The sequence below is a fragment of the Nicotiana tabacum genome, chromosome 19 (assembly GCF_000715075.1).
Source record: "Nicotiana tabacum cultivar K326 chromosome 19, ASM71507v2, whole genome shotgun sequence".
NCBI classification, from domain to species: Eukaryota; Viridiplantae; Streptophyta; class Magnoliopsida; order Solanales; family Solanaceae; genus Nicotiana; species Nicotiana tabacum.
The window spans coordinates 110,571,245-110,643,333 of NC_134098.1; the positions used below are offsets into that span (position 1 = coordinate 110,571,245).

Here is a 72,089-nt window from a genome sequence, read left to right on the forward strand (position 1 = left end):
TTAAAAAAAAAGATGAGGATAAAAAAAGAAAAATGATTTCTTCCTATCCTAACGCTAACACCACGACTTTCTCCTCCCAATCCCCCATTTTTCTAATTCTCTCATACTGCTCGCATTAATCCTAACTCCCTCACGTCCTATTCTCCACTTCCCCCATTCATCTCCTTAACCCACATATCCGTCACACACACACACACACATTCTATATATAGCACACACACACTTTAGTAAAAGGGGGGATGAAAAAGAAATTTCAGCAACTAAGAGAAAAGAGGACTGTTCTTTTAGAGTAAAAAAAATTCACTTGGAAAAACTGTTTAGTTACGTTATTGAGTTCGAAGCCAGAGTTCGAAATTTCGTTTGCGGTTCCGAGTTCGTGGTTCTAGAAAAGTTAGTATTGCTAGCTTTGGAAATCAGTAGATTATAGCTGTGATTTTGTTGAAATCTCCACAAAAAGGTTCATCTCTGTCTCTTTAATATCTGGCTCATACATAGTTAGATATGTTTGTTGATATCTTTTGAATCATTTTTATGGCATAAGAATTTGAGAAGTTTTAGTCTTGTTCGGTTTCTGCATTCTCAATATTGTTTAGTATGAGTAAAAGTTTGAAAGAGAATCCTTTAAAAGAGGACGACTTTTATGGTGTTCATAAGTAATTACTAGATTCTTGGATGAGTTTATTTTAATCTTTAATTTTTGATTCCCATGACAATCAAAATTTTTGTTTGATCTAATGTACATCGTTGGATTGTTTGCGACTTTAGTAAAATAATAACTAAGACGAGTTCTTTGTTTTTTTTTTGTGTTTGCTCTTTCTTTCAGTTTTAAGTAGGATGGGTGCCTAAAGATTTTTTTTTGCTTTGTTATAATTTTGTTTATTTTTCTTAGAAGTTTCATTTATATTTTTGGTATGAAGTAACGTGATTGACAAAATTTTGTTGGAGCATGTCTTAGTTTATTATTTGAGTTGCTGAAATCTTGATTCTTTAATAGTTAAATCAGATTCATATTCATATAAATGTCTATATCAAATTAGGACAAGCTACTCACACAGAACAATATGATAGCTAATTAAGATTATTGTTTTATATTAAGTTCCACTGATAAATATTTTGGAGTCAAGAATTGGTTTCATGATTGTGATCGTTAAATGACTGTATTTTCAAATTTTAGTCTTAATTTTGCATTAATTGCTTACAAATGTCATGGCTAAATTTTTGGCCATATTGCTGCTCGCATTTATATGTCAATTTTAATAAAGAGGGTTCACAAGGAGTATATTAATTCGGCCTAGGCACTAATTTAAGACTCATTGTAATAGGTAAAAGTAATAGTATACAAATATATATCTCAGATCTAAAAAGATAAATAATTGAAATACTATAAAACGCTAGAAAAACTTTAGATGTACTTTAAATATTAGCTCATGTGTTCATACCCGAACCTTGGATTGATATGCTTAAGTAATAAAAGGATCATGTGTGCATTCCCGCGTCTTGATACCTTTAAATTCAAAATAATTATGTTTTGACAATGTGTACATTCCGTACCTTAGTTTAACATTTAATTTCAAAGAAGTACCTTGTGTGCGTACCGCATCTTGGTGAACACAATTAATAAAATATAATAATTAATTAAGCGGTAATAAATAAGCCATAATCAATAAAATACAAGAATAGCTAAAAATTGATTTAAGCCTTACATTAGTCAATAAAGCGACCGTGCTAGAACCACGGGACTCGAGGGGTGCCTTACACCTTCCTTTCAGTCAACAGAATTCCTTACTCAATCTTCTGTTTTCTTAGACCATAAATTAGGAGTCAAATCTTCCTTTTGATAAGGGATTCAATAAAAGGTGACTTGGAACACCAAAACTCAATTCCAAGTGGCGACTCTGAATAATAAATAATTCCTTTTCAAAACGTCACTTTAATTGGAAAAACTCTTTTAACTCAACCTCGTAATAAGGGTTGCGGGAAAAAAAGAGGTGTGACAGCTCTGGCGACTCTGCTGGGGAAAAGAACCCAGAACTTTTGGTTCAGGGTTCAGAATTTGAGCTTGTAATGTGATTTATACTTGGCTTTATTGATTGTATGATATTTGTGGGCCTAATGTGCTAATTGTTGCTTATTTACCGCTTTGATACTATTTGAACTGTATTAAATTATCTTCTTACGCCTCCCTTCTGAGTCTTCTGAATTTATGGTGTACACGTGCGCGTGGCCCACTTTTCTGTTAGAAGTCATACCAATTAGAACGAGGATGGGTCAGTAACTAGGTCGGGTAGACTTTCGTGCTCCCGGTACGTTACCCCCATCTCGGCTCGAGCTGTCCGCTTGGGTAAGCCAGGTCTAAAACACTCCCCTTAGGATTTAAACCTAGAATAAAATAGCCTCATGCCGGATCCCTAGTAGGAACGTTTGTTTGCATCATGTGCATTTGACTTTGGGGACTCAACACAGGGGTTGGGTCCGTCTAGGACAGGTGTACCCGAAATTACAAGACCATCCTGATGCATCTTATGTGCTACTTGTGCATTATGTTTGATTTGGTTTGTGCATGTTGACCGATTTCTAAAATAAAATAAAAATATAAAAATATTGAGGGAAAACCAGAAAGAAGAAAATATGAGGGAGAAAATTTACCCGATTTTCGAAAATTTTAGTATTTACCCCAAAAAAAAGCCTGAATTTTTCAAAAAAAAAGTGTCATCCTATTCCTGAAATTTTTACGAATTACGCGGGTCTGATTCTCACCGGATGTGAGATACGTAGGCAACCTTCATAGGGTTCGGCCCCATTTTTATAAAATAACTAAAAAAGGAAAGAAATGTGTCTAGTTTTTTTTTTTAAACAAATAAGCAGACCCAGCTTCGGTTAATCCCAAATCGTTCCTGTCAGAATAGCCTTAGAACATCTTCAAAATTGTTGAAAGGCTGTTCTCGCAAGAACGGACGTGTCTGTCAATTGGGAATCACTTTGACCATAATGCCCTTCCCCCGACCCTAAAGCTATCCTTGAAAGTAAGAAGAGGCCATAGTTGCAAAAATAGCCACCCTTTCTTCAGTCACAATTGCGAAAATAGCCCCCCTTCTCGTTGATTTTTCTTAATATTGAGTTATTTACAAAAGATTGTTTTACAAAAGGAGTGCATTGGTTCTGTCTCTTGAGACTAATGTCAACCCTAACCTTAACCACCCACAGGTACAAAATGAGCACTGTCAAGAACACACCATTCACAGTTGTAGACGAGGCTCCACTTCAGCTTCAGATGTGGTGGTATGATTTAGGAGAAGATGGTCAGAAATGGGTCACCAAGCACTTGGGAGACCTTACAGATATTATGAAAATTAAACCACGGGACGATTTGATTGAGGCACTAGTGACTTTTTGGGACCCCGTTCACAATGTCTTTCGCTTCTCCGATTTTGAGCTAACTCCCACTTTAGAAGAGATAGCTGGATATTCCGGGTTTGGCAGGGATTTGAGAAACCAGGAGCTCATATTCCCAAGGGCTCTTTCTGTACACCGATTCTTCGATCTTCTGAACATCAGTAAGCAAATTAGAAAGACCAACATAGTCGAAGGGTGTTGTTCTTTCTACTTCTTGTACTCTAGGTTCGGGCAGCCAAATGGGTTTGAAATGCATGAAAAGGGCCTTAACAACAAGCAGAACAAAGACACATGGCAGATTCATCATCGCTTCGCCTTCATAATGGCGTTTCTGGGAATTATGGTCTTCCCAAACAAGGAGCGGACAATTGATACCCGCATAGCCAGGGTTGTACAGGTCCTCACTACCAAAGAACATCACACTCTTGCCCCGATCATTCTATCAGACATTTATCGGGCGTTGACTTTGTGCAAGTCCGGGGCAAAATTCTTCGAAGGGTGCAATATTTTGTTACAAATGCGGTTGATTGAGCATCTCCGACATCACCCCAAGTTCATGAGCTATGGTCCGAGCAAGGACAATTTCATTGAGAGTTACGAAGAAAAAGTAAAAGATTACAACTCTCCAGAAGGGGTGGAAGCCTGGATATCCCACCTAAGATCTTTAAATGCAAGTCAAATTGAGTGGACTTTGGGATGGCTCCCGGTAAGAGAGGTGATACACATGTCGGCCCTAAAAAGTTATTTGCTGTTGTTGGATTTGAGAAGTGTCCAGCCGTATACGCCACACAGAGTTCTAAGACAGCTAGGAAGGTACCAAGTAGTACCTAAGGATGAAGATTTGCGTGTGCAAGTGATTGAGCTACACCCCGAAGCCCCACTCCCCGAAGCTTTAATCCAGCAAATTTGGAATGGTTGTCGCTACTTGAAAGATGATACTCAGGCGCCAGATCCTGCGAGAGGTGAGGTAGATCCGGGTTATGCTATATGGTTTGGGAAGAGGTCTCGCGTGGATGATGTGCCAGAGCCCAAAAGGCCCACAAAAAGGCCGCATGTTCAAGCCTTTGATGATAAAATCCAAGAACGGTTGGCCTGGGGTGAACGGGAAAAGGGATACAAAACAACTATTCATGCCTTAGAAGAAAGGCTGAGAAACCTCAATTTTGAGAAAGACTTGCAAGAACAAGAAGCCGAAGGGGAAAAGAAGAGTCTGATCCGCAAAAATGAAGCCCTTCGTGCTCAACTTCAACAGATGAAGAAAGCCTCTGAAGTGCCAGTGAGAAGTTGGAAAGACCAGAGAACCATTGCCAATCTGATGGAAAAGGTGCAAGATTATGATTCCCTCTTGGCAAAGACTGAAAAGGCGTTGGACAAAGCCAAGGAAAAGATTGAACAGCTAAATGAGAAGGCCGAATCAAGTAAGGATCGCCAAGTAACAAAATTTGAAGAAGAGAGGGCTCAATTCGAGAGAGAAAAGGCCCATTGGGCACGTTCAGAAGCTCAGCTCCATGCACAGTTGGAAGAAATGAGAAGGTACAATAGAGAATACCAGCATACAGATTTTGATAGGGAGATGGCTCAGGCGAGACTCGAGCAGGCTAGACTCCGGGCTCAGTTGGAGTCAGCCTTAGATCGTGAGGGCCACATAAGGGAGATAGCCACCACTCGCCAGCAGCAGTTACAAGATCGAGACCAGAATTTCTAGTACTTCAAAGAGCAAGTCCATAATTTAGCTGTTTATACCGCTCAAAGTTATGTGAACTGCCAAGGGATGGATTATGAGAAGTTTTTGGAGCATGCACCTACTTTTGCCAGTCATCTTGCAGCAGAGTTAGAAAGGATGTACCGTACATTAGGGGGTCAACCAGGGCAAGCCCCACCATGAGCAGATGTTTCAGTGTTTGAAAGCAAGAAGATTGTGGAGTTGAATTATAGTCGTAGTTGTTAGAACTTTTCATGTAGTAGTTATGTTTTAGTTTGAGTCATTGTTGAATCTTTAAAATCGCTGTCTTTTAGTCTTGTCAGAGTTGGGTAAGTCATTTTCAATGTAATGTCCTTTTTGTTATTGTATTATTTCGTTTTGTTTATAAAAAAAACTACTATTATTGTTTTCCCCTAAACTACATAATGGTCTGATTCATGCGGCGTCATGATACGTAGGCAATCCTCATCGGATGCGATCATAACCATAATTAATCTAAAAAAAATGAAAAAAAAACCCGTTAAATTCAAGATGAAAATAAACCAATAAATCAATAAGCCGGGATGAAACATAAAGCCTTCCAAGATCATTTTAGAAATGAAAATGGCATTAGGTGCATGACATATAATGTGTGATTAATATCTGCAAAATGCCTAACTCTAACACGTTTGTTGTTTGTCATTTTAAAAGATAAAGTAAAACAGAGGTGGTTGGTTTGTGGTTTAAACTGGCGACTCACCCTTACAACACGAGATCAAAAGGAAAAAGTAGAATGGCAAACAACAGTGAGAATGAGTCAGATAATGATGATGTCCATGGACAATTGGTTGAACAAGGTTCAAGACTGGTTGAAGAAGTAAGAGTGTTGAAGCAACAATTGGCAGAGATGTACCAAGCCTGGGTGAATGGACAAGCACCGCCCTCACTACCCATAGGGCCTTCGGATAATCTTCATAATGTGTCAATTGCCACTCAAGTGCCTATCTCCATAACAAGTAACCCATTGTACCAACCTGGATTCAGTTCGAGCATTAACCTTCCCACTATCCCCAATACCTCCATTCCACGTCCTCCAATCGCACCCCTTAGAAATGACCCACCTACTATACCCATTGTCCATACTTTCACTGTCCCTCAACCGGCTGTTGCTCAAAAGTCCAATAATGATCCACAACTGGATGCTCATGATGCCCAACATTACTCTTCAGAACTGACTTTAAAGGTTCCAGATTCATACAAGCATACTCCTCATAACGTGTTCCCAATTGAGATCGAAAAGCCCGAAAAGAATATGGAACAAGAGGAAATGACTAGAAAAATGAAGAGCTTGGAACAAACCATGAGAAACATACAGGGTTTGGGCGGCCACAAGAGTGTTTCGTTTAACGATCTATGCATGTTTCCCCATGTTCATTTGCCACCCGGCTTCAAGACCCCCAAGTTTGATAAGTATGATGGGCATGGTGATCCCGTTGCCCATTTGAAGAGGTATTGTAACCAATTAAGGGGAGCGGGAGGAAAAGAAGAATTGCTCATGGCTTATTTTGGGGAAAGTTTGACAGGAATTGCTTCAGAGTGGTTCATAGATCAAGACATCTCTCACTGGCACGTTTGAAATGACATGGCTCAAGATTTTGTCCAACAGTTTCAGTACAACATTGATATAGTGCCAGACCGCTCCTCTCTCGTCAACATAAAGAAGAAACTAACAGAAAGCTTCAGAGAATATGCAATCAAGTGGAGAGAGCAGGCTGCTAGGGTCAAACCACCAATGAAAGAGGCAGAAATGATTGACTATTTTCTCCAAGCTCAGGATTCTGATTACCTTCATTACATGTTGGCCGGCATTGGTAAACCTTTCACTGAGGCGATTAAGATTGGTGAAATAGTTGAGAATGGAATGAATTCAGGCAAAATTGTGAGTCAGGCAGCCCTTAAGGCGACCACACAAGCAATTCAAAGCTGGTCAGGCAGTTTCGGAAATCGGAAAAAGAAGGAGGAAGGATCCATGATGGCATCTGGGTTCGGGGGAGTTCAAAGAGGAATAGCTCCTTCTTACGTGTAATTCCAACAAGGACAATCCAATTCTGCTCAACATTATTATCCACCTCAAAGTCCCCGATACTCAGTTCCCCTGCAACAATACACAGTGTTTAATGCTCAGACTTATGCTAGGCCTCCCAAACACCAACAATGGCGGGCAGCGATTCCACAAGGCTCCCGTCAACTCCGGCCGAATTTTCAAGCACCATATAATCCTCGTCCCCAACAAGAATATGTGAGAGAGCAGGAGCCAAAGAAAGAGTTCACCCCAATTGGAGAATCGTATACAAGCCTATTTCGAAAGTTGAAGCAGTTGAAGTTGATTGAACCTATTATGCCGCGTTATGTGAATCCAAATTCAAAAGGTTTTGACTCAAATGCAAGATGTGAGTATCACTCTAACACCCAAGGGCATAGTACCGAAAATTATTGGACATTAAAAAAAGCCATTGAAAATTTGATTGAAGCAAAGGCAATTGTGGTAACAAACAATGAGGATACTCCTAATATCACAAACAATCCACTCCCAACTCAGGATAATACACATTTTATTGGGATGATTTATGATGATCGGGATTATAAGCAGTCTGGCAAGACAGAGATGGTTGTTAGAACCATAGGGCCAGAACCAAAAGTGATAGTGAGCCCGTCGCAATTGGCACCGTTGATTGTGAAAGGTGCAAGTTCTAGTTTGAACTTGGCTTGTTCTGAAAAAACAATTCTCTATGTTCCTGGAAGCACAAAAAAGGTTGAGGTTCAATTGGGTGGGCCAAAACTTTACATCCCCTGGGGCATTCAAAAGATCATTCCGAATAATGGTTTGAGGAATATAACAGAGCCAGCCGTGATCCGACCTGTTTCCCAACTCCTAGTGACAAACACAAAAGCTATTCCCTGGAATTATAACAAGACTGTCATGACATACAAAGGAAAAGAGATAGTTGAAGAACCAGGTGAAATGGGGGGCTTGACCCGCTCTGGAAGGTGTTATTCACTAGAGGAATTGAGAAAAGCTAAGCAAGCCAGGGAAAGTCACTTGCCAGTGAAAGAACCCATTGCAGAAAAAGAAGCGGAGGAATTCCTTAAGAAGATGAAAATGCAAGACTACTCAATCATTGACCAACTAAGGAAAACTCCTGCTCAGATATCTTTGTTATCTCTGCTTTTGCATTCAAAAGAGCATCATCGTGTGTTGATCAAAACTATGAACGAGGAATATATCTCAGAAAAGACAACGGTGAATCAGCTAGAAAAAATGGCTGAAAGATTCTTTGAAGTAAATAGAATTACTTTCAGCGATGATGATTTGCCTGAGGAAGGGGCTGGCCACAATAGAGCTTTGCATCTTATGGTCAAATGTGAAGGGCACTACGTAAAAGGAGTCATGATTGACGGAGGCTCAAGTGTAGATGTGTGTCCTCTTTCTACTCTACAACAGCTAAACATTGACACTAACAGAATTCGAACCAGTAATGTCAGCATCAGAGCTTTTGATGGTTCAAAAAGAGACACTATTGGGGAAATCGAACTCACCATGACAATCGGCCCGGTTGATTTTAACATTGTCTTTCAAGTGTTAGATATGGAAACTTCCTATAATTTTCTTTTGGGAAGGCCGTGGATCCATATGGCCAGAGTTGTACCATCCACCCTACATCAAATGGTCAAATTCGAGTGTGACGGGCAAGAAATTATTATTCATGGGGAGGACAACTTATCCATCTATAAAGACCCGTCCATTCCATATATCGAGGCCAAGGAAGGATGTGAATCCATCATATATCAAGCATTTGAGGTGATTGAGGTGGACCAAGTGGAAGAAGGAAAACCAATTCTGCATCCCCGTCTTTCAGCCACATCTGTGATGGTCGCTTCGCTGATGTTGAGGAACGACTATGAACCAGGAAAAAGATTGGGATCCTCTCTGTAAGGAATTGTGAACCTCATTGCCCCATTTTCGAAGAAAAATACCTTTGGCTTGGGCTTTAAACCAACATCAGCTGATATAGACAGAGCCAAGGCCCGCAAAAAGAATGGTTGGAATCTGTCCAAACCAATCCCTCACATTGCCTACTCTTTTGTCAAGCCACAATTTGAAGAAGTCCAAAATCCTTCTACTCAGGATGACATTGACGGAGTTTGCCAGGGTCTCAAGGAGATGTTCTATGAGATCAATATGGTTCAAGTTGGGGAGGGCCCTAGCCGTGCAAGTGTTCAACTGATTGGTCCAGATACCTCGTTCAGCAACTGGGAAGCGACTCCTCTTCCCATCAGGAAGGAGTCTTGGAAGCCTGTTTTGTTGTTTTTTCTGTATTTGGATTATTTTAAGGGTTGTAATCCATATATTTTAGTTTAATTGCTTTGCTGTGATGTTAACCCTTCTATCCTTTCAAATTCAATGAAATGAAGTTCCATTTTCGTAGTAAAATTCTATCTTTTTATTTCCCTAATTTTTGTTAATTTCTTATCATTTTCAGTTTCGATAATGCTGGCTTTAAAAACTTGACATGCATACGGAATTCATGCCCAGATCTTAAAAAGCTGTCTAATCTCGAAATAATGAATCAAGAAGTTGAGTATGACAAAGATGAGGCTTTTAGAGAAATAAAAAGGGAATTGGATCAATTTGAGAATAAGCCTAAGCCTAACTTAAATGAAACTGAGGCAATTAACCTGGGGGAAGTCCTGAAGAAACCAGAGAAACAAAAATAAGCATTCATACTGAACAAAAGACGAGAGATGCCATAATTCAAGTTTTGTTCGAGTACAGAGATATATTTGCTTGGTCGTATGATGACATGCCGAGTTTGAGTGCCGATCTAGTGGTCCATAAGCTTCCCACACATCCTAATTTTCCACCAATCCAGCAAAAACAAAGGAAGTTTAAGACAGACATGAGTGATAAGATTAAAGAAGAAATCACGAAGCAACTAAGTGCAAATGTGATCAGGGTCGTCCGATACACTACATGGTTAGCAAATGTTATGCCAGTGCCAAAGAAGGATGGGAAAATTAGAGTTTGTGTTGACTATAGGGATTTAAACAAAGCAAGTCCAAAGGACAACTTTCCCTTACCCAACATTCATATCCTTGTTGATAATTTTGCTAAACATGAAATCCAATCTTTTGTGGATTGTTATGCCGGATATCACCAAATTCTGATGGATAAAGAAGATGTAGAAAAAACCGCCTTCACAACTCCATGGGGAACTTATTGTTATAGGGTCATGCCATTCGGTTTGAAGAATGCAGGGGCAACTTACATGAGAGCCATGACTACCATATTCCATGACATGATGCATAAAGAGATTGAAGTGTACGTTGATAATGTGATCATTAAGTCGAGAACACAAGCTTACCATGTGCAAGACTTGAAAAAGTTCTTTGAAAGACTACGAAGGTACAATCTCAAACTCAATCCAGCCAAATGTGCATTTGGAGTTCCTTCTGGGAAGCTTTTGGGTTTTATAGTTAGTCGAAGAGGCATTGAGTTAGATCCCTCCAAGATAAAGACCATTCGAGAGCTGCCTCCCCCGAAGAACAAAACAGAAGTCATGAGTTTACTCGGGAGGTTGAATTACATTAGCAGGTTCATCTCGCAGCTTACAACCAAATGTGAGCCTATTTTTAAGTTGTTGAAAAAGAACGCCGCTATCAAGTGGACAGATGAGTGCCAAGAAGCTTTTGATAAGATCAAGGAATATTTGTCAAATCCCCCTATTTTGGTCCCGCCGGAACCTGATAGGCCTCTATTTTTATATCTATCAGTAATGGATAGTTCCTTTGGTTGTGTTCTGGGTCAACATGATGCCACAGGAAAAAGGGAACAAGCAATACATTATTTGAGCAAAAAGTTCACCACTTATGAGGCCAAATACACTTTTGGAAAGGACATGTTGCGCCTTAACCTGGGTCGCCCAGAAGCTTAGGCATTATCTTTTGGCCTATACAACTTACCTCATATCCCGAATGGATCCCCTGAAGTACATCTTTCAGAAGCCGATGCCAATAGGCAAATTGGCAAAGTGGAAAATCTTGCTCACAAAGTTTGATATTGTTTATGTCACTCGCACTGCCATGAAGGCACAAGCTTTGGCTGATAATCTGGAAGAAAACCCGGTTGATGATGAGTATGAATCTTTGAACACATATTTCCTAGATGAAGAGGTTAATTTAGTTGAAGAAGTAGTCCAAGATGACAGTCAAATTTGGAAACTATACTTTGATGGGGCTGTCAACATCAAAGGCATAGGGATTGGGACAATTCTGGTATCACCTACTGGGCAACATTACCCTGCTACGGCGTGACTTCGTTTTTTCTATACAAACAATACAGCAGAATATGAAGCTTGCATCATGGGTCTGAACATGGCAATAAATCTAAATGTGCATGAACTGTTGGTGATGGGAGATTCAGATTTGCTTATTCGGCAGGCTCAAAGTGATTGGGAGACTCGAGACATTAAGCTCATTCCATATAGACAATGTGTGGAGGATCTTAGAAAACGGTTCAAGTCCATCGAATTCAAGTACATTCACAGGTTTCACAATGAATTAGATGATGCCTTGGCCACTCTAGCCTCAATGCTTCCATATCCGGGTAATACTCACATTGATCCATTAGAAATTCAAATTCGATATCAACATGGTTATTGCAATACAATTGAAGCAGAACCAGATGGTGAACCATGGTATCGTGATATTAAACAGTTTCTGAAAACAAGAGAATATTCGGAACATGCTAACAGGGATCAAAAGAGAACTATTAGGCGACTCTCTAATGGTTTCTTTTTGAGCGGGGAAATCCTATACAAAAGAACTCTGGATTTGAATTTGTTGAGATGTGTGGATGCCAAAGAAGCCGAAATGATTATGAATGAGGTGTATTCGGGAGTTTGTGGTCCTCACATGAATGGATATGTTCTAGCAAAGAAAATCCTTCGGGCAGGATATTATTGGCTTACTATGGAACGAGATTGCTTTCATTTTGTTCGCAAGTGCCACCAGTGTCAGATTCACAGTGATTTGATTCACTCGCCACCTTCAGAGTTGTATCCTATGTCGGCTCCTTGACCTTTTGTTGCTTGGGGAATGGATGACATTGGCCCAATCGAGCCAAAAGCTTCAAATGGGCACAGATTCATCTTGGTTGCAATTGATTACTTCACCAAATGGGTGGAAGCTATTACATTGAAAGCAGTTACCAAGAAAGCAGTAGTAGACTTTGTTCACTCCAACATCATCTGTCGTTTCGGTATTCCAAAAACCATTATTACAGATAATGCTGCTAATTTGAATAGCCATCTGATGAAGGAGGTATGTGAACAATTTAAAATTGAGCATCGCAATTCTACTCCTTACCGTCCCAAAGTAATAGAGCTGTTGAAGCTGCGAATAAGAACATCAAGAAGATTTTTAGGAAGATGATCCAAGGGTCTAGACAATGGCATGAGAAACTGCCTTTTGCTCTTTTGGGATACCGGGCAACTGTCCGTACATCAGTTGGCGCAACGCCCTATTTATTTTTTTATGGAACTGAAGCGGTCATACCTGCTGAAATTGAGATTCCCTCTCTCCGAATCATTGTTGAAGCAGGGATTGAGGACACTGAATGGGTGAAGTCCCGATTGGAACAGTTGAATTTGATTGATGAAAAGTGTTTGGCGGCAGTTTGTTTTGGTTAGTTATACCAACAAAGAATGGCACGCGCTTACAATAAGAAAGTTCGCCCAAGACAATTCGAGGTAGGACAATTTGTTTTGAAACGTATCTTTCCGTACCAGGAAGAAGCAAAAGGAAAGTTCGCCCCGAATTGGCAAGGTCCTTACCTCGTCAAGAAAGTATTGTCAAAAGGAGCTCTACACTTGGCAGATATAGAAGGAAAGGTGACTGATATATCCGTCAACGCAGATGCGGTCAAGAGATACTATGTCTGACATGGCTCTGTTGGGGCATTCTTATATTTAGCATTCTCAGGTTGGGATGACGAAAGGCTATCATTCTCGCTACCCAAACACTGGTCAACCCTAGTTATCCCTTTGAAGCCTTGTTTATATTTCTTTGTTTTCCCCTCTTTTGGAACCAATGTACTTAAAAAAAAATCATCAAAACAAGTTCATGTTATTTGAACTACGTTCGACCTGATTCCAAAAGGATATGTAGGCAGCCTCACTCTGGGGTTCGGTCACACCAAAACAAAAATCCATATTTCCCAGTATTCAAAGAAACTGGGGCATGATTTTATTTTATTTTCGATGGTTGTTCCATCAAAATGGTTCCAAAAGTTGTAATTCAGTTGAATAGTTCTTTTTACCTTTCCCTGCTAAGACCTTCTGATCAACTTTCGAGAATGCTAAGTCAGTATACTACGGGTAATGCCTCAGCCATTGAAGAGAGAAAAAATAAATGAGAGAGACTTATTAGTGAAAACCTTCACGGGCACTATAAGGCAATAATGAGTTGAGAGAAAGGCAAATGAGAGAGGTCAATTGATGAAAACCCACAAAGGGCATCATTGATCGATTTAAGGCTTCGTACATCCCGACACAAGCATGGTCAAGACAAAGAACTCAGTTTCAAAGTTAAGTTTACAATAGATTTCGAGAATTAGACGGTTCAAACGGATCGGGCATCCAGTCCAAAGTGCATGTCATATTCATTGAAGTCAGCATATTTCCTCCAGATAAGTCCTTTCTTATTCTTGCCTCTGAAAGGGACACTTCTTGATTAAGTTGTAATACCTATTAATTCACCTTCTTATTTTCTTTCGCATTACTTTTTTGAGTCCCTTTCAGTCTAATTTTGTCAAAGCAAAGCAAAGAAAAGGCCGCAAAACTGGTTACAGTTTTCCCGTTATATAAAGTAAAGATTGCTGGGCATAAACCGTATGGGCAAAGGCATAAAGCCATATGTGATTTTTCCTGACGAACAAAAGGCTTGAAGGATTGAACAATGTTTCAAGGGTCAACAAAAGTTACTAAGTTAAAAGTTATTTTGGGAGCAAAGTTGTTTGCACCATGAACACAAATGGTGATAGGTGCAAATGGTTAGGTTTTGATGTTGAGAAAGAAGATCTCCAGAAAGAAAAGACAGAATCTCCCGGCAATTTGTACAATCATCGACGGAGTCAGTTTTTCTAACAAGTGCAATGGACGCAAGGTCAAGTCGCCCAATAAATCAAGGCCACAAACTGACCACCATTTTAAAACTAACGAATCTTTTTTTATTCAGAACAGGAACATAACAATTTCATGAAACAGTTCGTGAAAGACGAACACCACCAAGTGAAGTCCTCAAATCCTTGATTTTCTTCCAATATACATGTAATCATGTTATTTCTAGTTTCATTATAGGGAATCAATACACTATCTTCAACACATGGTACTACATCCCCTGGTTGCATTACTCTTTGCCAAAATAGGGTACTACATCCCCTGGTTGCATTTCTTATTGCAAACATAGGGTACGACATTCCCTAGTAGCATCCCAGAGTACCACGAGCCTCATCTTATTGCCAACACAGGGTACTATATCCCCTAGTTGCATTACTTTCTGCCAACATAGGGTACGACATTCCCTAGTAGCATCCCAAAGTGCCAAGAACCTCACCTTATTGCCAACATAGGGTACTACATCCCCTGGGTGCATTTCTTATTGCAAACATAGGGTACGACATTCCCTAGTAGCATCCTAGAGTGCCAAGAGCCTCACCTTATGGCTAACATAGGGTACTACATCCCCTGGTTGCATTTCTTGTTGCCAACATAGGGTACGACATTCCCTAGTAGCATCTCAGAGTACCACGGGCCTCATCTTATTGCCAACACAGGGTACTACATCCCCCGGCTGCATTACTTTTTGCCAACGTAGGGTATGACATTCCCTAGTAGCATCTCAGAGCGCCACAATCCTCATTTTATTGCAACATAGGATACGACATTTCCTAGTAGCATCTTAGAGCTCCACGAGCCTCATTTTATTTCCAACATTGGGTACGACATTCCCTAGTAGCACCCTAGAGTGCCACGAGCCTCATCTCATCGTCAACACAGGGTACTACATCCCCTGGTTGCCTTCCTTCTTGTAATTCTTTATTCTGCAATAGCAAAGATAATTTAATGTGTTTTCAATAACTCACAAAAATTTTCTAGTGCAAACTGGGGCAGAAAATTTTTGTTCGTTTTGTTTGTTTGTGATGGCTTGTAGGTTTTTCTGTAAAGCACGGATTGGATGTGCAAAAATAAGATTTCAGTTCTTTCCAGAGAAAGTGGAATGTTTGATCTCAATACCAGCCAAACCAGCTTTGACGTAATGCATGCAGAGACATAGGGTCTCAAGATCCATCTTCTCATTATCTGATCAAGAATCAAGCCTAGGAGAATATTTCATAGTTTGTTACATCGAGAGCATCAAGTTTCAGTCTAAAGTCAATGGGGGAAGCAAGTCAAGAATCAAGACAAGACTCCAGATGGCATTTAGATAGAAATTTTGTAACTCTTAGATTTTAAGAGTATTTAATTTTCTTTTTATTTTGATGTAATAGTTGGAACCGCGGATCAGAACCTCGACGGAACTTCGCTCGGCTCTCTATCTAAGTATACTCTATCAGTCATTTTCCACATGAACTACACGGGACCCGATTCTCTTAGAACTCGGGATATGTTGGCTGCCTAAAACCAAGGTTCGGTCGCATCTGATTCTTTTATCTTATTTTCCTTTTTAAATAATAGTGAGGACAAAAATCAGTCACCTTGTTCATTATCTTTGCCTGAAAACTCTTCATGTTTCCAAGCAAAGAGGGGCATGCTGTGAACAACTAATTTTAGACCACACCCAAATTCTATACTATTTTAGTGTAAATATGTATTTTATGTCTACTTTTGATATTTCAAACCTTTATCTCACTTTTAGTAGAGCTTATAAAAACTATAAAAATATTCACACTTTTAGAATACAAATTTTATTTCTATTTGTAAAGAGAAAAAGAAGATTTACAAAAAATATTTGGTTTCTTTTAATTAGAATTTTTAATATGTAAGTTATGGTATATTTTTTTTAGTGTCATTTAAATTATAGTTTAAATATTTAATTTTCTTATATCTTTTTAATATATACTTAATTAGTATTCTTACTTAGTTATTTTATTTTATCTTATAAAAAAATAATAAGTACGCTTCTTTTAGTATTCTAAGCCTTAGTATGTAGTACTTTTTTTTTCCAGTAATTTCTTTTAGAGATATAAGATATTAGTATAAGTAGTTTTTTTTTTAACATTTGATTTTTTAGTCTTGTTAATTGGCTTTTGTTTTAAAAAAAAAAAGATGAGGATAAGAAAAGAAAAATGATTTCTTGCTATCCTAACGCTAACACCACGACTTTCTCCTCCAAATCCCGCATTTTCCTAATTCTCTCATACTGCTCACATTAATCCTAACTCCCTCACGTCCTATTCTCCACTTTCCCCATTCATCTCCTGAACCCACATATCCGTCACACACACACACATTCTATATATAGCACACACATACTTTAGTAAAAGGGGGGATGAAAAAAAAAATTCAGCAACTAAGAGAAAAGAGGACTGTTCTTTTAGAGTAAAAAAATTCACTTGGAAAAACTGTTTAGTTACGTTATTGAGTTCGAAGCCGGAGTTCGAAATTTCGTTTGCGGTTCCGAGTTCGTGGTTCTAGAAAAGTTAGTATTGCTAGCTTTGAAAATCAGTAGATTGTAGCTGTGATTTTGTTGAAATCTCCACAAAAAGGTTCATCTCCGTCTCTTTAATATCTGGCTCATACATAGTTAGATATGTTTGTTGATATCTTTTGAATCATTTTTATGGCATAAGAATTTGAGAAGTTTTAGTCTTGTTCGGTTTCTGCATTCTCAATATTGTTTAGTATGAGTAAAAGTTTGAAAGAGAATCCTTTAAAAGAGGACGACTTTTATGGTGTTCATAAGTAATTACTAGATTCTTGGATGAGTTTATTTTAATCTTTAATTTTTGATTCCCATGACAATCAAAATTTTTGTTTGATCTAATGTACATCGCTGGATTGTTTGTGACTTTAGTAAAATAATAACTAAGACGAGTTCTTTATTTTTTTTTTGCTCTTTCTTTCAGTTTTAAGTAGGATGGGTGCTTAAAGATTTTTTTTACTTTGTTATAGTTTTGTTTATTTTTCTTAGAAGTTTCATTTATATTTTTGGTATGAAGTAACGTGATTGACAAAATTTTGTTGGAGCATGTCTTAGTTTATTATTTGAGTTGCTGAAATCTTGATTCTTTAATAGTTAAATCAGATTCATATTCATATATATGTCTATATCAAATTAGGACAAGCTACTCACACAGAACAATATGATAGCTAATTAAGATTATTATTTTATATTAAGTTCCACTGATAAATATAGCTGGAATTTGCATATGTTTTTTTTGTATAAATATTTCTAGATAATAATAAATCTAATGTGATGTAGGTTTGTTTAAATTGTAATGCATCAGTAGAAAACTTCATTGATTTGGTTCTATCTTCTAGGCCAATGGTCATCTCTTAGTTATATTTTACTTTAAAACCTTAAGATTCGTTAGAATAGGTAAATAATAATAATAATAATAATAATAATAATAATAATAATAATAATAATAATAATAATAATAATAATAATAATAATAATAATAATAATAATAATAATAATAATAATAAAATAGATAAATAATTGAGATATTCTAAAATGCTAGAAAAACTTTAGATGTACTTTAAATATTAGCCCATATGTTCATACCTGAACCTTGGATTGATATGCTTAAGTAATAAAAAGATCTTGTGTGCATTCCCGCGTCTTGACACCTTTAAATTCAAAATAATTATGTTTTAACTATGTGTACATTCCGTACCTTAGTTTAACATTTAATTTCAAAGAAGTACCTTGTGTGCGTACCGCATCTTGGTGAACACAATTAATAAAATATAATAATTAATTAAGCGGTAATAAATAAGCCATAATCAATAAAATACAAGAATAGCTAAAAATTGATTTAAGCCTTACATTAGTCAATAAAGCGACTGTGCTAGAACCACGGGACTCGAGGGGTGCCTTACACCTTCCCCTCAGTCAACAGAATTCTTTACTCAATCTTCTATTTTCTTAGACCATAAATTAGGAGTCAAATCTTCCTTTTGATAAGGGATTCAATAAAAGGTGACTTGGAACACCAAAACTCAATTCCAAGTGGTGACTCTGAATAATAAATAATTTCTTTTCAAAACGTCACTTTAATTGAAAAAACTCTTTTAACTCAACCTCGTAATAAGGGTTGCGGGAAAAAAAGAGGTGTGACAAGGCCTATACAATTTACACAGAATAGGGTGACGTGGGATCACACCCGGGTATGTGCATGGTAGATAGAATAGTGATGTGATGGCTTGGAAACAACTCTTGGCACGTTCGAGGACAAATGTATATTTAAATGGGGGAGAATATAACGACCCGGCTGCTCGTTTTGAGTATTACAACCCTGTTTCCCCATTTACAACTTAATTTATGCTTTACATTTATTTTATGACTTACCAGATTAATTGGTTTGGGTCCGGTGAGGTTTTGGAATGAATTGGAATACTTAGTTTCAAGGTTAAAAGCTTAAGTTAAAAAAGTGACTGGATGCCGACTTATGCGTAAACGACCCCGAAATGGAGTTTTGATGATTCCAATAGCTCTATATGGTGATTTTGGACTTAGGAGCGTGTCCTGAAAATTATTTGAAAGTTCGTAGTGGAATTTGGCTTGAAATGGCAAAAATTAAATTTTCGAGAAGTTTGACCGAGGAGTTGAGTTTTTGATATCGGGGTCGGAATCCATTTCTGAAAATTTTCATAGCTCCGTTATGTCATTTATGACTTGTGTGTAAAATTTGAAGTCATTCCAGATTGATTTAATATATTTCGGCACGAGATATAGAATTTAAAGTTCAAAAGTTCATAGATTTTGATTTGAGGTGAGATTCGTCGTTTTGATGTTGTTTGATGTGATTTGAGTCCTCGAGTAGGTCCGTGTTATATTATAATACTTGTTGGTATATTTGGTTGAGGTCCCGGGGGCCTCGGGTGAGTTTCAGATGGTTAAATGGATCAAATCTGGACTTAGAACAAAGCTGAAAATTTGCTGCCTACTGATGCAATCGCACCTGCGGAGTTTGGCTCGCAGGTGCGAGCCCGCAGAAGCGAGCTTGGCAAGCGCAGAAGCGGCAAGGGCTGGTGAGGCAGAGTGCGCAGGTGCGAGGATTTTACCGCACCTGCGAGGCCGCATGTGCGAAAGGAAATGCGCAGAAGCGAAGGGAGCATTGTGGGCGATCGCAGAAGTGGACACTTCGTCGCACCTGCGAGACTGCATATGCGGCTAATCTGGTCGCAGGTGCTACAGGCCCTGGACAGAATAAAATTGGAGGAGTTCCGAGTTTTGCCCTTTTTGGACCTTTAAGCACGGGTTTTTGGTGCGATTTTCAGAGAGAATTCAAGGGAAACTTGAGGTAAGTCACTTGTGATCATTTCTACTTCATAATATTGAATTATCATCGAATAATCCGACTAGATTACGTGTTTTTGAGGTGTAAATCAATGATTTGAATCTAGGGAATTAAAAATAAGATTTGAGGGTTTGGAGGTCGAGTTGAGGTCGGATTTTTGTAAAATTTATATGGTTAGACTCGTAGTTGAATGGGCTTTCGGATTTTATAACTTTTGTCGGGTTCCGAGACGTGGGCCCCACGGGCAATTTTGAGTTAAATTTTGGATTTTATTGGAAAATTAGTATTTTCTTATGAAATTATTTTCAATAAATTTTATTGACTGAATCAAATAATTTGTGGCTAGATTCGAGGCATTTGGAAACCAATTCACGAGGCAAGGGCCTAGTGGAGTAAATAATTACACGGTTTGAGGTAAGTTACACTTCTAAACTTGGTTCTAAGGGTTTGAATCCCCGAATTTATGTTATATCAATTGTTTGGCGGTGACGCACACGATAGTTGACGAGCGTGTGCACGTGCACCATTAAAATTGTGACTCGAATAAAACCTATGAAGTTGAAAAATTAAAGAATCATGTTATTATTTGAACATGTTAGAGAAATTGAGTTGAGGCTCTTATTAAAGATCATGTTTAGGTTACATGCCAATATTTTTGGGACCCTTGGGGTCGTGTTGCTATTGAATTAATTGTTTCAAAAAAATACACATTTCACACTCAGTCATATTCGTCCATTGTGAGGATATTTATAGGATCGAGTTGCGCGCCGCAACAAGCCATATTGGCTTTATATATATTATTATTAAAAGGATCAGGGTTGCCCGCCTGCAGCATGCCAGAATGGCGTTATACATTATTATTATATGGATCGGGGTTGCCCGCCTGTAGCAGGCCTTATAGGCTTTACTATTTTATGGATCGGGGCTGCCCATCTGCAGCAGGCCATATAGGCTTTATTATTATACGAATCGGGATTGCTCGCCTGCAGTAGGCCATAAAGGCTTTATATCATGCTTGTGCTGAAGGAGTCTCACGACCCAAATACCTAACCAGTCGTGATGGCGCCTATCGTGGAACTAGGCAAGCTGGCATTCTCAATATACTTTCAATATATAACAGAAGTGAGCTAAAGCAATTAAACTAACTGAAGGTTTATACAATAACGGGGTAAAAACCCAAAACACAAGTGCGGAATGATAGCCCGACATCGGGGTGTCACTAAGTCATGAGCATCTAATAACCAATTTAGAAATATAGTCTACTATAGTATGTGCCAAGTTCCAATACAAAAGAGAAAATAATAAGAAAGGAGAAACAAGGACTGCGGATGCCGGCAGCTACCTCGTAAGTCTCCAATAATCAGCTTGCGCACGAACTCAGCGATCCCAAGAACCGTACACACCTGGATCTGCACATGAAGTGCATGGTGTAGCATAAGTACAACCAACTCAGCAAGTAATAGAATTAAATAAGGAACTAAGAAGCAGTGACGAACTATAATAATACAGATCATTTCAAAAGTTTTCAATAAAGAGTGAACATGTTTTCAAATCCAGTGGTATAAGTCAAATCAGTTCGAGCTCAAATAAAAAGATATGAATCTTTCAGAAATTTTACAACAACATCAGATAGTAACTAAGTACACCAATAAATAAAAGCAAGTACAATCTCTCAAGGCAGCAGTAACTCAACTCATCTCAACAACTCATACTCTTGGCTCTCAGCCCTCAATACACACTCTCAATAGGTACCTGCGCTTACTGGGGGTGTGCAGACTCCGGAGGGGCTCCTTTCAGCCCAAGCGCTATATTGTTGCGGCGTGCAACACGATCCAATATTGTTGCGGCATGCAACCCGATCCAATATTGTTGTGGCGTGCAACCCGATCCTATAATATATATGTATAGAAGGCTTGTTGAGGCGTGCAACCCGATCCATATACCTCACAGCTCGCAGCTCGGCACTCAGGCCCTATCTCAGTCACTAACCTCTCCGGCCCCTCGGGCTCACAAAATAACATAATAACCGGCCCAAGCAGAGAATACAACAAGTATCAACAAGAAATGAGAGGAAACAAATATATAACACACAAGTAAAACTGTGACTGAGTACAAGACAACAATTAGCAGTCAATTACCATATATACGACCGTTGCGGGTCCCAACAGTAATATCATATGGCCTAAGCATGGTTTCTAACATGAAAGACAGTCAACTGCTCAAAGACAAGGAAAACAAGTAATAACAATGGCTATTTGACTTTACAGTCTCATGGGACGGACCAAGTCATAATCCCTCACGGTGCACGGTGCACGCTCGCATGCCCATCACCTAGCATGTGCGTCACCTTCAAATATTCACATTATACCAATTCTCGGGGTTTCATACCCTCAAAAATAGATTTAAGACTGTTACTTACCTCAACCGCGCATAAATCCTACTCCGAAATGCCTTTGCCTCTCGAATCGGCCTCCAAATGCCCCGAATCTAGCCACAAACAGTACGAGATAATCAATATTTTATTGGTTAAAAGGATCAATTCCACAAGAAAACTACTAAAATATAGCCCAAAATCCGAAATCGGCTCAACCCGGCCCCCTGGGCCCACGTCTTGAAACCCAACGAAAGTCACAAAAAACCCGAGAGCCCATTCACTCACGAGTCTAGCCATACCAAATTTATCAAAATCCGACCTCAATTGTCCTTCCAAAACCCAAATATTCACTCTCCAATTCCCAAGCCCTAATCTCCCAAATCTCACCCCAAACACTCACCAACTAGGTGCAAAATCAGTGGGGAAACACCATTATTCAAGATAAATAGGCACAAGGAACTTACCTCAGTGATTACTCTGAAATCTTTCTCAAAATCCCCAAAATCCGAGCTCAAAAATGATGAAAATGGTGAAAAATCTAGAAGTGTTCTATTTATAGGTTCTACCCAGACTTCTCGCACCTGCGGCTCTATTTCTGCATCTGCGGGCAAGGCCCCGCTTCTGCGGAAAAATCCCTATACACTGCCTCCGCTCCTGCAGTCAAGTGACCGCATCTGCGCTCTTCGCGGGTGCGGGAACTACATCGCACCTGCGCCCCTAAATCTGCTTCTGCGACCATCGCAAGTGCGAGAATTCCATTGCACCTGCGTCCTCTGCCCAGATCCTGCTTAGCTGCATCTGCGGCTCCTCCTTTGCTTCTGTGGGCTCGCACTTGCGGTTCCCACTCCGCCTGTGCGGTTACATCAGTAGCAGCAGCTTCAGCTGCAATTCCTCAACTCTCATCAAGCCGTTAACCACTCGAAATCACCCCGAGGCCTCCGGGACCTCAACCAATCATGCCAACAAGTCATATAACCCAATGCGAACTTAGTCGAACCTACGAATCACTCAAGACAACATCAAAACACCAATTACACCCGGATTCAAGCCTAAAGAACTTCTAAACTATCAAATTTCACAAACGACGTCGAAACCTACCAAACCACGTCCGATTGACCTCAAAGTTTACACACAAGTCAAAAATGACACCACGAACCTATTCCAACTTCCGGAAATCCAATCTGACCCGATATCAAAATTTTCACAGCGGGCCAAAATTGCCAAAATTCCAACTTTCGTCAATTCAAGCCTAATTCTACTACGGACCTCCAAATCACATTTCGGACGCGCTTTTAAGTCCAAAATCACCTAACAGAACCATAAAAATTCAAATCCGAGGTCGTTTTCCCACAAGTCGACATCCGATCGACTTTTTCAACTTAAGCTTCTGATTAAGAGACTAAGTGTCTCAATTCACTCTAAAATTACTCCGGACCCGAACCAACCAACCCGGTAAGACATAATACATCAGTAAAGCACAAAAGAAGCAGAAATGGGGAAAACATGGCTATAACTCTCGAAACGACCGGTCGGGTCATTACAAGAAGCCCTTCCGGAGTCTGTACACACCCTAGTGAGCGTAGATGATTATATATATTCGGGATGGATTTTTTAGGACATGGACTTGCCTTACTTATTTATATTGTAATGAATTTACCTAGACATTGATCTTCTTCGTATTATTTACATTTGAGAATAAATTATCTCAGGGCTAGATTGGCCTTATATGGTACTGAGTGACTGACTGTCAGTCGATGTGTATTTATATACGAGTTGGAACACCCCTAGGCTGGATTAGCCATAAACAGTATCGAGTGACCGAATAATTTGTGAGAAGTATTTACATGAGGTCTTTCTACTTGGATGCCCTATTCCTCATATCATACAGTATTGATCTATTTCACTTGTATTGAGTTTAACTGTCGAACTTGAAAGCATGCCTACATGTTTGTACCATTATTTATACTGGATTGTACCTGCGGAGCTCGTCACTACTTTCAGCCCAGAGGTTAGTCTTGTTACTTATTGAGTTAGTTGTACTCATACTACACTCTACACCTCGTGTGCAGATCCAGGTGCCCCAGATACGGCGACTGCTAGATTTCGAAGTTAATTCTGTTGGGAACTATCAAGGTAGCTGCTTGACATCCGCAGACTCGATTCCTTTCCTGTTTAATTATTATATTGTTCTATATTTTTACACAGTGATTTTTATCCGTCAGACTTTGTATTCATATTAAATGCTCATGTACTTAGTGACACTGGGTTTTGGGAGTGCTAAATTTGAAATTGTGAGTTTCTTCCGCTGAATGTAATTATTTTGTTTTCAAACTTAAGTTATGGTGGTTTATTGAGATTCTTGGCTTGCCTAGTATTGAGATAGGCGCCATCACGACATGTGAGATTTTGGGTCGTGACAATAAATCAACTATAGGTGCATGTGTATATGTAATTCTAATTTAACTCATCATTAAATTAGAAGTTACATCCGAGTATCTACACATAAGACCCCATACTTAGGGGTGGCAATTTGAGCCCAAACTCATTCAACTCCGCCTATAGATTAATGGGTTGGGCTACAATATTTTAGCTCATGGGTTTATTTGGGCTAAGCCCAAGTTAACCCATTATTTTTTATAGCCCATTCTGACCTATAAAGTAGCCCAAATACAACTCATGAATCTCACTCCAAAACAAAGGGATCTCAACCCAACTAATCTAGAAATTTACTTAGTTGTCACATCATTAGTTTTTGTATCTAAGTTTAAAAATGAGAATCAAGGTATTTAAGTTTTAATGTGTGGTTTGGAAAACTTTTTCTGGAAACAACCCCCCCCCCCCCCCCGCAAAATATATTTTTAATTTTCTGTTTTTTCGTTTTTCTGCACCACCCACCCACCCCAACCCCGCAATTTTATTTTTTTTTTGTATTTTCAATTTTCTGACCCCGCAATTTTATTTTATTTTACTTTTTTGTTGTATTTTTAATTTTTTATTTTCTGTTTTTTCGTTTTTCTGCACCACCCCCCACCTCACCCGTAAAATATTTTATAACTTACACATTTTAAATACTAATTTGTTAAAAGTTAAAGGCTTTGTTTATGCAAGATGAGCATGGTTCTAAAACATAGGTCAAGTTGGGCGGAGTTGGGCTATGACCCATTGTTTAGCCCATCTTGACTTAGCCCATCTTAACCTAAGTACACTTTGGGCTGGGTTGGGCAATGACCCATTTATTGACCTAACCCATCTTGACCCGCCCAAATTCAGCCCAACCCGTCCATTTGCCACACCTACCCATACTTTATGAGGTGTCTTATAAACTCATTTAACTTTAAACCTTAACAAACCACATTTAATTTGTGTCAACCTTTTAACGATAGCAACCAATATACAATTATTCTTAATACAAAATATATGTGCAAGTTCATAAACTCTTACACAAAAAACCAATCATTTTCAAGGGGAGACTCCTAAAGTCCACAATCTCCGAAAAAAATGGAGGTGAGACAATACTTAAAAAGAACTAAAAAGTATTTACAACATAAAAGTTTATTCATGTAAAATATTTTCCTTTTATATCCAAAAGCACATGATAAAAAAAGTTTATATATTATTTTTTTAATTTAATATTTATCCATGTCAAGTTTTAAGAAAATATCTAACAAATTTCAAATAGACGGATGAAAAACTTTGATATTATTACATTACTACATGATCAAGAGGAAAAAATGTATGTTAAAAGAACTCATAAAGAAATGCATTAAACCATAACACACAAAAATAGGCTTTTATTTAATTGTTCACCCGCAAACGCAATGAATAGTCCAGGTGGTTTCGCTTATGCTGAGCAGCCGTTATGTGAGGACCACCGCTGTTTGATAAAAGTCATGTTTACTCGATATCTTTAGCTACTTAACCCAACTATGGTTAATGTTGACTTTGTCTGAATGTTCTTTTCGTACTAATATCTGCTATTCTTATTCCATTCATGGCAAAATAAATAGGTATCCCTAGAGGCTATAATTAGCATTGTTTAATGATCTGTTGTCCACGAAAATGATATGAAACGTGATAATTGAAATTAGATCAATATATATATAAAAGGTCATGAGACAAGGACTTTATTTGACAAATTTCATATGATAGTTGTGAAGCGTTTCAATTAGCGGTTACTTGATTTTTTTTAGGGATAAATTTAGATGGATAATATAATGATGTTAAAACTAAATAATTATAAATATTTAAATATGCATGGCAAATAAAATAAAGGGATGTGAACTCGCTGTTCATCACTCAATTAACATGGCTTGTTAAATGTTAATAATACTTGTACGTGTAAATTTATAAGATGCATGCATTTTGCCAACGTACTTGCTTATTTGATCATTACTGTTATTATTTTTTTGCCCCTCTCCCCTATTTTTGTTACGTTATAGAACTATACAAATAGCTCACATTTTAATGAACGATCGATAATCAAAATTCGGCAAGCTGTTATACTCAATTAGTAGCTTGGTACTCTAAAGGAAAATGTGATTAACAACCCTTATTAAGAAATTAAATATGCTTCTTTTTATTTTTGCTAAATAAAATCTAAATTTTGACTGATTTGAATTTGCGGGATTCGATAAGTTAACAAATGTACGTTGTTTTATTTTATTTATACCTCATTGTCTAGCAAATTTATATGCTCGGACTAATTTAAGTTATTTTCAGAAAGAACTTGCATAAGAAAAAAGGAGGCCTTCGAGCAATGTACAAAAGTCAAATACATCACCTCATGCTAAGAATTCGAAATGGTGATTATACCCACTATGCTTATAGAGCTCCAAATTCACTTCCGATTGTTATTATTGAATGAATGAAACCGAAACTGGGTCTCTTAATAATTATCTCACTAAATAAGCAAATTAGAAGTCATTGTATTGCATTTTTTTCTATTTTCATTAGCAGTTACAAATGAAGATAAATAAGCCCTTCAATTATTTAAGCCTAAAAACAATGGATTGCAACATGATATATGCATGAGAGATTATGATTGACCACCTTTAAATGAATAATCTTCACAGCAAGAACACGTAAAAAAAACTGTTTGAGAGAAGAAAAAGAAAGAGTTACTCCCGAGTTAAGGAAAAAAAAGGATATAGGGAGGAAAGAATATATATACCATATTTCACCATATACATATATAGTGTAACATGTATAATTCCTTCTAACATAAACATTTATTATTTAACTAGGTTGAGTAAATATAAATCTAAACAAATTGAATAAAGCAAGATCAGTACAAGAATATTAAAAGTAAGGAACTAATGTTAATTCCATATAAAATGAATATAAACAAATAACTTTCCATATAATTTAATATTAACTTTTTCACCTAAATATACTAAACTTGATGCACTGTAAAATGGAATAAAATTTTCAAAGAAGGTGAAAAGAGAGTTGAAGAGGGTGAGTTTGGATTGTTCAAAACCGAACCGAAACCGTTAACCGAATCAAACCGATAGCTTATTGGCTTATTGGTATCGGATTATCGGGATAATGGATGGTGAACGGATTGAGATTCTATAATTAACGGCTTAACGGTTTGGGGGCGGATTACTCAATTTTCTTATCGGGTAAACTATTAACTCGTTAAGAATTTTTATATTTATACTTTTACCCCTATATATATAAAGTGCTATTGAAACCTTAAATGGTTAAATCCCTAATTTCTATTTTCTAATTCTCAATTGTCTGCAACCACCAGAGGCAGAGAAGTCATCAGTCCCGTCTCTCTCTTGAACTGAAAACTGAGAAGTCGAAAAATCGAAATCTCAATGATTAATACGTGTATGTCTGTATGAGTAGTCTTGATGGTATTAAAAATTTGGTTAATACGTGTATGACAGTATGAATAGTCTTGAAAACTCTTCAATTGAAAAATACCGTTTGGTTAGATCTTAGATGGTATTAAAAATTGATATTGATTTGAAGCTGTTTGATATTGATTGAATGATTGATCAAAATTTTTTTATTTGGTTTAGCCGATAAACCGCACGATAATCGCCCGATAATTGTTAATCCGATACCAATCTACTCGTTCTCTTATTGAATAGCTAGCGGATTACTACATTTATAATCTGATAACCGTTAAACTGAACCGTTAAGCGTAATTATCCATCCGATCCGCCCAATATGCACCCTAGGGTTAGTGGGTAAACTCGTCAGATTATAAAGTAAAATCGTTTTCCATTACCCATAAGTCTATAACTGAAAAAGAAGGTACTTCCAATAATAAAAGAGAAAAGTGATGAAAAAAGAGAGAAAAGAAAAGGAGTTAAATACTATTTAACTGGGGTTAAGCTTTAACCTGAGCATATCTCAGTGAGTCAGTGAAAGAAGCATTTCATTTTCAGTTAGTATATAGAGGGAAGACAAAAATGCTATGTATATTATGTGTAGAGAGAGCGAGAAACAAAGAGGGTGGATAATAAGGAAGCGGTTTTGGGGATTTGGCAACGTTGTTGATTCCAGGTGATAAAAATGGCCAGGAAAAAGCGGTTTTTGACAACCCGAAAAAGTGGTATTGGTTCCTACCAAGAAGACTGAAGCTAAAGAGAGGTTTTGTAACTGAAAAAAAGTTAGCTGTAGGAAGAGCACAAAAGCTGTTACATAACACTTATGTGTGTTTACATTTAGAGAGAGAAAGAAGAGGAGGAGTTGGCAGAAAATGGCTGATTAAGTGTATTTTGTTTGCTAGTAAAATTTGGATCTTAATTTGGAGGTTTTTGTTTGGATTTGTAATGATGATAATTGGGGTATGCTAAAGTGCGTGAACAACATTAAAAGGTTTCTTCTTCAAGCTTTGTTGTTAGCAGCCCTTTTCTTTTTTTGGTTCCTCTATTATTTTGTACTGTGAATTTCTAGGAGAGTTTTAGTGGCCTTTAATGGTTCAGGTAGAAGTTTTTAGAGGAGCCCCTGCGGTACAAAGTCAAAATACAGGTGAAAAAGATTTGCTTTTTTCTTGTTTGTTTTATGGGTTTTTATGAAATTTTGTTGTTTTCTAAGAAGGGGTAGCAAAGCTTGACTCTCTATCTGTTTATATTTGCTTCTCTTCTTCTTCTTTTGTTTTTTGTTCTTGAAATTCTCAATTGTATTTATGCACCTGGATAAGTCTTTAGTTACTGCAATTTACTAATCATTTTCATAAATCAATAAATTTCTGATTTGAGATAAGTTTGGTTTAAATGAAAATTGTAGTTTAGTCTTCATCCTATTGGGTTTCTTTGCAAAATCTCCAGCTTAAATAGCAACTTTTGTTTGCTCATTTGAGTGAAATTTTTTGGCCTTTCTATGTGATTTTGCTTCACTCCTTAGGCAAGCTTAATCTATCTCTGTCATCTCATATTATTTTTTCAATTATATGTTTATTTATGTAGGTTTTTTTTTTTCTTTATCTGGTTAATTGTGTTTGAGTAGGTATGGAAAGTGATGCTATGTATACAGAGCTGTGGAAAGCTTGTGCAGGCCCTTTAGTGGATGTTCCTCGGACTGGAGAACGAGTTTACTACTTTCCACAGGGTCACATAGAACAAGTATTTCTTTCCAAACCCCTTCTATGATGCTATGAAGTTTTAATTTTTTAAAAAGAAAATTTTCTATGGTTGTGTATTGATTGTTGTTTTTTGTAGTTAGAGGCATCGACAAATCAAGCTCTGAAACAACAGATTCCCCAGTTTAATCTTCCTTCAAAGATACTCTGTCGCGTTGTTCACGTCCAGTTACTGGTATGTTCTTGATTCTTAAGTCTAACCTTTGTTTATTGAATTTGTTGCAAATGTCCTGTTATGGTTAAAGGAGAAAAGGAAATAAAAAGACATTGATCGTTTCCCTTCAATTGACAGGCAGAGACAGAGACTGATGAAGTCTATGCCCAGATCACTTTGCACCCTGAGGCAGTGGTAACTATCAGTAGTAATTGCTTTTATTTTTTCAGAATCTTTAGTTAAGCAGCCAGCATATGGTGCTAAAGGGTTGAATAATTATTGAATATGACTGCTATTTAGATTATTTAGTTTGACAAATTCTGTGTCTCATCACCTTAATTTCATCCTTGTAGCAAGATGAACCGTCTAGTCCTGATCCATGCCCACCTGATCTGCCAAAACATGCGGTTCATTCGTTCTGTAAAATTTTAACAGCATCAGATACAAGCACTCATGGAGGATTTTCTGTTCTTCGGAAACACGCCAATGAATGTCTCCCACTACTGGTAGTTCTTTCACTTTGTTTTCACTTTCTCTTTTTTGTTTTCTGAGAAAGATGGATGAAGTAAATGTGTTTAACTAACACCAGGTACTACTTATTCTTTCTATATCAGCAACTGTTGTGTAGATCCACTTGTCTTGATGTTATAGAACAAAATTGGTTGGAGAGGAAGGCTATTTCTTTTTCTTCCTGTCATAAGACTTCATTACGTTTAGCAAATCTTTAGAGGGTAATATGTTCTGATATTTGGACTGGTATGTGGCATCAACAGGACATGACTCAGTTGACTCCGACCCAAGATTTGGTCGCCAAAGATCTTCATGGGTATGAGTGGCGATTTAAGCATATCTTTAGAGGTAATTTTTACTAATGTTCAGTAAGAATTGATCATTGTAAAAATTTTCCCAGTATAATATTTCTAACTGCATTTTAGTTTCTGATAAACGTGTATATTTTCTTAGCTCCTTAATCTATCTAACTACTTTTCAGGCCAACCTCGAAGACACCTGCTTACTACTGGATGGAGTACATTTGTAACTTCCAAGAGATTAGTTGCTGGCGATGCTTTTGTTTTCCTGAGGTGCTAACTCTCTCTCTCGATCTCGATTTGTTAGGAACTGCTGCTGCTTCATTTTTTATTTCGTTCAATCATATGTAATTTTCCATGAAAGTAACGTGATTCACGTCTTAAATATCGCAGGGGTGATAATGGAGATCTGCGTGTTGGGGTTCGACGTCTTGCTCGGCAGCAAAGCCATATGCCTCAATCTGTAATATCCAGCCAAAATATGCATCTTGGTGTTCTTGCGACTGCATCTCATGCTATTACAACACAGACACTGTTTGTTGTATATTATAAGCCAAGGTATTCCTCTATCTCTGTGGTAGATGCCACATAATATTATTTAGACGTGCATGCTATATGACATCTCCTTGTTCTTCTAATACCATATGACATCAATCAGGACAAGCCAGTTTATAATTGGATTAAACAAGTATCTGGAGGCTGTGAGTCATGGGTTCTCAGTAGGTATGCGTTTCAGGATGAGGTTTGAAGGCGAAGATTCTCCTGAAAGAAGGTTCACCACTGCACTTCCTTCCCTTGTGTTAATTTGTAGGTCATGCTGCTGTTGCAGATTTTGATTTCTGCTCGTTTTAATTGTCAGGTTCACAGGAACGATAGTTGGAGTTGGTGACATTTCCTCGCAATGGTCAGAATCTAAATGGCGATCATTGAAGGTTAAGAATATGTTTGGATTCATAATTGGCAAAGTTTGGCACATTTATTGTCTCGTTTCACACTAGTTTACATTTTTGGCCCTTACAGATTCAATGGGATGAACCAGCATCCATAGTGAGGCCAGACAGGGTGTCGCCATGGGAGATAGAGCCTTCTGTCGCTCCTACTTCTATAGATGTTGCACAACCTGGAATAAAGATCAAGCGACCTCGTCCCCTTGAGCTTCCCCACACTGGTATATATATAGTAACTCTTGCTCTCATGTTTTACTTTTTCTTTTCCCTTCTACAAGCCCAGTCATTAAAGTTCTGCAATAATTGGTTTGTGGCAGACATTTCAGCTGCCTCTGCTGCTTCTCCGTTCTGGTACCCTGGATCTGGTCCTACTCTTGAAGTGAGCCACGTAGGTAGTATTGCTGATAACCAACTATACTGGTCTTCGGAGCAGAATAACAGCCTCTCCAATGGCGTGAGCAACACTAGCTGTAGGACTCATCTCAGTGGAGCTTGGCAGCATAGCATGCTTGCAAATGGTCCCCTCAATATGCTCCGAGACTCTATTGAAGACAACAAGCAGCTGACTGCACAATCAATTCTGTTGGATTACGGTTCTCCGATGTCATCAAGGGCAAGTAATGGCCTTTTACTTGACCAAGTGAATAGGGGTAATAAGCATGAGATCTCTTCTACTTGTCGCTTATTTGGCATTGATTTGCGGAACAACTCTAATAATACGCCTACCAGTGAGAAAGACGCACCTAACATTACATCCAACTACGCTGATGGATCCGAAGCTGATAAGGACCAGAATGTAGAGCATTTTAATCCTTCTGAAGAAAAGAAACAAGTCCAATTGGAGGCACTACTGAAGGATACACATAAGCAGTGCCTCACTTCATCAAGAACTCGTACTAAGGTACAAAAGATAGTTTGTCTTCATTCTTTAAACTGTTGAAACCATTTGTTTACCTGTAAGCTTACATATGATTATCCAAATTAGGTGCAAATGCAAGGGGTATGTGTTGGACGCGCTGTTGACTTGACTGGATTAAGTGGTTATGATGATCTTATCATTGAGCTGGAGAAGATATTTGATATCAAGGGAGAGCTTTGCCCTCGAAACAAATGGGAAGTTGTGTATACGGATGATGAGGGTGACATGATGCTTGTGGGGGATGATCCATGGCTGTGAGTCTGCAACCGACTTGATCATTTTCATCTATGTTTCTTTTGACTAAATGTTTTAATTGAATTTTCTAATTGCAGGGAGTTCTGTAAGATGGTCAGGAGGATATTTATATATTCTAGTGAGGAAGTGAAGAAGATGAGTCCTAGATGTAAGCTTCCTATTTTATCATTAGAAGGTGAAGGGACAATGCCAAGTGTAGATTCAGAGCTAAAATCTGAAAGATGACGAAACTTGCTGAACTTGTTGATATAATTGCTACAGATATATATATATGGGTAAAAGGCTTGACGAATAGACGTGCTTTTTCTTGTTTCTTTTCTCGTATAAAAAACCAAGGGAAGGATGTGAAGTTTGTGATTTGGTTCAAAGTAGGAGAGTACTAAGGAACTGGATTCATGGATTAATATTAGACTTTACTAATCTTGTAGTTAAGAAACTTGGTGAAAGTTAGTTCTGGAAATTGTGAATACCTTTGTGGTTGTGACAGGTTGTGGTGGGTTTTGATTTGATCAGTATGTTATTTAAGTAAAAAAGGTAAAGAAATGTAGTCTGATGGCAAATTATGGTTGGAGTTATTTTTTATAGTACTGAGTAGAGAAGAGTGACCATAAGTGTAGCACAACAAGTATGATTTTGTGGCCCCATCATCTTTTCAGGCTCTGGCTCAAAACCGTACCATTATTTGACACATATTACTGACTATAAAATATAAAGTTTTTTTACATAGATTATTTTCAAGTCAAGTGTGCATATTGCACATGGTTCCCAGTAAAGGTCTTGCTATGCTCTGCATGTGATCTTCAACAAAAAAAATTATACTTTTAGGCATGTGGTCCTAAAAGCTTGGAGTTTCATTCTATTCAAGTTTACTTTATTAAATCATTAGTTGGTGTTTGGTGCGATTACAATTGGGAGCCCTCTAGGGTGGCATAAGGATTAAAATTTGTGGATCTAGTCTGTTTATGAATAAATTGTCCTGACTAGAGCAGTATTTTAATTTTCTAGGATTTCTTTCTTGAATGTGAAGGCAAGGAGTTGTGTTCTTGAATATTGATATGATACTCCTAAAAAGAGACGTCCAATATGTCTATGACAAAGACGTGAAATATATATTTTCTGTTTTTGGACCGTACTTTTGTTTACAAAAGACTGGTGGTATTTCTACTTTTTATAAGAGATCAGGGGGAGGGGTGTAGGTTGCCTACTCTTGATATTTTGACTGGTTTCTTCAACTTAAATTGACTGCTCAATGCTGTGGATAATACACTGAGCATCTATAATCAGTAGTACAATTCAAGGTGAGCAAGTTGTCAAATGACTCTCTGAGGTGTAGGGTAACCCTAAGCATGCTTTAGTTCATAGCGATGCGCCCACACATGATATCACGAGTCATGGATTCTAGCGATCACAATAAGTAAAAACAAGACTGGCCCGTTAAGGTATAGCGCGGTGAATAACCGCGCTATATTTGAACTTAAAATGGGCGCGAAGGTATAGCGCGCATATATAAGGCGCTATAGTATAGCGCCTTATATATGCACGTTAGACCTATATAAAAAAACTGTGCCATCTCCTTCCCCCACTAGACGTTGTCACGACCCAAAATCCAACTAGTCGTGATGGCACCTAACCCCACCCGCTAAGTAAGCCAGTTAACCACTAACCAATTCCAATAACAATAAATAAAGCAATTAAGTAAAGAAATTATCTGAATCTTATACATTCCCCAAGAACCGGTAGTACAAATCATGAGCTTCTAAGAATAGAGTTTACAATCTGTTTGAATAGTACATAAACAGAGTTTTACAGATCTAAAGCTACCACGAACAAGAGGCAGCTACAGCCGGGACGCAGGTACATCTTCAATCCACCTCCCATCGAACACAGCAACATCAGCAGCCAACATCTGCACGCAAGGTGCAGAAGTGTAGTATGAGTACAACCGACCGATTTACTCAATAAGTAACAAACCTAGCCTTAGGTTGAAAGTAGTGACGAGCTAACACGAAGGTCGGGTCCAACACCAATATTCCACAACTCAACATACCAGCATAGAACAAGTAATAAAAGAATATCTCAGAAATAAAAGGCTCAGATTGTTTACATTTCGAGAAAAGTAGGCATTTCTTTTCAAGTATCTCAGTGAAAGCCCAAATCTTTTACCGAAAAAGCCAAAATACGAGTGAGTTTGAAAACTTTGATTTTTCCCAAAGTCCTTTCAACAATAAGTAAGATATTTCATTTTCTGATAGCATGAGGAAAGTACTTCTCTATGCATACATGTCAAGATACAGGTAAAATCATAAATGTCCCCACAATTGGGTAGCAGAATGAAATGCACCTCTATGCATGTATCATAAGTACGCATGTCAAATGCAATGCATCTCAATGATGAGCTCATGTACTCACACTCTCAGAGTACTCAACCTCACCGTCTCACATTCTCTCTCACTATGCTCATCACACTTAATCACTCAGCGCTGTACAATACCCGCTGCAGCGTGCAGCCCGATCCCTGTTTATAGTCGACTGCGCTCACTAGGGGTGTGCAGACTCCGGAGGGGCTCCTTCAGCCCAAGCGCTATATTGTTGCGGCGTGCACCCCGAGCCCAAAATATCAATATAACATGTTGCGGCGTGCAGCCCGATCCCAAAATAGCAATATAACATGCTGCGGCGTGCAGCCCGATCCCAAAATATCAATCTCAATCAAGCCCTCGGGCTCACTCAGTCATCACTCTCCAGTCTCACTCACGCGCTCACAATGCCATGAAACTAGCCCGATAATAATGATATGATGTATCAATAAATAACAACTGAGACTGAGATAAGATATGAATGCATGAATATGACTGAGTACGAAATATCAATGAAATCAGTGAGATGACAGTAAGAAACGACCATTATGGGTCCAAACAGTATCGGCATAATGCCTAAACATGATATCTTGCATGATTGACATCTTAATTACTTTATAACACGGTGAAAACACGGATATCAACAAAATAGGACCACTATACAGTGCCATAGAAATAACAGAGTTCCAATTCATATGGTGCACGCCCACACGCCCGTCATCTAGCATGTGCGTCACCTCAATACCAATCACATAATATGTATTACGGGGTTTCATACCCTCATCATTAAGATTAGAAGAGTTACTTACCTCGAAAAAGCCTATACAAATGCCGAACAAGACAAGCGGTGCTCTAAAGATGCCATCCCGCGCGTTCCGACCTCCGAACGGCTCGAAACTAACCAAAAACAACTCAAATACATCAAACAATGCTAAAGGAACCAATCCCGATCGAAAAGATCAAATCTTGAATCAAAAGCCCAAAACCGACCAAAAGCCCAACCTGGGCCCGTACCTCGAAACCCGATAAAATTTACAAAATCCAACAACCCATTCAATTACGAATCCAACCATACTCGTTTCACTCAAATCCGACCCCAATTCGATGTTCAAAACTCAAAAATTCATATTATGAAACTTTTGCCCAAAACCCCCAATTTCCTCTTTAAAATTCATCAACCAAAAGCTAAAATCGAAGATAGATTCATGGAATATAACCAAATCCGAGTTGAGGACACTTACCCAATTCATATGGTGAAAATTACTTCAAGAATTGCCTCAATTCGAGCTCCATAACTCCAAAAATGTAAAAATGGTCGAAACCCTCAAAATAATGTACTTTATAATATGCCCGGGCCTCCTCTTTCGCGAACGCGGAAAATCCATCGCGTTCGCGATGAATAAAACTCACACTGCCACAAAAGACTCTATGCGTTCGCGATACACCCCACGCGAACGTGATGAACAATGCTGCCAAAAGCTTCACGAACGCAATTGACCTTATGCGATCGCATAGAAGAACGCTCAAATTCCCAGCTGCCAACCTCAACACTTCGCGAACGCGATCCTTCATACACGAACGCGAAGAGGACTTGCCCCAACTCTACGCAAATGCGGGACATACTTCGCGATCATGAAGAACAATTGACTGCTGCCATCAAAATACACTACGCGTTCGCGACACTAGCCACGCGAACGCGATGAAGAACTGAGACACCCGAAAACAGCAGAACACAGGAGTACCAAAATGAAGAAAAATGATCCGAAATCAATTCGAAACACGTCGGAGCCCCTCGGGACCCCGTCCAAACATGCCAACAAGTCTCATAACATAACACAGACCTACTCGAGGCCTCAAAACACACATAACAACATCGGAACGACGACTCACACCTAAATTCGAATTCAATGAACTTTGAAACTTCTAACTTTCACAACCAATGCCGAAACCTATCAAATTACGCCCGATTGACCTCAAATTCTGTTCACAAGTCACATTCAACATTACGGACCTGCTCCAACTACCGAAATCGGAATCCGACCCCGATATCGAAAAGTCTACTCCCGATCAACCTTTCCAAAATTTTAACTTTCGCCATTTCGAGCCAAATTCAACCACAGACCTCCAAATCACAATCCGGACACGCTCCTAAGTCCAAAATCACCCAACGGAGCTAACAGAACCATTAAAAATCCAATCCGAGGTCAAATGTTAAAAAGTCCAACTTGGTCAACTCTTTCAAATTTAAAGCTCCCTAGTTGAGAATCATTCTTTCAAATCAATCCCGAATAACATGAAGACCAAACTAACGATTCACACAAATCAAAATACATCATACGGAAGTACTCACGCCCGTAAACTACTGAGCGAAGTGCAAATGCTCAAAACGACCGGCCGGGTCGTTACATCCTCCCCCACTTAAACATATGTTCGTCCTCGAACGTGTCCAGAGTTGTTATCAAAGCCATCAAACCGCCATATAACCTTACCATGCACATACCCGGGGGGTGATCCCATGTCACCCAATCCCATACAGGTCCGATAACACAACATAACTAAAATTTCTCAATTCACCCTAGCCCACAAGCCTTCGAATCAAATTTCCAACATACGGAATTTTTTATAAGATCAGAATTTCGCATCTACATACTGTATAAGTCTGAACAAGCTGTACCAAAAGCGATAACCATAACTCAAATACTCAAAACTCAAATACCACATAGCTCAAATGCTCGAAGCAATGATTTCTAATCACAGTAGCTGCTCAAAACAACCCAATGCCGGTAATAAACCTTATATCAAACAAGACTCTATTCTAAAACCTTCGTACACTACCGATGATGAAAGAAACACACAGAAACTCATAACCATTCATTAGATCCACCAGCCGTGGAGCTCTCTCTCCTTCGACAAGAACCATAGAAAATTTCTAAGCCGACTTTTGATATTATCCTTCCAAATATACCACAACCAAATCTGATAGCACCCATCCTAGATCCGACGACTTCATCTTATCAAATACCAGCTACTCTACTGACATGTCACCCCAATACTATCCAATAAGCATTATTCCAAATGTACTCAATCACGAAAATGACTCAAATAAGAGAACCGTTTCGCAAGCTCGACGGGTACCACCCCAACACAGTGCTAAGAACCCATCACACACCATAGAACCATAACACACGAATCTAATACAAAGGATCATATCTCAACATAACTCTGCCGCAATGCGCGACCCCATCCAAATACTGATCTATATAAAATACCTCATCCCTCATGCTCAAAATCAATAACTACGCGCAATCTGACATCAAGTACTCACAGTGCATTACTGTAACCATGGAGAAGCAAATGACACAATGCCACACAAACCCGAACGAACATAACCAATGCACAACCATTCATGCATCACTCAAATACCCATCTCGCGCATATTCTACTATAAGGCCCCAACAGAACTACACCATGGGTGCATACAACCAATGAATCACGACCCCTCATAGCATAGAAGAGTAACTCACCGAACATAACAGAACACGAATAAGCTCATCTACAACCGAATGACACATCCCTCAATAATAGCAGTATGGAGCCAACCAATCCGGCTCGATGTAGAATATACATCCTAATTGGGCCTACCAATGGACCCCCAACTCAACTCCGGGCACCCACACATGGATAAATAACCCTCCGAAAGCCCCACAATAACCGAATCATAACGCTTACTATCATCTAGCTAGCTTCGGCCATGACTTCACAGTCCACAACCATGAAACAATCTGCTCCTGAGAACTCCCAGCCTCCAAATCCATAAAACACACGAATCACCATATCTGATCCCAACTCCACCGCCAGAATGTCTAACACATCTCTCATACACGACCATCCCACGAGGAATACTTCTAAAATTCTTCCGTGTCACATAGAAAAATTTGAATATCAGCAGTCGATCAACCAGAAGAGTGTCGCAATACCAATGAGGTATCCACAAATCGAAATACATTGCCCCTTTTGAAATGTACACTCTTATCAGGCCATACCGATTAGTAATATCATTTGCCTAGTTATCTGAAACCGTCCATGCTGCCTACGAATTTATGTCCTTCCCTTCAAAACTGAATTGTGACCTTGCACATGCAAATCTCAGTCCCACGCAATACACTGCGTCTACCATGCCATCCTACGAAGAGTACAAGAATCTCATAATCAACTCTGAGTCACAAGCAGAATATATACCCGATCAGTCAGAAACCTTCCATTTGATTTCATCCAGGAGAAATTCACTATACACCACATGCTCCTCACGCCAGCAGGAAATATACCCCTCGAAACTTGGTAAAAACCATTAAGAACTTTTCGAAACCCATCTGCACATAACCAAGCTATCTAAACTGAATATCTCTAACTTAACCCAGCCACGCATGTTTCCAAAATCGAAGAGCATTGCCACGAAACACCTGTAGAGACTAGCCATGTCATAAGTACCCAAAGAACCGATCATACCCATTACTGTGTTAATCCAACCTACTACCAAGCTATCCTATTTCTTCAAGTCCTTTCCAAATTGCCTTCAAATTGATACTTCTCCTTGCTAGAACACCATGATCATTAACCAAAGTTCACCACACAAGAGACCCTAATATAAAACCACAACGCCCTAAGGCCCATAAGTCGCTGACTCCCCTCTTAAGCACCCCAAGGCACCACAACCGAGACACCCACTCTAAAGAGACCTTATATGAACCTAAAACTGTTTTCTTCACCTTCTTGATACTGAAATGCATAATCCATAATGATATAAAATGCCACAAATCTCGACACCATCCAATGCAGCTGCTCCCAGTTTCCAGCCATATATAAATCTTGAAAATTCCAAATCGCTACATATAAATCTTGAATTTATTAGAACCATTCTCGAGAATCATCCACTATACTCAAATATCAACTGAATCGACCAAGCGAACCGAATGACATGTGCCCCATTAGTACACCAACACCCAAGGGAGTAGTCCACACTCCTAAGCAATCGAGCAAATTCCTACTCCATGTACCCTACATCCTTCGCGCATAACCACTCAATTATTTTATGATTTCCACACACCCATAGAGCGTAATACAACTCCTGCAGTCATAGCTGATTCACCAGTATACCTCAAATCGAAACCAATACAACGCATAATCATGCAATCAACTTATTGATAACAGACTCCCCCACTTGGCTCAAAGCCACAGAACAAAACACTCGATAACATCACAATACCCATACTCTATTACTGCCAGTATCCTGCACTAAAATTCAACTAAATCCTTCGCAAGCCCATGTAACACAAACCATATAATACCTCAAATCGTCTGCAAATCTCGCATTCGCCCTTGTGATAGTCAAGCCGACTTCCACAAGCGATCCAAACTCAAATTGCAACATATATCATTCGCTGGTAAAAGAGAACTCTCTACAAAACATCATAAGGACCACACAACCTCAGGACACCTCGCAGGAGATATCCCGCCTGCTCTGCCTCAAACTGACATCTCTCTATACCCTTCCACAGTCACGACTACTACGCAATCACTTAATCCTTGCGATTCTGAACTCATCAACAAGACATGAGAATCTACTTCACCCCACGACTAAACATCATGAGAGATCCCTCAACACACCCATAACTCGAGACCAGATGCCAAATCAAGACAGAAATCAAACACCACATAATCCTTGCTACCTTTCAAGTAAACTCTTCTTGTCACATTCGAACAATCCGAACACATCTCGTAGTCACATCATACTCACCATATAGTCATTTCACCGCTCATCGGGCCACAAATTCCTCTCGTAGGGACATTATCGGACATATGAGTCCCAAAAATATGTGTTCACACAACCGAAATCTCCCTACTCAAGCCACCATCAAAACTCGACCTCAAGTCCTCCAGACTGACCTATCATCAGCACGCCAGAATCACATCTCATACCTCAACCATGGAATCACAAATCGTCGGCGCACATCCGATACCGAGTGCTCATGTGCGCATACGAATGCGTGGAAGGAATTCAAAGGGTTACGCTTCAAGCTGAATCAATGTTGCACGATAAGGAAAGAAAGATGGGAAGTATATCCTAAATGTCCTGTAGCCTCTCGAAGATAGGTATGGACGTCATCATACCAATCCGCAAGACTCTACTAGACATTTGCTCATGACTTGTAGAACCTATGAACCTAGAGATCTGATACCACCTGTCACGACCCAAAATCCAACTAGTCATAATGGCACATAACCCCACCCGCTAGGTAAGCCAGTTAACCACTAACCAATTCCAATAATAATAAATAAAGCAATTAAGTAAAGAAATTATCTGAATATTATATAGTCCCCAAGAACTGGTAGTACAAATCATGAGCTTCTAAGAATAGAGTTTACAAAGAGGAAATGAAATAAATACATAGTCTATTTGAATAGTACATAAACAGAGTTTTACAGATCTAAAGCTACTACGAACAAGAGGCAGTTATAGCCGGGACGCAGGTACATCTTCAACCCAGCTCCCATCAAACACAGCAACATCAGCAGCCAACATCTGCACGCAAGGTGCAGAAAGTATAGTATGAGTACAACCGACCCCATGTACTCAATAAGTAATAAACCTAACCTTAGGTTGAAAGTAGTGACGAGCTAACACGAAGGTCAGGTTCAACACCAATATTCTACAACTTAACATAACAGCATAGAACAAGTAATAAAAGAATATCTCAGAAATAAAAGGCTCATTTTGTTTACATTTCGAGAAAAGTAGGCATTTTAAACCCAAATCTTTTACCGAAAAAGCCAAAATACGAGTGGGTTTGAAAACTGTGATTTTTCCCAAAGTCAAAATAAGATATTTCATTTTCTGATAGCATGAGGAAAATACTTCTCTATGCCTACATGTCAAGATACAGGTAAAATCATAAATGTCCCCACAACTAGGTAGTAGAAGGAAATGCACCTCTATACATGTATCACAAGTACGCATGTCAAATGCAATGCATCTCAATGATGAGCTCATGTACTCACGCTCTCAGAGTACTCGACCTCAATGTCTCGCATTCTCTCTCACTATGTTCAGCACACTCAATCACTCAGCGCTGTACAATACTCGTTGCGGCGTGCAGCCCAATCCCTGTTTATAGTCGACTGCGCTCACTAGGGGTGTGCAGACTCTGGGGGGCTCCTTTCAGCCCAAGAGCTATATCGCTGCGGCGTGCAGTCCGATCCCAAAATATCAATATAACATGCTGCGACGTGCAGCCCGATCCCAAAATAGCAATATAACATGCTGCGGCGTGCAGCCGATCCCAAAATATCAATCTCACTCAGGCTCTCAGCCTCACTCAGTCATCACTCTCCAGTCTCACTCACGGGCTCACAATGCCATGAAACTAGCCCGACAACAGTGATATGATGTATCAATAAATAACAACTGAGACTGAGATATGATATGAATGCATGAATATGACTGAGTACGAAATATCAATGAAATCAATGAGATGACAGTAAGAAACGAACACTATGGGTCCAAACAGTATCGGCATAATGCCTAAATATGATATCTTGCATGATTGACAGCTCAATTACTTTATAACACGGTGAAAACATGGATATCAACAAAATAGGACCACTATACAGTGCCATAGAAATAACAGAGTCCCAATTCACATGGTGCACGCCCAAACGCCAGTCACCTAGCATGTGCGTCACCTCAATACCAATCACATAACACGTATTACGGGGTTTCATACCCTCATCACTAAGATTAGAAGAGTTACTTACCTCGAACAAGACAATACCAATGCCGAACAAGCCAAGCGGTGCTCCAAAGATGCCATATCGCGCGTTCCGACCTCCGAACGGTTCGAAACTAACCAAAAATAACTCAAATTATCAAACAATGCTAAAGGAACCAATCCCGATTGAAAAGATCAAATCTTGAATCAAAAGCCCAAAACCGGCCAAAAGCCCAACCCAGGCCCACACCTCGGAACCCGACAAAATTTATAAAATCCAACAACCCATTCAATTACGAATCTAACCATACTCGTTTCATTCAAATCCGACCCCAATTCGATGTTCAAAACTCAAAAATTCATATTATGAAACTTTAGGCCCAAACCCTCAATTTCCTCTTTATAATTCATCAACCAAAAGCTAAAATCGAAAATAGATTCATGGAATATAATCAAAACCGAGTAGAGGACACTTACCCCAATTTATATGGTCAAAATTACTTCAAGAATCACCTCAATCCGAGCTCCATTGCTCCAAAAATATAAAAATGTCTGAAACCCTCGAAATAAAGTACTTTATAATCTACCCAGGCCTCCTCTTTCGCGAATGGGGGAAATCCATCGCGTTCGTGATGAATAAAACTCACACTGCCACAAAAGACTCTACGCGTTCGCGATACACCCCATGCGAATGCGATGAACACCGCTGCCAAAACTTCACGAACACGACTGACCTTACGCGATCGCATAGAAAACGCTCAAATTCCCAGCTGCCAACCTCAACACTTCGCGAACACGATCCTCCATACGCGAACGCGAAGAGGACTTGCCCCAACTCTACGCGAACGCGGGACATACTTTGCGATCGCAAAGAATAATTTTCTGGTGCCATCTAAATACACTACACGTTCGCGACACAAGCCACGCGCACGCGATGAAGAACTAAGACACCAAAAAACAACAGAACACAACAGTACCAAAATGAAGAAAAATGATCCGAAATCAATCCGATACACGCCCGAGCACCTCGGGACCCCATCCAAACATGCCAACAAGTCCCATAACATAATACAGGACTACTCGAGGCCTCAAAACACACATAACAACATCGGAACGACGAATCACACCTCAATTCGAATTCAATGAACTTTGAAACTTCAAACTTCCACAACCGATTCCGAAACCTATCAAATCACGTCCGATTGACCTCAAATTTTGCACACAAGTCACATTCGACATTACGGACCTGCTCCAATTTTCGGAATTATAATCCGACCCCGATATCGAAAAGTCCACTCCTGGTCAACCTTTCCAAAATTTCAATTTTCGCCATTTCGAGCCAAATTCAATCACGGACCTCCAAATCACAATCCGGACGCGCTCCTAAGTCCAAAATCACCCAACAGAGCTAACGGAACGATCAAAATTCTAATCCGAGGTCAAATGCTAAAAGGTCAAACTTGGTCAACTCTTTCAAATTTAAAGCTCCCTAGTTGAGAATCATTCTTCCAAATCAGTCCTGAATAACCTGAAGACCAAACCGACTATTCACACAAGTCAAAATATATGATACGGAGCTACTCACGCCCGTAAACTACCAAGCAAAGTGCAAATGCTTAAAATGACCGGTCGGGTCGTTAAAGACGCGAACTAGCAGCCTCCATTTTTATCCCCCCCCCCATTTTTAATGCAAAAAACTCCATTGGAGCCCACTGGTCCCACAAAAAGTGTAGATTTTCGGTATTGTAGCAAGCTAACATCGGATCTAAAGCGTTATCGCGTAGTGGATTGCTCGTTTCGGCCCCCAAATCATCAAATCTTCACCTTTCAAAAACTTTAAAATCGAGGTATTCCGATTTATTTTTTGTTAAAACTCATGTATAAAAAATGCCTATTAGTTATTTTTTACTGTGATATATGTTCTTTCGTGATTGTTTTGCGATACAATTAATTTGTTATTTTTTATCCGGATTAGATTATTATTGTGCAAAACAAATATAGTAAAATAGAGAAATTATTATTTTATGAATAATTAATGTTATTAGTTGTTATAAAAAATGTTTATTAGTTATTTTTTACTATGATATATGTATTTTCGTGATTGTTTTGTGATTAAATTAATTGTTTTTTGTTATCCGGATTAGATTATTTATGTGCTAAAAGATTAGTAAAATAGATAAATTATTATTTTTTGAATAATTAATGTTATTTAGTTCCCTTTAGTGTTATGTTGTGCCCGTAATTTTAATGTAGTGCCCGTAATTGTAATGTAGTTCTCTTTAGCGTAGTACAATATAGTGGCCTTTAGCGCAACATCTTTGTAGTTATTGAAATTAATCATTTAATTATCTGTTAACCCTAAAAAATATCTGAAAAAAGATGATAGTTCAAACACAAACTCTCTCGAATTCTAGTCAACAAATGTAAGAAAATAACATAAAAACAACAATATTTTTCAAACTAATTATTTGTATATGAATACTTATTAATTAAATCATGTACTCATAGTTCGAATCCTACTGAGAGGTCCACTAGAGATAAGAAATTATTGAAGAAACAACAAGATCTTTCTTTTGTCCCTTCCAGGCGATCGGAAAATAAAGAAATGGTTAATATATTCAATATAATTACGTATTTATAAAATACCATCTCAATTCATCCTATTTCATCAGATTAATTAATTATTTAATTCTATTATACCCAAAAATAAGTGAATAAGAAAGAAACATATTAAATAATAAATTAATATATAAAATAATAAACTAACATATAAAATAATAAACTAACATATAAAATAATAAACTAACATATAAAATAACAAACTAACATATAAAATAATAAATTAACATATAAAATTATAATATAGAAAATGTATCAACCTAAATAACAATATAGTAAAAATATCAATTAAATATTAATTTAAAAGATATTGCAATATACTTAAAGATGTTAAGCAATTAAAAATAAAAATACTTTAATTAATATTTTTCAATTTACAGACATCGTCATGGAGGTTCTCCCTGTGCATCCCGGACTTGCATCTCTAGAGCCATTGTTGCTACATGCCAATCATAGGTCTTCATACATATGGGATGAGCAATGTTTGTCCCAAACATTCCGCCCCAGACGTATAGACGATATGTGGGAGTTCATTAGGGACCACCCACTGCATCACCGTATAGTTAGACGCCTTCAAGATATGGGTTTCTACATGATCATAGAGATCGGCCGGTTGCAGTTCGACTGGGCGTTGATCATGGCTATGATAGAGCGGTGGCTACCGGAGACGCACACGTTTCATCTACCCATCGGTGAGGCTACCATCACGCTTGAGTACGTGGAGGTTCTCTTCGGGTTGCCGGTTGATGGATTACCTGTAGCTTACTCGCATGCTCTTAGAGATTATAAGGGAATGCATTACCTGCATATGTTGCAGTGGCTCACCGGTTTCCAACCAGTGGAGGAGACTGCATTGAGTAGGGCCAGTCGTTTACAGCTGATGCCCGTCCGACAGCATCTGGAGGCGATGGATGCAGAGATTACAGATGATTCACCACCGGAGGTTATCAACCGGTACACGAGATTGTTGTTGTTCCTGATGTTTGGTGGTGTACTGTTCCCGAACACTTCACGAAACCTAGTCAGCTTGAGATTTCTACATCATCTTGAGCGGCTAGATGATTTACCTGGTTACAGCTGGGGTGAAGCTGTGCTAGGTTACCTATATAGGCAGATGTACCGGGCTAGTATGGGCACCGAGAGAGAAGTTGCCGGATTTTTACCGCTGATGCAGGTGAAAACATAGTCAATTCTTTTCATGATTATAACATACATAGTAAAAAAAAATACCGTAAATTTTACGTCCATTATCTATATTAGGTTTGGGCCTAGGAGCGGTTCCTGCAATTCCAGCCACCTCTACCACCCATCGCTCCGTATGCACCACCTCCACCGTTTATCCCTTTAGCTTTGAGGTGGGTTGGATTTGCTTGAAGGCGCGAGGGGAGAATATAACACCCCGAAAAATTTCGAAGTACTTAAGTGTAAAGCCCCGTAAAATTTTGCAAAAAAAGTAATGTTTCGTGGTGCCGAATTGGTTTTACGTGTTGAGTATTACGGCTCGAATTTTTTGGGTTGAACAATGCACCGGAAACTAAAGGAAAATTTTTGGCGGAAAAGTGCATTTCTGCGGTCCATTATGCGACCGCAAAATCACTCTGCGGACCGCATAATGGCCGCAGAGTGAGGCAGTTAATGGGGTCAGTTGGAAGCAATTATGCGGTCGACTATGTGATCGCATAACTGTTATGTGGTGCACTATACGACCGTAGAACAGTTATGTGGACCACATAGTGACCGCAGACTCAGGCAGATTTTTGGTCATTTTGGACACCAATTATGCGATCGATATGCGGTCGCATATGCAACCGTAGAACCTATTCCGGAGCTTCATTTTTGAGTTTTTAAAACCCGACCCTACTTCGTTAAATACACATTTTGGGCCATTTTTGAGATATAATCTGACATTTTAGAGTGGGAGAGAGTGCCCTAGAGTGAGAAGATATTCTTCAATAATTGTTCTTCAATTCTTGCTCAAGTTTTGGAAGATTAAGAAGGCAAGCTCACTAGGTCTTCATCCTAGAGGTAAGATTCTACACCCTAAACCCTAATTTCGTAATCATCTGAAAATGGGTAATTAGCAGGATAATTTTTGGGCATGAGAGTTGATTATTTTACATGCATGTGATATCAAGGGGTGTAGGAAGATTGTTGAACTAAGCATAGTAAAGATTGGGTTGTGGAATGATGGAATCCTCCATCAAAAGACCTTGAAACCTTGTGCACACCTAGTGTTTGATAAAATGCTCAAATGAGCTAGAACCATGATCATCTTCCTAAATTTTGATTCAATTTGTTATATTTCTAAAATGGATTGAAGTTGCTAAGAATTCCGGAATGTTTTAGAGTTTAAGGAAGCTCAATTGAGGTATGTTGGCTAAACTCTTCTCTTAGAATTGAATCCCACGATATTCATGTAAATTATGTAAGTCCCGAGTGATTCATTATGAAACTGGCTATTCCGAGTAAGATTGGGTTGAAAGAAATATGTTCAACAAGCATCACAAATACTTTATTCATGTTATGTTACCAATTGAGGATGTGTTAAAATATGGGCTGTGCACTAATAATATTTCAACTTTAAGTCAAGTTTTAATGAAAGCTATTATGCCAAATTTTGTGAAATATCTCTATGTGCCTTAGACTCTAAATTGCTCACATGTGTACTACACACCTTGATTTGAATTGTATTTGTTGTTGATGATGATAATGATGTTTGAAATTGATAAGGTGAGCATGAAATACTTAATATGGCCAACGTGCCAAGAATGATCTTATAATTATGGTCACTAGTGCCAATGAAATGAAAAGATGTGAAAGTATTATAAAATGCGATGATTGATATAAAAAGGTTGATGTCTCAAATAAGACAACCTAGCCGATCGGGTCGTGATCGGACACCATGCCGCACACATGGTGGTGATTGTGCTGGAAATTGGTAATGATAGTAATTGTGGTTGATATCTCTAATGAGATGGCCTAGCCGATCGGGTCGTGATCGGACTCCATACTAAATTTACGGTAGTATTGATATTGACAGTAATTATGGTTGATTCTCTAATGAGATAGCTTAGCCGATCGGGTCGTGATCGGACTCCGTACTACATTTATGGTGGTATTGGTATTGATAGTAATTGTGGTTGATTTTCTAATGAGATAGCCTAGCCGATCGGGTCATGATCAGACTCCGTGCTAAAAGTACGGTGGCATTGGTGTTGTGAATATTGGTATTGTAAACAATGGTATATCGATACTAAAAATCTCCCAATGTGAGATATGAAAATTAATTTGAACGTTGTCTTGATCCTAAAGTGAGGTTTGATATTGATTAAGGCTTTCATTGATATTATGATAATCTTGTTGTATTATTTGTCATTCTATTGAGAGGGTGTTTAGTTATACAGACTAGTGCTATTCAATGGTACTAACGTCCCTTTTGCCGGAGCGCTGCATCTTTAAATGGATGCAGGTGGTTCCACAGCAGGAGATATTGATCAGTGATAGCAGTGCACCTTCTTCCCAGCTGACTTGGTGAGCCCTACTTCATTCCGGGGGCATGAATTTTTTATACTTTATGTATTCTGTTTGAGGTATAGCCGGGGCCTTGTTACCGGCATTATCATTGTACTCTTCTTTATTTATAGAGGCTCTGTAGACATAGTATGGGTTGTATATTGGTGCGGGAAAAGTCAAAATATATATATTATGTTGTGGTTGTATTACTTGTCCAATTGAGACTTTAAAAATGATGAAACTATTGGAAATGAATTGGTATTGTAGACGTGAACACCTTTTGTCTAATTAATTAAAATATGCATTATATCCATTCGTGGATGAGTTTGGGTAGAATGAAATCTAACGGGCTTGCTCGGTCGGGTTCACTCGGTTGAGCGCCGGTTGCGCTCCTCGGTTTTGGGGCGTGACATGCATGTATACTTAAGCTTACTTGGCCTGACATTATATGTGTTGTGTTTACTCACGGTTCCTGTGTTTAATTAATAGTTCTTATGGAGGCCATACAATGACGCGCTCATAGCTCATTTGCCCGATTATTGCTCCCGCGGCCGAGCTATGTGGAGCTCTTCCGTCCTACTGATATGTCTCGATATTGTTGAGCATCATGCCACGGAGTGAGTCCTTCGCCAGTTTGGTCGACCGCAGCTTGTACCAATTTCTCCCACTTGGATTAGGACACATTACGAGCGAGATAATCGTTCCAGGGTTGACCAGACATACTTGGCCTGGCTATAGGCCCAGATTGAGGTTTGGGACCAGAGGTATGACCTGATTCCTCCACCCCCTGCACCTGAGCGTACGGATGGCGAGCATAAGTATATGGGTTGGTATCACAGCGTTACCCGACTTCTCGTCGGGAATCCCGTTGATCGTGCTGGTGGTTGGTACATTCCATACGCCGGGAAGCATGAGGCATTGGTATGTTATTTATTATACTTACTTATAATGTTAAATTATCCTTCTGTAATTAATATTTTACATGTTATGCAGGCTATTGGCTTACATCAGTTCTACCAGTTAGGACTGCAGATGCTGCAGCATACCGGCGAGGGAGCGACAACTTTGCACAAGTATGGCCGGCAAGTTACAGATCTGGCTGCCCAGACATTGAGGCGTGCCCGAGATGATGAGCACTTAGGATACGAGGCTGCCTATGTGCTGCTAGAGGAGTACCATCATGGGCCACCAGTGGAGCCTGAACGTGGTAGATGTGGAAGACGTGGGCAGAGAGGAAGGGGTGCCCCACGAGGTCGTGGTGGTCGGCGAGGACGGGGTCCCCAGCAAGGGGGTGTTGAGGCACCCGTGGACGATATTAGAAATGAAAAGTCGGGTGACCACCATGAGCAACACGATGCTCATCATGACATTCCGTCATTCAGCCTTCAGTTGTCGCCAGGGACTTCACAGGTGACCCCGTCAGCTTCATTATTGATCGCAAGCATGGCCATTACGCGACAGGATTGGGATCAGTATTTTTCTGATCTTCCAGAGCCATCGACGGTTGTTGATTCTCGTCCGACACGAGAGGTGCATAGCAGGCGACGACTGAGTTATGACTCATCACCGAGGGATGCTGAGGATCTAGCACATACTTCATCACCTCTAGTGCACCTCGATGTTTCGACAGAGCCTTGCGGCGCTACTCATGCCCAGATTTGTTTGTATTACTGTTATTTCTATTTATTTTTATCTCATTGAGTAGTCGGTAATATTGTGAACAACTAATTTTTGACCACACTCAAATTCTATACTATTTTAATGTAAATATGTATTTTATGTCTAATCTTTGATATTTTAAATATTTATCTCACTTTTAGTAGAGTTTATAAAAACTACAAAAATATTCACACTTTTATAATACAAATTTTATTTCTATTTTTAAAGAGAAAAAGAAAATTTTACAAAAAAACATTATTATTTGGTTTCATATAATTAGAATTTTAATAAGTAAGCTATAGTATTTTTCTTCGTATAATTTAAACTACAGTGTAAATATTTAGTTTTCTTATATATATATATATATATATATATATATATATATATATATATATATATATATATATATATATATATATATATATATTTAAATTTAAAAGTAGCTGACTAATATTTTTAACTATGCAATTTACTTTCTCTAAAAAAAATTAAAAAAAGAAAAGAAAGTAAAAGTTAATTTAAAAAAAAAAGAGAAAGCAACTAACAAAAAGAAATTAAAAAAAAACTTAATAAACAATACAAAAGATCTTTTCTAATCTTAGTAAGCTGCCTATACAACCATAATTCCCATTTTTTCAAACTCCCCACGTCCCACTCCTCACGTCCCAACTATCCCCTCAATCCAATCCCATGATCATACACATATACGGGTAGGACTTTAGGATTTTTCATATAAATAGCACACACTTGCACTTGCTTAGGAGGGGATTTTTTGGAAAAGAATATAAAAAGTGAGGAAGAAACAAAGAAGATTGAAAAAGAAAAAAGGAAAGAAACGAGATTAGAAAACAGGAGCAATTTGATAAGACAAAATAGCAACGAAGAGAAAAGAACATCCTTCTTAGAGTACAAATTTACTGAAGATATAGTTTTGTCCGAATTCTTCTGTTCGAAGCCGAAATTCGGGATTATTCAAGGTTCTAAGTTTGCGGATCCAAAAGTTAATTATTTTCAACTTTAGAAATCAGTAGATTGTATCTATTTATTTATTGTGAAATCTTCGCAAAAGTAATATTCAATCTCCTTGTTAGTTCAATGATAATGTCATGATTTAAGCATGTATGTGTGTTAATATTTATATTAATTTTCTTAAAAGTTTGTTGTACAAATGTGAGTTTATGCTTGTTTGGTATCGGATTTACTGTCATCTATCTCTATAATTTAGTATAATATAGTGTTCTTAAAATATATCTCTAGTCTTGGTTGATTCAAATCATCTTCGAAGTTCAGTCCATAAATCTGTCATGAATAGATCTAGGCTTGAACACTTGATTTAAGTAATCCTTGAAGTCATATTTTTATTAATTTTGGCCGGTTATTCTTGTAAATAGGCCATAAAATATAATAAATTTTTTTTAAAAGATTATTATAGGTATTTTCTCTATTAATTTTTTTGTTGTTCTTCTTCTTGGAATATACGTTTATAAATGTTTAACTATTTGGCCATGAAAACTAAAAGTTTTTCAAGTGTTAGTGTTAGTAGGAATACTTTAAAGAAAATTTCGTTAGTTGTATCAATTCTCCAAGTTTTTACTTAATGTAAATTATTTTAGTACAATGTTAGCTATCCTAAATTAATCTAAGAATGTAGATTCTATATTTATTTCATCATTCAAGAATAAGCTGGAATTTTTATGAGTTTGTCTCTTCATTATATAAACTTCATTTTATATTCTGTTAGCATAAACAGTCTTCTTTGTAAATAAATTAGATGTTGGAGGCTAAGCTGTCGAATACATGTCTTTTATCTTTCCACCGAGAATGGGGTTATGGAAGAATATAACTAATTAGGTATAGGCACATTTCAATGTCTACTCATAGAAAATAATTATAAGTAAGGGATGTGAGTTACGAATTAATTTAAAGTCCGTTATATGAAACAAAAAGAGTGGTAAAAAAATTTGCAAGAAAGCGAGATGAGTCACGAACTAATTCAAAACTCGTAGCAATAAGTAAAAGAAAACCAATATATAGATATACACTCTTAATATGCTAGAAAATTTTTAGACGCACTTTAAATATTAGCCCATGTGTTCATACCCGAACCTTGGATTGATATGCTTAAGTAATAAAATGATCATGTACGCATTCCCGCGTCATGATACCTTTAAATTTAAAATAATTATGTTTTGATCATGTGTACATTCCGTACATTGGTTTAACATCTAACTTCAAGGAAATGACTTGTGTGCGTATCGCATCTGGGTCCAAATAATTAATAAAATTTAATAATTAGTTAAGTGGTAATAGACAAATCATAACCAATAAAATACAAGAATTGATATAAGCCGAACATGAGTCAATAAAGCGATCGTGCTAGAACCACGGGACACAAGGAGTGCCTCACACCTTCCCCTCGGTCAACAGAATTTCTTACCCAGTCTTCTTTTTTCGTAGACCATAAATAAGGAGTCAAACCTTCCGTTTGATAAGGGATTGAAATAAAAGGTGACTTGGAACACCAAAACTCAATTCCAAGTGGCGACTCCAAATAATAAATAATCCCTTTTCAAAACGTTACTTTAATTGGAAAAACTCTTCTAACTCAACCTCATAATAGGGTTGCGTGAGAAATAAGAGGTGTGACAAATATCTAAAGAGTTTTTATTTTTTTTTAAAGACATAGGCATCACCCGTCACAGAGACCTCATTGTGCGATACTGAGATGCCGGAGACGGATGATCTTATTCAGGAGCCCGCTGAGACCATGGTATGACCATTAAAAAAAAATCCCAACACGTATGTTATTAATTATTATTTCATATAGTAAAATATCTTATTATTCTATAGGTTACTGCCGGCTCGACGGCCACTTCTACCGAGTCTGCCAGCCTTACCGACGATCATGTTGCAGCGCATCCTCCGATAAAGAGGCGACGTGATGAGGATGATCCTGATAACGTAGCCGAGCGGGATGGGATGCGCCTCAGGTCAGCTAATGCTTTAAAGCATACAGGATGTGGGACACATTGATATTTATTATTATTTGTATATATGACATTAAATATATAATAGCCACATTATTTATGTTTTATATACTTTGCGCACAAATTTTTATTTCTCGAGATATTTATTAGCTTAACACTTCAACACAAAAAAAATGACAACTTAACATAAAATTTAAATTCGTTAGAAATTAAAGATAATACGTGACACGTACAACATAAAAATAAAATACTACACTCAGCGCATCAATGTATTTGTATAGTCACTATCGCCTATTATTCTGTGCTTCGACCACTTAAATTTCTCATTCAACCTATTTTTTTCTTCTTCTGCCTCTTTTAATGAAACCTTAATTTTTCGCTCTTCGGACATTATGACAAAATGCAAAATAACTTAACGAACAAATATTTCGAAAGACTTGAAGGATGCTAAATAAATTTTTACCAAATTCTGAAACTCCTTAAATAAGGAAAAACCCAGCCCCGGGGATACAATTATTTGATGTATAGCGCATCCATAATACGCGCTATACCCATATGAATTATTGGTGCGTCAGTTAAGTTCAGATGACTTATTGGTGGGATCATATTTTATATATACCGCGGTTATTCACCGCGCTATACCTTAACGGACAAAGCTGCCGTTAAGGCATAGCACGGTGAATACCCGCGCTATATATAAAATGATGCTCAATTTTTTTTGGACCTATTTGTGTCTCTTGAATCCAAATGAACCTGGTTCCGAACTCTTATACCTTTGCAACCTTCACTTGATACCTTTGCAAAAGTCTATCTCATTCTCATCAACCTTGCTTGCATTAGTATATATATATATATATATATATATATATATATATATGCAGTAAGAGATTATACCACTATGCAGTAAGAGATTATACCACTAGAATGATTTACTATTTGGATGGAATGGTTAGGTCATATTTTATCGAGTCAGACTCTTGAGGGAGCACAAACAATGTTGGAACATGAGAAGAATTAATCTAATGTGATATTTAGCAAGTGTTTCTTCAATGTTGCTAAAAATATGATTTACTAGTATCGATATGATTATTTACATAAGTCAATTCTAACTTAACGTGCACTATTATTATTTTCATGTCGTACGTTTAGGAATCAAATGACCTATCATGATTACTCTATTTTGATTTTACGAAGGTAAGTCATACATTTGGCTAATCGATCAAAAATAATTACATTCACTAGTTAAATTTACAAAAAAAATATGTAATGTACATTATGTATATATTTATATTAATATACAAAACATATTTTTTCAGCTATTATTCTTGGGAGCAGCTATGTGTAGTTTTCAGTTTTTGAATTTTCTCTCTTTTCATGTTAATATCTTTATATTTTATTTGTGTCTACTAAAATCATATAAAGAGAAATATATATTTTAGCCGCTCCCAAAATAAACAGCCAATTAAATATATATTTTTCTATATAAATAGTATACAAAATAAAAATATTGGGTATAAATATAAAAAATGACACCGCTTTTATTATAGTGATTTATTCATTAATTTATTTTTTTAAATTTTGACATCGCTTACCAAAAATCATGCCTACGCCCCTGCGCGCACGCGCGCGCGCGCACACACATATATATATATCCAAAGCCTTACTGATTTTTTTTTTTCGTTGTTGTTGTTGTTGTTGTATATATATATTTTTTGGCTAGCCAATCCAACTAATTTCGGCGGACCGGCGATTTTGTATTTTACCCTATAAAATGTCTATTTTAAGAGATCAACGACAACGGGTTACTTTCAATAGGCCCACATACAATTTCACTACTGGGCTAGCCTTGGTTTGTAACCGTAACACGGTAGTGTAAGTTGGGCCGTCGAAGTGTATGTATTGGACTAATTCGAAAGGCCATTTTGTTTTCTGTACTAGACACAGATGAAATCCAAAAACTGAAAATGACACCAGTTAGACACTTTTAAACATGTTGTTTAAAATATATCCACAATTTATAATATATTTAAAGATTTATCAATTTTGCTCAAATTTCAAGATACGACGTCCTAGAGTTTAATCCTTAAAGTTCAAACTTCAGGACATCGTATCCTAAAGTTCGAAAATTGTGTCCAAAAGTTCGAATCTTATGTCCTGAATTTTAAATTAATAGTTCAGAAATCCAGGACACTTGGTCCTGAATTTTAAATTAGCTGCTCAAAAATTTAGGACACTAGGTCCTGAAGTTTGGGTGAGCTAATCTTTAAATATATTGTAAATTGTATATAAATTTTGAATAGCGGGCTTAATGTGCTGCACTTCACCCAGGACTGAACATTGTGTCCATTTTGAAGAATTAATCTAAATAGCCGCATACCAATCTTTTAAACTTAAAATAACATATGGATGTATAATATATATTATGTGTATATTCGTATATAATTACTATAGAATTTATGTATATCGGCTAAAAAAAGTAAACATTAAATTCTAACGGTAATTTGCGTAAAGATCCTCATTTTTGGCATATCTCTTGTCTTTTTTTTTCTCGACGAAATGGACAGACATTTCATTTTCATTGTCTTTTCTTTTTCATTCATTGGACCCTTTGACGCTGCGCTTTCTTGAAATTTTGCAAGTACTGTATCAACGATTACATTAAAATTACGGTTTATAACAGAAAAAATATAATGTGCCCCTTCCGGCTTCCCCCCAACTGTTTTACAAATCTTTTTATTCTTACCCCATCAATTATTTTCTTCTGTTTTGGTTGTAACCCAAGTTTTAGAGCTTAGTTGTTGGTTCAGTGATATAAAAGTGTTTTCAAGATAATAAATATGCAAAAGCAGAATAGTTAAAGAGAAAATTCAAAAATATTATTGTGCCTTCTCCAAACGTCTTTTTTTTTTCTTTGGAGAAAAAAATTTAGAAAGTTTATTATAAAGCTAACAATGATGAGAATCCTATCATGATTTTCACGTGAATAAGTATAGTAGTAAGAGAAAACTAATGTACTAAAGATTGGTAACTTGTTTATGCTGAATATTGTCGGTGTTCGTCAAGCTCTCGCCTTCTTTATAAAATTTCTTATTAAAAAATTTACAAAAGTTGAAATAATAGTGAAACAATTAATCTTTTAGAACACAAGTTAGGCTCTTGTTTGATAATAAAATTTACATATTTAAAAATTAAATAAAAGTGATATAACACATAATTTATTATTAAAAACATTTTTGCAAAAGTGATAAAATGCAATCAAGAAGAAATTGTTTTTCAACTAATAATAATGTCATTCTTTCTTTTAAAAAAGGTACAAAAGTTATATCACCAACTTGATAATCACCATTCTTTCTTCGGTGCTCGAAGTAGTTAGCTTTTTGTGAGACTATAATTTAATGGAATAATCTTTTCTTTATTTTTATGTTGTTGCTTAATGCACCTTTCCTTCGCTATCGTTTCCATCCTTAAGAAATTGACTTAACTTTCTAGCACTATGCATTTGGAGTTTATCACGAAATGATAGTAATATCTTACGCCATTTTCCATTTTATTTGTGGTGTTACGACATGTTTTTGCATCAAATAAAGTAAAAATATCAAACCACGTGTAAAGCATGTATTATTGAGGCAATTATTATCGGTCTAAGGGCAAACCCTAAACTTAATGATACAATAACACCATAAAAATGTGTCTCAAAGAGAGGCGGAAAAAGAAGAATGAATAAAAGGCGAAAATTAATTGAATGACATCCCTTTAATGAAAAAAAGGAATGAAATTCTTGGAGTTGATTAGAAATGAATATTGGGACGCCGACGGGAAAGTCTATAGAGTTAGATAAGATTCTTCAGAAGAGAAAGATCAACATAGCGTGTGTTCAGGAGACTAGATGGAAGGGTACTAAGGCATGAAATGTAGACGGGTTTAAACTATGGTCCTCAGGAAGCGCTGGGGGTAAGAACGGGGCAGGTATTTTAGTTGACAGGGACCTCAGGGAGCTCGTAGTCGAGGTTAGGAGGGTAAACGATAGGTTGATGAGTATTAAATTTGTAGTTGGTGAATTTACTGTAAACGTGATTAATGCATATGCTTCTAAGGTAGGTTTGGACCAGGAGGTCAAGAAGCAATTCTGGGAGGATTTGGACGAGATATTGCGTAGTATCCCGCACACTGAGAAGTTGTTCATTGGCGGAGATTTCAATGGCGATATTGGGGCTAGTGCTAGGGGTTATGATGATGTGCTCGGCGGGTTCGGTTTTGGGGATAAGAATGAGGGAGGTACTTCACTGTTGAATTTTGCTAGAGCTTTTGATTTGGTTATAGCTAACTCGAGTTTTCTGAAGAGAGAGGAACACCTTGTCACTTTCCGAAATTCGATGGACAAGACTCAGATTGATTATTTTCTGTGCAAAAAATGCGATAAAGGTTTGTGCACTGATTGCAAGGTCATCCCGTGAGCACCTCACGACCCAGCACAGGCTCCTAATTATGGACCTGGAAATCAAGATAAGTAGGAGGAAGAGGGCGGTGTGCAGGCAACCTAAGATAAAGTGGGGTAACTTGACCAATGACAAAGCTCAGGAGTTTGGAGAGAAGTTGTTGGCTATGATGCCTGGATGAGTAGGGGGATGCGTCTAGTATATGGATCACGACTGCGAATTGCATTAGGGAAGCTGCTAGAGAGGTCTTAGGGGTCACGAAGGGCTTTCCTGGGGGTCATAAAGGGGACTGGTAGTGGAATAGAGAGGTCCAAGATAAAGCGGAAATCAAGAAAACTACTTATTTGAAACTAGTGGAGAGTACAAACGAGGAGGAAAGAAGGACTTATCGGGAGTGCTACAAAAAGGCAAAGAAAGAGGCAAAGTTAGCAGTTACGGCGGTTAAGAACGCGACGTTTGCTCATTTGTACGGGGAGCTCGGGGGCAAAGACGGGGACAAGAAGTTGTACCGGTTGGCCAAGGTGAGGAAAAGAAAGGATCGTGACTTAGACCAAGTCAAGTGCATCAAGGACGAGGATGGCAAAGTATTGATAGACGAGGCACCTATTAGAAGAAGATGGCAAACATACTTCCATAAACTGTTGAACGATGAGGGGGATAAAAGCATTGTATTGGATGAGTTGGAGCACTCTGAGAGTCGGCGGGATTTTGGGTACTGTAAGCGGATTAAGGTAGAAGGGGCGATGCGTAAGATGTGCAGGGGCAGAGCGACGGGGCCAGACGAAATTCCGGTAGAATTCTGGAAGAGCGCGGGGCGAGCATACTTGGAGTGGCTCACTGGGCTGTTTAATGTTATTTTCAGGACGAAGAAGATGCTCGAAGAATGGAGGTGGAGTACGATGGTTCCGATGTACAAGAATAAGGGTGATATCCAAAATTGCAACAATTATTAGGGTATCAAGCTGTTGAGTCACACTATGAAGGTTTGGGAGAGGGTGGTGGAGACCAGGGTGATGAGGTGCGTGTCTATTTTCGAGAATCAGTTTGGATTCATGCCAAGGCGTTCGACTACGGAACAATTCATCTGGTAAGGATATTAGTGAAGCAGTACAAGGAAAGGAAGAAGGAATTGCATATGGTGTTCATTGACCTTGAGAAAGTATAAGATAAAGTTCCAAGAGAGATTCTCTAGAAGTGTTTGGAAGTTAGCGGCGTTCCGGTAGCGTACATTAAGGTGATTAAGGATATGTATGATGATTCTAAAACTCAGGTGAGGACTGTGGAAGGTGACTCGGAGCATTTTCCTGTTGTGATGTGATGCACTAGGGATCGACTCTTACCCCATTTTATTTGCCTTGGCGATGGATGTACTATCGCGACACATCCAATGGGAGGTGCCTTGGTGCATGCTATTTGCCGATAATATAGTGTTGATTGTCGAGACCCGAAACAGAGTTAATGCGTGGTTGAAGGTTTAGAGACAGACCTGTGAGTCTAAAGGTTTCAAGTTGAACATAACCAAAACATAATACATGGAGTGCAAATTCAGTGACGGGACCCATAAAACATACATAGAGGTAAATCTTGATGCTCAAGTTATCCCCAAGAGAGCTAGCTTTAAGTATCTCGGGTCTATTATCCAACGTAACTAGGAGATTGACGAAAATATCGCACATCGCATCGGAGCAGGATGGATGAAATGGAGGCTCTCTTTCGGTGTTTTATGCAATAAGAATGTGCCGCCAAGAGTTAAGGGTAAGTTTTATAGAGTGGTGGTTCGATCGACTATGTTGTATGGGGTTGAGTGTTATCCAGTCAAGAACACTCACATGCAGAATATGAAAGTAGCAGAGACGAGGATGTTGAGATGGATGTGTGGGTATACCAGGAGAGATAAGATTAAGAATGAAGCTATCCGAGACATAATAAGAGTAGCCTTCGTGGAGAAAAAAATGCGGGAGTCGAGGCTGAGATGGTTTGGACATGTTAAGAGGAGAAGCATTGATGCTCTTGTTAGGAGGTGTGAGAGATTGGCCATGGCGAGTTTGAGAAGAGGTCAAGGTAGGCCTAAAAAGAACTGGGGAGAGGTAATTAGATAGGACATGGCGCTGCTTCAGCTCACTGAGGACATGGCCCTTGATAGAAGGGTGTGGAGATCGAGGATTAGGGTAGAAGGTTAGTGGGTAGTTTTTTTGTTGCTCACCGATAGTCTTAGTAGCACGCATGTCTCTTCATATTCTTAGACTTTTATTGCGTTATGTGATTTTGTTCGCCTCAGGTATTATATTCCCTGTTGCTATTATTTGGTAGTACTTATCCTTTATCTCCCTCTTTTTCGTCTTTCTTCCTTTCTTGCTTACTCTTCTTCTTCTTCTTCTTCTCATCCTTTCCGAGCCAAGGGTCTAGTGGAAACAACCTCTCTACCTACATTAGGTAGGGATAAAGTTTGCGTACAGACTACTCTCCTCATACCCCACCTGTTGGGAATATACTGGGTTTGTTGTTGTTGCTGTTATTGTTGATTAGAAATGAATATTCTTGGGTGCATGTATCCAATCTAAATGTACATTATGTGGCATTTTATGAAGAATCAATTCAAAGGAAGAACACTCGTGTATTTTGGAGAGACAGGGTGTCTGGCAAATCAGCGGTCCACATATTAATAGGAAAAAGAATGACTGTTAACTAACTTGATGTTAGTAATCATAAAAATTTGGGAGTTTTAGTCCACAAAGAAGACAAAACATATATCAAATCAAGCTTTACTTTTGCTGATCTAAGTATGGATTTGCATTACCCTAAATTCACTGCTTTATGTGTCTCAGCCCCACAAAAAAAAAAGGCAAAGGTTGGCTAGAAACATGAACTCTTTTTTATTTCTGCCACTGTTTGGTTAGAGTGGTGGACAATTTGCATACTATAACATTTTTCCCTACCTTTTTCTTTATCTACGGATTATGATTTAATTTTTATCAAAAGTTTGATTATTGAGTGATCATTAAATGCTCTTTATTTTTAAGTGATAAGGATTTATTTGAGGAAAAGAACAAGACAAAGTCAAAGGAGAAAGCCAAACATAAAGATGACCAGAAAAATATACTTCTCCCATCTTTGTTTCTCTTTAATGACTGTTCTTTGTTTTTGGTTGTCTCCTTTTTCTTTCTTTAATTTGAAAAATGCATCCGAAAGATATTGTTTCTTTCTTTCTTTTCGCTTTTCTTTAAGTTGGAGTGTTTCTTTTTCTGAAGGCTGATGTCTGAAATTGAATTTTCATTGCTGAAACATTTGGCTTTTTCACATTGTCACCTTTCTTCAATTGCCAGCTTTGGTTTCAAGACTATCATAGGTATATACTTTTTTGCACATTACCTGTACCAATATTCCTCCTCTTTTACTAGAATCATATTGAACTTTTCAAGGACTGAAGAATTAATTTCTAAAATCTTTCTGCATAAGAGTGGGCCTGTAAATTGTTGATGAGTAAAAGATAGAAGTGGGAATGTTTATGGTGAGATTATAACCATGCATCTGTATTGAAGAATTATAACACAAGGCTTATCTGCCACTTTCTCATTTATATGACACACTTTCTTTATTATTCTGTTATAAAATATATATATATTTGAAAATAATTTAACTGTAAACATTTCATGTTACCTTAATGAAATTTTTTTATAGCCACTTAAATGCTATAACCCCATAAAATTTTTGCTATTTAAACTTTTAATATCACAAATTTCAAACGATATTTTTACTTTAAACTCTGTGCCGAGTCAAACAACCTCATATAAATTGAAATAGAGGGAGTATTACACTTCTTTTATAGTTTCATTGCTAATTAACCCTTAATAATCCCGGGAAAACAGAGTGCATAGAATTACAAGGAAAAAAAAGAGAGAGAGGTTAAAGTAAGCAAGAGAATTGTAGAACTCTCTTCCACATACTAATATATATTATTGATGTGTGGCTATAATTTCATAGTTTATCACATTATTCGTGTTGCATTTTATATGCTTTAATGATAAATTACACTTTATTTGCGTGTAATGGAATCTATTTTATGTGTAGGTGAATTGGAGATGAAAGTATAGCAAAAGGAATAATTAAAGTCTAAAGCATTTTCGAAAACAGTTGAAAAGAAGAAAGAAAGAAGTGAGTAGCCGGCAAATGAAAAGCTGGCGAAACCAGGCGTTAAAGCAGGCTGGGCGAACCCTTTTAGCTCGTGTGGGAGCTGGCGACGTCAGGCCTGGGGCGAGCTCAAGCAGGCGTTATACCTCGCGACGCCAGGACTGGAGTGAGCTTAAGCTGGCATTATGCCTCGCGAGGCCAGGTTTGAGACGCGCACATTCCGAGCTTTGAAGACTTACTTCGTCTCCTGGTTTGACTAGGACTTGGCCTACGCGTTTAGGTCTCCTCCTACACATATAAATAGACCTAAAAACGCCACTTTTGAGGACTTTTGGCAACCAGAGGCAAGGATAGCTCGTGGAACAACCGTTGGAAGCTAGACTCATCGATTTCTACATCCCTTTATCCTTACTTTATAATTTAATTATGCAAAATATTTGGATATTGTTACTATGAGTATGAGTAGCTAAACTCCTAATCTAAGGTTTTGATGGAACCTATTGAAGGATGATTTTCTTGTTACGTTAATATAGATTTGCCGTAATATTTTCTCTATTTGTTCAACTATAATATTATTGTGGTTGATTGAATGGCCCTCAATTGCCTGTGCCTATTTAGTATGTATTACTCAGGAGAGAGTGCATATTTAGGTAGTTGTTGAACAACATCACTCCTAACGTATATGAGGGATCAATACGAAGGGTTTAAAGGTGGGATTAGGGATAACGAATCCTTGGTGCGATCCGAGTGAGCCGTACTTAATGCTAGCTAGCATAATTCGGAAAAATATGTCTAGTAAATTATGGTAATTACTCGGGAGAGAGTTACAACAGTCAGAGTGCTCATGATCGATAGAGAAGACTTAGGCAAATTTATAGAAAACGTAGCGGAAAAGATTCCGACAATAGGGGAAATCACAACCTTAGATCATTCCAATTCTTGTCTACAACCCGTTAGTAGTTAGTTATTAATTGTTGCATTTTCATTACGTAATATTTAGTTAGTAAACATCCAAATTGTTACTTAAATATTTCTGAAGATTGATTGCGTGAGTTCGTGCGAGTCTAGTAGCTGTGTTTGATAGGTTAATTCCCTGTGGGATTCGACTCCGGACTTATTAGCCGGAATATATTTGCAACGACCGCTTAATCCTTTTTATAAGACATAGTTAGACGTGATCAATTACTACTACTAACTAGTAAAGATAATGAATAAAATAACTTCATTCGTTGGACCAAGAAAAAAAATGAACTCATTTTTGCTGGATCAACGTCTTGCTCTATATTGGGAGAAATTTGGAAGGGTAATAAATAAATAAAAAGTAAAACTAATGGTCAGCTATTAGAAATATAAAATAGTATATATCCATATTAAAGTTCTCGTCTTTTCTTTATAATAAGATAAGAAGATGAGAGCAAGAGAGACCAAGTAGATTTCCGAAAAAAGCAAGAAGAAGTTCCGGTTGCATAATAAGTAGTGACAAATTAAACAATTTTCTATAAAATCAAGAAAGCTTGATTTGGTTGAAAATAAGAAAGCAGCATCTAGAATGGACTAGTCATTTCAGAGACAGAAGCTTGAATTGCTGTGTGTCTATACATAAAAAATGGACAAATATTTTGACATATGCGTGTGTGGTCTGATGATGCTATTTCATCTGTTGGAGCAGGTAAATTACAAGCAAAAATGTCCAATCTATCTCTGAAAAAGAGCTGACATTTCCTATTATGCTTAAGAATCCAATGCTATCTGCAAATTCTCAAAAAAGTTAAAAAGAAAACAAAACTTCTTACATCCTGCGGTATTAAATATTATGGTCCAAACATTAAATATCTTACCGAATACTACTATAAATTTAACTTTTTTAGCATGTACTGCTACTATCTTTCACAAGTAATCATAACCATTTCTGTAGTCAAAGCACTGTCAATAATTTATCAAATTATCTTAGTCAAATTTCTCCATATTTACACATGCCTAATCATCAGCGTGAGCAGACCTACAACATTACTCATTTGATTTGAGCTATATGTATAAATAAAAAAGAAAACGTACTTATACTTCTTATCACAAAAGAATGGAGTACTATATATTATAAGGGCAACCCGGTACACTAAGTTGTCGTTATGCGCGAGATCTAGAAAATGCTGGACCACAATATTATATTGAATGCAGTGTCTATTATATTGTAGTAGACTTAAAAATCTTGGTTCCACTTTTCATTAACATAACTAGAACAACACAAATGAGAAAAGAATAGTTATTCTCATCATATATGGTAACAGTAAAGGAGAGTCAATTAATACACAACTATATTCCAAAGTCAATAACGTGGGAGCAAAGTCGTTTTACTCTATTTAGTCTTTTGGTCTTTTCTTCGCTCCTCTCTGTATAAAAGTTTGGCCATAACTGATGAAGTCTGCTACTTTAGTAGTAGTATATACCTTTGAACCAAACCAATAAAGCAAGAAAAAAGCCATAATACCCTTTGTTTCTCTTTCTCTTCAAACTAAATAAGAACCCCATTTCAGACCCTAGCCCACCACAAAAAAACGGAAGTATGGGGACAGATACAGAGGCAGCAGAAATGAGTTCAACACTAAAGCTTCCTCTATTTTCAGTAGAGTCATCACAAGAGGATTTAGGGATGCTAACTCCTCTTCACACTTTAGCTTCAATACCTTTCAAATGGGAAGAAGAACCTGGAAAACCTCGTCCATGCACTGATCTTATCCCTCTTCCAAACTCCATATGTTTAGAACCACCTCCTAGGCTTTACAATATGGAATTTTCCAAGACATCTTCTTCTCCTACAACTGTATTTGATGGACCTTATATTACCAACAAGCCTAGGTTTTCTTCGTTTAGGTTGTTGAGGAGGGATCGTCGTCATCGTCGACAAGGGTCTTTTGATAGTACTACTAGCTCTGAAACAGGACAACTTAGTACTACACTTGTTCTTGGTAACAAGAAATCGGAAAGCAAAAGCTGGTGGCGTCGGCCGACTACTCATCATGTTAAACATAATGGCTGTGAGATTAATAGTGGTTTTGTGTTTCCATCTTCTATAGATTATTCAACAGATTGTGTTGAAGAATGCAGCAGTTCCAGTATAAAAATGGAAACATTTAGAAGAAGTGGAAGCTTCTCAGGTCACTCGCAAGCTAAGACTCACATCTGGGTAAGTGTCTTTACAACTCCACTAATTGTTCGTTCGTAATCAATTTATTATTTATATGTAGATTTTAATTTCATTAATGAATTTTGCTATTACTACTGTTTTTCTTCTGTCCGTCTCATGTCAAATTGCTCTATCTAAGTCATGATTCGTACTCTGCCTTTAACCCCCTTGTAATTAACGTACTATGATCTCAATGAACTTAGGAACATTGAAAGAAAGATGTACTTACTATATAGAGTCTCTACCCTAGATTCTTTAAGAAGATTGGCCGCCCCACCGTAGGCCTTTTGGCATGTGTCGAGGGGAATTAAAATATAATATATAAAAGTATAAACTGATCTTTTGAATCGGCGAATGATTCTGCCCCTAAATACGCCCTTGCGCCCCACCCTTTCCTTTAAGGGATCAACTGTTTGTTCTTTGACTATAAAACTTTCAATCAATATATTTTTAGTAAAATTCATGTTACATAGTTTCCATTTTTGTTTAAATAAAACTTGAAGAATAATGACTGAATTAATAAGAATCAACTAACTAGAAATACCTTACAGTTCCTTTTTGTAATGAGGGACTAATATGAACAGAGAAAGTACAGAACTAGTGGGGTGATAGAGTAATGAGAAAGCTTAATTATTGGGGCAGGTGAGGTTGAAGAAGACGGCAGTGGGGCTAAGGAACGCCTAGTTAACTTCACTTTTTAGGCAATGGGGGTAGGTATTACACAAACCCACAAATAGCTGTAAGCAATTATGTATCAAAATGTTAAAAGCTACTACTGTATTAATAGATGGGGTTGAATGAGTAGGTAGATGCTGTCCCAAGTTATAGGGCGTCCATTGTCATTGCAGTAAATAGGAAAGGGGCGAAGGATATGGGCTGTCTGATTGAAGCTGCTTTTGTAAAGGATTGGGAGATATCTGGAGACTTTTCTCCTTAGCATATTTTCTATCCTTGCTCTGCTATCATTATCAGCATTTAAAATCATTTGCGTGATTCGTTGGATTTCATAATTAAAACTCTTCTATTTTTCTATCAGCATTTACTAAACTCAAGTATTGGTCTTGTTGAAATCTTACAGGCAGCTATATACGAGGGTTTCAAGCAAGTAATACCATGGAAGAACAGAAAGTCTAAAAAGGAAGCGCTAATCGGCTAACTTTCAACATTAGCTGTTACATTAATTAAATGAAGACGTGATGGTGACGGTTGCTTTCTCTAGTCATTTAAGTACTCCTGGTTAAATAAGCAGGAGATATAAAAACAAATGCACTGTGGCTCTTGCCTGAATGTTGTATTCTACGATCTTTAGCCTTAAATTTCACCAGAACCAGTTGTAAATTTTAGTATGAGATCATTTTCTGGATGCCATTGTCACTTGTGCTTGCAATGAGTGAAAATCTCATGCAGGGCATACCAGTCAGAGCTACACATAATTACATCCAATTAGAGAAATGCAGCTAGTTTTAGAAGATGAAATTTTTCCATTAGCATCCCTCATAACCCCCCCACCCACCCACCCATGCCACCCATCTAGGGTTAAAAATTTGAGTTTCCACCATTACAAATGGACTAGGTATTATAGAGAGACAGATAGTGAAGCCTTCCTCTCCAGTGGTCACCTACAGAAAATTTGAGTTTCCATCTTTACAAATGAAGAACTACAGTACATTATAGAGTGGAGATACTTCAAACAGTGAAGCCTTTCCCTCCAACAATCCCCTATTAGCAGATGATATTATCTGGTCACTTCAGTTATATACTAGGTTGCCAAACCAAAAGACGAAGGTGCTCAGATGGACCAAAACCTTGAGAGAGAACTAATCTAAAGCAATTCAAATAGAGAAGATCAACCGACACAAATCAGAATTAAAAAGCTTTTCAGATGCAATTGATAAGGTTATAAGTCGTCATTCAATATTTGAATCAATGTAGCACTGGCCATATCAAGTGCTTACAAATGAGGGAGAGCTCCCCCCTTCTTGCACACACATTTAACAGTTATCCACAAAAAGAGGACCTTATTTCCATTTCCAATCAGGATGCAACAAAAGGGATGGAATAACACTACAAAGAGCTGGTTGAAACTAAAACCTCACAAGTATCTTATCCTTGTTTTTTACCAGTCATACCAGCAACCACCTGCACAAAGTAGCAAACTACATTATATGAAGAAGAGAATGAAAAGCAGCTGAAGATCTTCATAGAAATACGACACAAATAACTTAAAAGCACTTTGATAGCATTTTAGTTCAGAAGCTTGTTTCGCGTCTTTGGAATGTTATATGCAGCCAATTTCTAAAGCTCAATTATATTAACCTTAGAGAGATATCTAGCAGCCAGTAGGACAATTTGAGACAAAGTGAATTTATGGATGTAGGTTGATTGAAAAAGTAGAGGTTAAATCTCATAACTCACAACTCAAATCTTGACTTGACTTAGCATTTATTACAAAAAATCATCACAAAAGCTGCCATAGTTTGATGCTCTAACACTCTCGTAGTCTGAGTCAAAGCATGTCACCTAATGGAAAGGAGAAGAAGTAAAAATGGAAGGCATTGATAAAATCCCATTTAGCATCCACAAGAGTGTGAACTAGCATAGCTCGTAAAGGGACCATTTATGTTTATCCAGAATAGATTACAACCTTTATGTATAAGCAAGAGGAAACGAACCAACATACATATCTGATGAGGAAAATGACCAAAAAGAGGAAAAACATGGTTGCATAAACCAGAAGTAACATAAAACAAAGATAGCAAATTACTCACATCGCTTAAAGCAGGTTGTGGGACTTGCTTGGATGATTCAAAAGAGTCCAGAATAGGCCTTACAACCGCAGGAAGGAAGAGACCTGAAATTGCAAGAAATATAAAATAAACTAATTCACAATCAAAGAGAAAAAATAGGTGGGAATAAAAGTCAAGAAGTGTCCTTTCAAAACGCTATCCAAATTTTACTACTTCAGTAGGTAATTAAATATATCATCATTTCACGATGCATATGGACGCCGACTTATCGAGTCGGTATTCGGATTCACCAAGTTATTTAGCAATGCAATTCTCTTGAACGAATCATACACATTTTTCTAGCAGAAGGGCATCCCAGTAAGGCTGACCTAATGCTTAGTGCCATAAAGGAAACTAATCGACAAAGTGTTACTGAGAAGAGATAACAGACAACACCCGACTGACAGCCAGTAAAGACCTCTCTGGAAGCACAGAAGGGAAAAAACAGAGAGTTGTAGGTGAATTTTACTTGCATGATCAATGGCTAAACAGTTGCAGAGCTGGACTTCTCCAAATTCCTGTTACTAAGTCACTGGTTTTCAAACCCAGTGGATCAGATCAATATAGTGAGGTGTGTTTGCTCAAGAAGATATCCCACATTCCACTTATTGGAATCCCTCTATTTGATCAAAATCATTATCTGACAACGATCAACTTTTACAATTAAACTAAATATAATTACAAGAATATAGATAAACACATGCAGAAGCTGAGGTTGATAACCAACTGCTCTGCCCACCATTCCCTTTCAGTACATGGAAAGGACTTCCTGATATATACTTAGTATACTGTGGATTTCTCTGCTTGATTGCAGATGAGTACATACTTAATGCTAAAAGACAGAAAATGTACACTCTTCATTAGGTCTCATTCTGTCACTTCTGTCAAGATGGAGCTGGTAAACTAAACTAAGAGTCTAAGATGCATACTAGGGTTAACTGCAATAATAGGCCTCATAAATAGTTTTTGCATTCAGAAACTACATTGATCTAAGCACGAAAAGCAATAAGAGAAACCCACTCTTTACAGCCAGCTCCTAGATTCTAGGTTCCCATCCTTTACTCACTCCTAAACAGAGAAGCTATACATACATTGAGACATATGAATATATTGTATGCATGTGTGTGTGTATAGAATGCAAGAATAAGGAGTCGTCATGGTAGCAGATCTCTTTTTGGGCAACAGATCAACTTGATGTAGGTTATCCTTTGGCACAAATCATACCAACGACAATATTTGGAGGTTATTCTTCTCAATTATATACTTATTGGGCTGTATATTTCCCTACTATCAAAATAAGAGTGAGGCCAAACCTTTTATAATCTTTCAATTATAGTTAAATTGAGAGGCAAATCATCTGCCACTACTAGTTCTAACTGACCCATTGCTAACAAAAACCTACAGCTCAACTGATAAATAAACAGATCCACTAACCAATGACGAGCTTGATACTTAGAGCTCAAAATGAGGAACAGCCTAAAAAATGTCTCTGAGTAATATCCTAGAATGCCTACTTAATCACAAGAACTTTTTTTTTTTTTTTTTTGATAACGAAGAAACTCCCGAGGACAAGTGAGACATGGTTCGAAACTCGAGATAACAAGCTCGCTCCTCTACCCTTCTCCACTTAAAGACCAAGGTTTTGTTTGCGACATGCTTTGAACCTGTGACACACCACTAATCTACACATCATCCACAACGCACTTACCACTAGACCAAAACACTGGGACAAAAGCTGTGTTCTTGTCTTGATAAAGATGGGAAGGTGCATTATCCCAACAAACAAACCCAGTATATTCCCCCCTACCTAGTGAAGGTAGAGAAGTTGTTTCTAATAGAAACCCGGCTCATAAAGGAAGGTACATTAATTATCCCATTAGTCACAATTTTCTACTTCTGTGAAAACCTCTATAAGAGATCCTCTACCTACCGACACCAATCACTACCTTAAAGGTCCACTATTTATGTTATGAAGAGCTAGTTTTCCCCGTGGTTGCAGTGATTATAACCTATGAAGAGCTACCTGGAGCCTCAATTGAGTTTAAAAAAAAAATTATTGCCCATATGAGAAATGAATACCCAAAGTGAGAATTGCTGAATCAACAATCAAATAATTTACAGGAGTTAGTAATCACGCGTATTTTTCATCCACTAAATTAAGATCCTAGATTCGGTGATAGAGTCTACGACGGGTAAGTAGAGAATTTACCAAAGCCAGCGATAAGACAAGAAGCAGCGACGACTGGTTCCTGTACCACGAACATTCTCAACTTCCCCATTACCGCCATCTTCTTCCCGTAGATTTTCCTATCACCAGAAAAGTCTAAAAATGCTGGCTGCTGTGTTAACAACTGCGAGTTCAGTGGGTCGGTTATTTTGAGGAGACCCGGCCTATAATGTTGATGCTTGGCCCATGTACTTGTCCAACATTTATTTCAAAGTTATTTTCATGTTATTCTAAGTTGAATGGAAAAAGATATTGAATTTTACTAAGGAAAAAATGGCATAATCAGAATTTTGCACAAGAGGTTCAGTTGGAGAATGAGTAGCGCCCCCGGTTTGTTAAAAGACACATCAAGTTAATATTTATTTGCTGCTTTATTCTTCACATAACAGACACCTCAAAAAAACAATTCGTGATACGTCTACAAAAATATTTTCTGGCTTCCAAACAAAAAAGTTAAATCTGGTATAAAAAGAAATGTCACATTTAGGGAAGTCAAAGTTATGAAAGTTACGGCAATTCCTAGAAGTTCTTTAATAACCAAGAATAAAGAAATTAAATAGTTGTAACGTTTAGAAACTATACTAATCATTAGCAATCCTTTATGGGAGTAATTAATACAAATACTTGTAATGGGACAATTCAATAACTAAGAACTAAACTTACAAGTGCGTGCTTTAAATTTAACAACTTTTCTAATATGACACAAGTAATAAACTAAATTATTATTATATATATAAAAAGAAAACACAACCGACTAACATCACAGTTGTCGAAATACATTTAAGAACAATTGCAAAACTCAGAACTAAACAGAAAAAATTACGCAGGCAATAAAAATACATGGTCACAAATAGAGGCGAATCCAAATTTTTAACTTTATGGGTTCAACCTTAAAGATCTTAGCATTGAACTCATTATAATATCTACTATTTATTGTAATTTTAATAAAATTTTACATATAAATTTATACTTCGCGTCGAAAGTAGTAATACGCCCCGTCACAAACTGAAAGGCATGTGGTGCTTGTATTCTTAGGTGTACTATATATTAGTTTGAAATATATCAATCTCTAAGATTAACATGTAACATTTCAAGTCAACAAAGGAGTCGTGGCTCAGAGGATTTTCATTAGCGGAATTTGACAACAAAAATAAAATAAAATGAGGGAACCTCAACTAAGATAAATTCAGAGATATGTCCTGTAGACTATCACTAGATACCTCAAGTCTAATATAATAAAACCCATAGGGAAAAAAAGCAAAATATGAATTTTTATGATTCAAATTTATTTAAGATGTTTGAAGAAACCATAGTCAAAGAACAAACAGTTAATTTATCAATTAGCAATAGTTTAATTCTTTTTGGACAAGAGTACTTAATATGTCAATGTCATTGCTCAATCTAACTAATCTGGTAATAGGACATTAATTTTTTACTAGTATGTAGAATATGTATAAAGGAAATAAGAAATTACAGAGCCCAGTAGTTATTTCCAAGATTCCTTGACCAAGACAATACAAAACTAGTCTATAGAAACCATGATTTTGGTAAGGAAAAACATAATGCCTAAGATATATAACATGCTTGTCTTCAAGTACAAGCTGAAGGAAAGCTGAGTGTTTTGTTTCAATTTCAAGTACTAAAAGCTGAGACCAAAGTAATTGGAGAAATGATCGTCATCATCATACAACTAACATAGACCCTATCAACCAGT

At 37.7% G+C, this 72,089-nt stretch overlaps 5 protein-coding genes across 9 annotated transcripts in view; 4 read left to right on the forward strand and 1 right to left on the reverse strand.

Moving 5' to 3' along the window:
* The first annotated feature begins 3,211 nt into the window (after positions 1-3,211).
* Positions 3,212-5,098, forward strand: LOC107788878 (uncharacterized). The gene has a single exon (XM_075239270.1). The coding sequence runs from the start codon at positions 3,212-3,214 to the stop codon at positions 5,096-5,098; it is 1,887 nt and encodes a 628-aa protein (XP_075095371.1).
* Positions 5,099-28,341: 23,243 nt separating this feature from the next.
* On the forward strand, positions 28,342-33,302 carry LOC107771982 (auxin response factor 18). Of its 4 annotated transcripts, XM_016591454.2 has the most exons (15): positions 28,389-28,869; positions 28,977-29,022; positions 29,500-29,615; positions 29,712-29,807; positions 29,925-29,981; positions 30,140-30,292; positions 30,560-30,644; positions 30,778-30,868; positions 30,989-31,153; positions 31,254-31,367; positions 31,455-31,527; positions 31,616-31,763; positions 31,860-32,443; positions 32,528-32,715; positions 32,794-33,176. In XM_016591454.2, exons 3-15 carry the CDS (start codon positions 29,502-29,504, stop codon positions 32,939-32,941), a joined length of 2,016 nt encoding a protein of 671 aa, XP_016446940.2. In that variant the 5' UTR covers positions 28,389-28,869; positions 28,977-29,022; positions 29,500-29,501; the 3' UTR covers positions 32,942-33,176. The 4 variants fall into 4 exon arrangements, with proteins under 4 accessions (XP_016446938.2, XP_016446940.2, XP_016446939.2 ...); XM_016591452.2 differs by having other exon boundaries at positions 28,342-29,022; positions 32,794-33,302; XM_016591453.2 differs by lacking the exon at positions 28,977-29,022 and having other exon boundaries at positions 28,397-28,869.
* A 24,346-nt stretch (positions 33,303-57,648) lies between these two features.
* On the forward strand, positions 57,649-59,218 carry LOC142173656 (uncharacterized). The gene is made up of 3 exons (XM_075239271.1): positions 57,649-58,039; positions 58,408-58,800; positions 59,007-59,218. Exons 1-3 carry the CDS (start codon positions 57,649-57,651, stop codon positions 59,216-59,218), a joined length of 996 nt encoding a protein of 331 aa, XP_075095372.1.
* A 5,387-nt stretch (positions 59,219-64,605) lies between these two features.
* On the forward strand, positions 64,606-66,734 carry LOC107771984 (uncharacterized protein At4g00950-like). Its single transcript, XM_016591456.2, has 2 exons — positions 64,606-65,362; positions 66,441-66,734. Exons 1-2 carry the CDS (start codon positions 64,742-64,744, stop codon positions 66,516-66,518), a joined length of 699 nt encoding a protein of 232 aa, XP_016446942.2. The 5' UTR covers positions 64,606-64,741; the 3' UTR covers positions 66,519-66,734.
* Positions 66,735-71,917: 5,183 nt separating this feature from the next.
* The window catches only part of LOC107771986 (uncharacterized), a 4,861-nt gene continuing 4,689 nt past the window's right edge, over positions 71,918-72,089 (reverse strand). For both annotated transcript variants that reach the window (XM_016591460.2, XM_016591461.2), the window contains exon 3: positions 71,918-72,089. This exon is cut by the window's right edge and continues 555 nt beyond it. The gene's annotated coding sequence lies outside the window, so the exon portion shown is untranslated.

What these genes read in the sequence shown, in the direction of transcription:
- LOC142173656 (XM_075239271.1), top strand. Translation starts at nt 57,649, where the DNA reads ATGAGTATTAAATTTGTAGTTGGTGAATTTACTGTAAACGTGATTAAT. An exon ending in GTGCAAAAAATGCGATAAAG is followed by an intron (nt 58,040 to 58,407) that starts GTTTGTGCACTG and finishes ATTTGAAACTAG; the next exon opens with TGGAGAGTACAAACGAGGAG. An exon ending in TAAGGTAGAAGGGGCGATGC is followed by an intron (nt 58,801 to 59,006) that starts GTAAGATGTGCA and finishes AACAATTATTAG; the next exon opens with GGTATCAAGCTGTTGAGTCA.
- LOC107771982 (XM_016591452.2), top strand. Translation starts at nt 28,968, where the DNA reads ATGGTTCAGGTAGAAGTTTTTAGAGGAGCCCCTGCGGTACAAAGTCAA. An exon ending in GTTGTATATTATAAGCCAAG is followed by an intron (nt 31,154 to 31,253) that starts GTATTCCTCTAT and finishes GACATCAATCAG; the next exon opens with GACAAGCCAGTTTATAATTG. An exon ending in CTAAATGGCGATCATTGAAG is followed by an intron (nt 31,528 to 31,615) that starts GTTAAGAATATG and finishes TGGCCCTTACAG; the next exon opens with ATTCAATGGGATGAACCAGC.
- LOC107771984 (XM_016591456.2), top strand. Translation starts at nt 64,742, where the DNA reads ATGGGGACAGATACAGAGGCAGCAGAAATGAGTTCAACACTAAAGCTT. An exon ending in AAGCTAAGACTCACATCTGG is followed by an intron (nt 65,363 to 66,440) that starts GTAAGTGTCTTT and finishes GAAATCTTACAG; the next exon opens with GCAGCTATATACGAGGGTTT.
- LOC107788878 (XM_075239270.1), top strand. Translation starts at nt 3,212, where the DNA reads ATGAGCACTGTCAAGAACACACCATTCACAGTTGTAGACGAGGCTCCA.